Raw genomic sequence first — 62,211 nt, forward strand, 5'->3', positions numbered from 1 at the left:
ATGTGCCCCAATCTCTCATTTCAACGTTTTCGGGTTCGGTTCTTTTTAAACAGTCTCAGTTTGGCCCTGGAAATGATATTAGATACAAACAGGGCCGCACCTACCTAATACACAGAGTGCATAGTGGCCCAAGTTCTAGCAGGCGACCCGAAAACTAAGGTTGCTTAAGACAATTGTTTTCAAAGTGGGCCGTGAGGGGAGGGGGATTGCTGCTCTCAGTCTACAAATACATAGTAAACATGTTTCGTATAAAGATCAACATCCCAGGTGTCCTCTAGCTTCTTATGGATACGCTGAACAGTCCGTAAATTCACTCCTAAGGTTGAAGCAATCGTTGAATTGGAGATTTCACCTCTATTATTAACCAATGCACTGACTACGGCGGACCTCGAAAGCTCCACTTATAGCTCTTTATCTCCTCATATGATGACGGCATGATGCTAACTGAACTACGTATCGTCAGCTGACGAGAATAGCTTTCCTATTTGGTAACCGGTTTTTTATTTGATAATGTCGTCTTCAAGTTATCAAGGTTTAAAGTAGGCAACAATTTGATCCTCGCTCCCTGTATAATACTGCGGAGGCCAGTGTACATTGTATTTTGTTGTCACCTGTCTATGGTTCTACTTTTTTCCCCTAATCAGTGGTCTAATCGTTAATTGGTTGAATTATAATGATAATTGGGTTAAGCTACGAACGATTCTCAACAATTATGGTGTAATACTTCCATAGTTTGGGAGAGTTGGCCCACTAACAACTGATTTTGGACCTTATTTTCATTTTTATTTTCAGAGGAAAGGGTGCGTGATCAAATAAAGTAGACGGCTTGTTCCCATAACGATAATAAATAGAAAATTTTACTTGAGAGAGGGGGATGATAATGCAGATTTGAAGTCACATAGATATAATTTTTCGTGATGTCATTTTCAAAGGATTCTTTCTCCCTAGACGGATCATGAAGGTATTTTGTTCTGGACAAGAGGGTCTATCATTTCACGCTAACTTATAGGTATTACTTATTATCATCAAATATACCCCCAGGTATTACAATATGATGAAGAATACTAAAAAAAAATGAATAGGAGGTCACAGAATGAAAATTTATCGTCATGATTATATTAGATTCTTAATATTGATAAGGCTTTTGTATATATTAGGTATGTACACTCAACAGAAACGCTTCTGTATTCCTCTTCATCTGACATATTTTGATGAGGAGGTCTGACCACTTATTATTGTTAATAATCGTTATTTTATTTATATTTATAACTCTCATCATAAGGAATAGGGCCTCAGTAGTAGGTAAAATAAAACCTGTTCATTGGATCTGAGACAATATTACTTATATATACGAAATCAATCTACAAGGATTCGTCTCAAAATTGAGTGGGGTTACATTTGTATTCCTTAAGTAATTAACGTCAATATTGGGGAATCAAAACTTACAGGGGTTTTTATGGAATCAAGAAATGAGAACGCAAAACCAATTTGAAGGTTATTTTTAAACATTATATATTTAGCTATGTATATTTTGTATTAAATATATAATTCTTCACGGTACTAGGTGATTTCATTCCCAGTAAATTTATCCGCTATCTTTTCAATCCTAGTAATTTCATTCCCCGTCAGATTCATCCCCGGACATTTCATTCCCACTTTAAAGGCATATGTTTCTAAACTACTGAGTAGTTTTTGTGTAGGGCTATAGAGAAAGGGCTGTGGAGCCGGCACTGGAGATGAGTGATGAATCATCGATAAGGTGTGACGGATATGAATGATTTATGGTATTTCTGGGAAATTGAAGAGGTAAAAGAACTTTTAATGCTGGGATTTACTTCTATTACCCAGGGTATAAATATTATACACGGATCTGGATTCCATTCTTACTCACTATTAAGATGTATCATGACGTCATTTCTAATCCATAAGCACTATTCATTTGCGACTCCCATCTTTCACTAGTCATTACTCATCTCTAGTGGTTATCGCCACTACCAAGGCCTTCATCTAAGGCCTTCCACAAAAACTACTAACTATTGTAGAAACATAAAACGTAACACGTCACTAAATATCCTCTCTTCAAAGTAGGAATTAAATGACTATGAATGCAAAGACAGGGATTAATTTACTCTGATGAAATATCTGGTCACGCTCCTTTTGCTATTATCCTTCTATTATTTCCTTGCAAAATGACACCGGTCCCTGAAGTCTGGATTACAAACTAATAAAAGTAAACAAGGCTTGTGCCATATCAGTAGGTATGGCACAAAATGCCAACGTAAGGGGCAAAAAAGCTTGCTCCGGACGTACGCAGAAGTTTAGGAGTGTTTGGAGATCCCTAAAGCATTAAACCAAGTAGCGTATCGACCACCATTAGCCCGAGGAAATAGTATGGTCAATATATGTCATAATATTTTCGCAAAATGTCGCTTTTCAATGACGACACTCATTTATTTATTGCACGTATTACGTAGTATTGATAGGTTTGAATAGGTAATAATACGTCCATAATTTATTATATTCTTAAATATTTTATATTTACATATTGTTATAAAGCAAATTGGAAACAAATTAATCAAAAATAGTGGGGTCATTGTAGTGTCAGAGGATTCAAAAATAGAATTGAGTCAAATTTCCAAAAGCTATAAGGAAACGTTTGCTTTTTTAAATTTACCATTCCTACAAATCTAAGAGAAGTCGATAGAAGACATAAATGGATATCAAATCTTAAATATCTTCCTAATTGGAAATCATCCATTCTGTATGTGAAAATCATTTAGAATCATAATTCCTTCCCCATAATTGTTCAATTAAAAAGTATATGAATAGTGAAGTAAATAAAATTGGTTGACTCATTCACAGGAGAACAGGAAATGATTCTCCAAAATGCTTGGAATTATATAATACTTCTGGCGGACAAAAAGTAATTTTGACCAAGATATTTTTTTTCGCTAATAATGACGTTGGCCTTCGATGCCCTACTTGGTTTAATGCTTTAAGGATCCCCATTTAAATGTGGAGGGAGGGGTGTACCCTTCGACGTTAGAACTTATAACGTAGATAAGTTCTTAATCTTTTACCCAGTCTAAAAAATAATTCTATACCTTGCTTCCCTGTAAAATAAGTCAGATCAAGATAACCTTCAAAATAACAAATATAGTATTCTGGAACAAAAGGATAACTGGACGTTAAATCATTTATTAATCAAGTATCTTTTAAAGTTTCCAACCAATCTGTATATGACAAGTACATAAATTTCTACACGATATTGGTACCTTCAATTACCTATGACTATTAATTATTTAATTAGCCGTAAATAATTACCTTATTATACAATTCAATTGCAATTATTTAAAAGTATCCATTTTTGCACAATACTGTACTCTATCATTCCTGAAAATTTCATTCAATTATCTTGATGTTTAAGTAAGTTGTGCTGTTTTATTGTAATATCCGGAAATATATTTCAAAGTGATCATATTACAAAGATCACAAGTTTTGCTGTAGGTCGTACTTTCCAAAGTGGGAGTTGGGTAACACAACAGATGGGTCGTCGTTCGATGATTTCCGAAAAAGAAGAATGTAAATTAAATTGGCTTTACATTGAGTGGCATCAAAACTTAAATAATTATGAATATACATATTTCTTATAAGTCTGTCCTAAATCATTTTAAAAAGTATTCCCCCTGATGAGTGTGCTCCACAAAAAGATAAATGGATACACTCTTTTTACCGCCAAAACTAATCAACTGTCGACTAATATGGAAGATGCGCTTATAGAAATTTCATATGACCGAAATCAAAAATCACATTTTGATTATAAAACGCTTGAGGAATTCGGGATTTCTGTGATGAATTTCAAATAATGAATGAGTTCTCATAAAAGAGGTTTAGATTTACTTATACAATTGGGTTTAACGTGAGAAGACCTTGCCCGTATTTATTTATTTAAAATAAATAAAGATTGCGGCTGAACGTGGAGGATGCTCTTCGATTTACTTTCTCAGAAATTAAACCTAAAATAGACCTTCTTTGCTCAATGCATAGTGAACATCCGTCCCATTAAGACTTTGATTTGTTTATAAATCTATTTGCACACCAACAGCTTGTAATGTTTTTTTTCTTTCTAAGTCTCAAATTTGAATTAATTTACCGTTAAAAAAAAAGAGAATTGATACTATAAAACGTCGTTGTATTTCTTACTCTTTTCTAATATATTTCAAATTATGCATAATTAAAATCTTTACTTTGATCAATATAGTCAAATTCCCCTTAGAGTTGAATTATATAGGGACGATATGACCTTTAAGTAATCTATTTGGATAAATGCACTCTAAGTTATATATTCATCTCTTGGTTTTAGGAATGGCATTTTTGGAAAAAAAATTCAAAAATGAAATTTCAGATATTAAAAAAATTTCAAAAATTAATTGTTTTTTACAGAAAATGAAATTTTTTGAAAAAAAACAATAGGAATGAAATTTCAAATATTATAAAAATATCAAAAATCTATTGCTATTCAGAGAAAAAAAAAAAATCAATTGCTTTTTTTTGAAAAAAAATCAAAAAAAAAAATTTCATTGTTATTCAAAGAAAATTATTTTTTTTGGGAAAAAATGGAATTTCAAATATTAAAAAAATTTCAAGTAATAAAAAAATTTCAAAAATCTTACAGAAAATAAATTCTTTGAAAAAAAATGTCAAATATTCAAAAAAAATCAAAAATCAATTGGTATTCTGAGAAAATTAAATTCTTTGGAAAAGAGATTTCCAAAATAAAATTTTAAATATAAAAAATAATTCAAAAATCCACTGCTATTCACGAAAACTTAAGTATTTTGGAGAAAAACTTCAAAAAACCGCAGCTGTTCACTTGCAAATTATTATTTTGTTTTTTAACTTTAAAAACTTAGTTTCAAATATTAAATTTTTTGGAAAGAAATTTCAAGTATTAAACTTTTTGCTCTGTGCATAATTGTCCCGAATGAAAAAAATGTTAACCCTATTTTGGCGTAATTTTTTTTCATATGGACTAAAAAAAATAGTAAAAAGCAAAAATCCTTACTGGGGGGGATACAGCCTTCCAGTCCATCCTGCAGACACCCTCCTTGACATACATGCAATTAGTTTGGTCCACGAGAGATCATAGCAGTAGCCCAACACCAATATCTACCTATTTTCGAGGAAGCCTTGAGTATTATCTCTTAAGTCTTTATAGAACTGGAAGGAGAGAGTTTACAAAATAATCTAATTCATCATGTAAGTTCATTATATTTTCATATTTTGCATTCGATAGAGAGAAAGAGGACATTGATATCCATCATTTATCAAGGGGAATTAAAAATAGATATCACTCCCATATAACAACAAATGATCCTAAATGAGTATATTCATATTTTTGTAACAATAATCCATGCTCCAATCAATCCACTTGTCAAGAAATATCCTTGGTCAAATATAGTCCATGTGGTACGTCAGCACAAAATCAAATCTGAACTAAAATGACCACTCGGTAGAGCGTATAAACTCCCCCTAAAATCAAATCAAGTTGTACCTCAAGTTGTTTCAAAGTTGTGCTCGATTATGCATTTGTACGTTATGTACTATCTTGAGCTCTCACTGTGACCATATAATAGTTTGCAGAAAAAGTAATTTCGCATTTTTCGTTTTATTTCAATGCTTTATAAAAAGTGTTGCAATCATTTGATTTAAATCAAGTATACCGCTTTCTACTCGATAACTTGTTGCCAATGGAAATCCAACTTCATAATGCCCTTCTCTTAAAAAGTCCTTGTCCCTAATAGCAAAAAACTCGGACAACCAATTTTCACAGGCCTCTATTTAGGCCAAATGTTCACCCCCAAACGTGTTGACCATTTTACAGGAGCAGGTGTGAGTCACTTGGTCCCAGGACTGAAATATAGGATGGATACATAAAAACTCTCCTTGAGATCTCTCGGAGCTTCTGGCGAGTCATTAAAGATGTGTGCCCCCTGGCGTTATTTTGATTTCTCCTATTCACCAATGCTGGGCGCTTCAGTTCGATCGCCAGCTTCAAACGGTCGAGTTGTGCACAGTAGAGAGCAGAATTGAGCGGGGGAAAAATTCACTGTCAGTGCCGTCAGGAATTTGGAAACGTCGGGGAGGAAGAAGGGATCTGTCAAAAAGGGCAAATTAGAATTAAAGTACACAGCGCAAGTCCCCAAGTCCATTATGACTGTGTATTGACATATTACACTGTTAGGAACAACGCCTTCATGAGAGACAACTTTCTGGATTTTTGAGACCTCAACATGTGGCTGTCCTTCTCTCCAGATACGAATCCCTTGGGCTACTCAATCTAGGTGCACCTGGAGGAGATGGTGTGTGCTACTCCTCAAAGGAGTGTTCAGTCTCTTTAGGCTTCCATCAAGAAGGAGTGGACCAAGCTGGAGTCTGACTGTAGACTACATAGCTAAGATCTGCAAGGTATATATTCCTCGTATTGAGACAATTATTAGAATTTAGGACTCACATATTGAATAAAAGTTGTTCCAAGCACAAAATTGAAATGATTTTGTTAAGTAAATGCCCTCACAAAACCTCTCGTTCGAATTTTACTCTTGAAAAATTGAAAATAATAAAATGTGTAGCAATAGAAAAGATTCTTAACTCCTCCAAATTTGCTTCTGTCATTTCAAAAATAAAATATAAATCATTATATTAATAATTTCTTGGCAGTGGAGAATGTAAAGATGTAATTTCTCTAATATCAATATTTGAATAGACAAAATATTAATTAACAATATTCAACTGAAGACCCCCCGAATAGATAAAATATATATAAATGTGTTGGTTTTTTTTTTACCTGGGGCTTTTAAAGATACATACTTCCTACTGTGGGAATGGAAGAATATTATTTTATCAATTTATGGAGGTATTTAGTCTGTATATTATGTGGCTATGATGAATTCGTGACTCATTAAACTATTAGTAAAGGGATAAAAATGTAAACTCTAAGGACTCTAATCTATTAAGGGGGGCAGAGGTTAATTATAGTTATTAAATGAAACACTATTCTATAATTATGCATATTATAACATCATCGTAATTTCATATTCCGAGTAGATGTGTATCTAATTGAAACAAGGGCATGCTATAAATAATGGTGAAAGGTTGCGTTATAACATATATGTAAGTTCCGTAATTAACATCATGCTTAAACTAGGGGTGTACCAAAGTATCGGAATTGTCCCATATATTTGGATTATATCGTGAGTTGTTGAAAAAGTCCGTAACAGTAGGAGTTGGGTTGAGCGTTTTACTCTGAAACCATTAAGTAACCTTTTCACTAAATATTAATTAGTATGTTTGTTGATTACTATTGTTTATAAGAGAACAGAAGTCGAATTCATATTTTCTGAGTGATGTCGAGTCTTCAGTATCCGTGCCGGGTCCACTAAAAAAGACACAAGTCAGGACTAAAGCACTTGTTTATACATATTTTCATAAAAGCCAACCAGAAATTTATTGACTCCTGAGCACGGAGAGTGATTAACTTTTTAAAATTATAATTTATTAACAACTAATTAAGATTGATAAATTTATATATGATTTTTCCTATCCGTAATTAATAAAAAGTTAGACATTAAAAAAAAAGAAGTAAACAATCTTGTTATTTGTTCATGAAATTCTTTTATAAATAATTACTAAGGAATTGTAATCGGTATCGGAATCGTCCATAAAGATAATGTTGAAACCAGTTGTATATTTAGTATCGGTACATTCCTAGTTTAAGTTCGTGTGGTGTACAGATGTGGGTTTCAAAACGTGGACTCTCGAGCCTCCTGTTAGAAGGTGGTGTGGGGTCCACGTGTATGAAGAAAATTCCAAGGTACCCTTCACGGACCTCCGGATGGTACTAACAGCTATGAAAAAGTCGTTACCGAATCGATTTAGTGGTGTCCTCCTTGATTTTCTTCTCTAAGCTGAACAGGAAATCCAGATACCTCTTTAAAATGTCCCTTCCACTTCCTGCTTTCTTGGAGAGATCTTCTACATCACTTTTCATTTTGAGCACCTTGAAAACCAGCACTTCACAATGTCCATAATCCTAACCACCATCTAGGAGATCTGAGATGCACTGCCTTTTGGCTTCTTGCACATGAAATGACTGAACTGGAATGTCAAAAAATAATTTCTAAACCTTACTTAACAGTCCTCGTATTGATTTCCAACTCTGTAGACTTGAGTTTTGTTGTGGAAGGTTCAATTGAGTCGATGAATTAGATAAGAAAAGATACAGAGGAAACAACTGCCCAATGTCAATTTAACAACTATATAAACACATTTTGATAGGGTACATATATTAACTCCAAACATGAACTATTTTATAAGACTTGTTTGGAATTTGGTTATGATTAATGTTGAATTGGTCATTGAAAGATTTCTTAATCAGTCTTTACACACCCACCCCGTGTCCCTATTAGTCATTTTTTTTAGTATAATCTTTTTTATCATTCATTATTCCTAAGGTCCGATTAGTCTGTCCTACGGTCCTAGACAGCGTTTAATTTTCTTACTTCTATTTAGGACTGAAATAAGAATTGATTTTAAGTACAACTTCTAATACTAGATGAAGTATCATACATAGTATATCTTAAATACCAAGCACGCGTAGGTTTACTGATTTTATATAGGAGTTGTAATTGTTTGCCAAAGAAAATACTCTGATATCATAATTGAGGAGTATCGACGATGATTTGAATCCAGAACTGCTAGTTCAATAGTTCTGCTCTAAACAAAATCTTGTATTTCTTCCGCCAATCCATGTATTTATAACATCAATATAACTTTGAATACTAAAAATGATATCTTCATTTATATTGTTTCCATATTTTGACTTCGAAAAAGCAGGGAAATTTAAGACGGAGCATATACCAATATTCAGTCCAAAAATATTTGTCTTTGAAATGAAGGGAGCAGCATATGAGTTTCTTTTGAGAATTCCCTACTCTTCTATTTGAAAAATATTACAACAAATAGATCTGTGATGTTTTTTTTATATCAAACAAGTTGTTTTCATACTATTATTATAGAAACAATATATAATAATATGTTTAGAATATTTATAAAAACGGTTTAAAGTCAGATCCATCGCCAAACTTCAGTCTTATGGGGGATTTATTCTATATGCCCTATCTATCATTCCGACATGGTCGGTTATATTTATGTTAATGAAATAGTATTTACATTATTTTTTAAATCCAAAATATTCCAATGTAAGACTTGGAGCTTACTCCCTCTTTAAAAATTCAAATACATCTATTTATTTATATCATTCATCAAGGTTTTTATGAAGTACAACAAAAGAATTACATTTAGTTGTCCTTGGTTATTATTAATAGAAAAAGGTGAGCCTCTGAGGTTTCGTTGACTTTTTAAATTTCCGCTCATCCATATATTTAGTAAATTGTACTACTGTAAATCCTTCATTTAAAATTAGTTATCCCACGTTTGGTTGGAACTGGTACAAAATCGCATTAAACATATAACCATCTCTTAGTAACTGCATCAATTAGAGCGTACCTTGCCAAGAATTAACGTATTAAAAATTGATAATAATTGTGGATCTAACTTGATAATTGACTACATAAGGATTCCTAAACCCAATGATTGACTCTGTATTCAATTTATAAGTAATTAATGTGGAGATAACTGGTAGGAAGTACATACCTATTATGAACTAGGAATGATTCTATTAATTATAGTTTATTTTGAGCAATGTGCTGCGAGCTGAATTTTGCTGCGTGAGTACTTGCGAGTTTAAAATAAAAAACACTCGAGGAATTACTAGCTATACTCCTAGCTTGCTAAATACTCTTTATTCGCCTTTACTTACTTATAACACTTTTTGTTGGCTAAAAAACTCGTCACTCAGAAAAATCATATTTCTTAAATAATTATTGAAACAATGTATTTTTTAAATCCTTGCTCGGAATCATAGCTGCCTTGCAATCAAACTTTTCTATTCGAGGCCCAGATAACTTATTTTTAAGGGAGATAATTATAACTTGATAGTTCTGAAGTATTATTGATAAAATAATTTAATGCAACTTCATGAATGAATTCCCGTTGGTGTGGGATTCAGGTCTTGCTGTTGACACCAGAATATTTTATATTTTTGTTACAAATACTCTAAATTGCACTATTTCTAAGTATAAATTTTAAGGTATACGCCAAACGAATGTTTAGCGAGTATAGTGAATAGCAGATTTGAACATTCGAATTTATGTTTAATAGCGGCCCTCCCTCATATATATAGAAATAATCATTAATCTATATTAATACAGACAATATTGTCGCATCCATATTGGTCTGAGGAGGACTTTTGAGTGTGTGCTTAATAAACTACGTAGACTTAATACATTCTAACAAAGATTACTTTTAAAAAGAACTGGGATTTAGAGTACACATTTAATAAAAGTCGCCTCTGGGAAAATATAAATTCAGAATTTAAAATAGAAAGGATTTAAAAGATTTATATCCTATTATGGCCTTGAAAAAGAAAAATAGAGAATCCCTAGTTTTGGGAGTTCCGAGTTTTTGAAGAGTTTTAAGGAGTTGGCAAGTTCCAGGGTTTCTCAGCTTTCTATGCCCACGAGACGAGTTTTTTATTTATTTACTTGATAAAACTCGATTAATAATGTACGAGTTTTCCTCGGGGCACATCACTAACTGGGATGATCTATCATACCGTAGATCAACTTGCTTTATTTTTAGGCTTAGTGAATTTCTAGTATTGTAGTACTAATAACAAAAAATAGTATGTTCCTATAGGAGTGAGGTGTTACACGTAGTAGGAGTCGTTTGAAACATCGGAGTAATCATAGACAGTAAGGAGTTTGGACTAAGTATTTAATCAATCCGATTAAATCATCTACCCTCGTTTAAATACTCTATTAAGCCGTTAAATGAAGTGATTTTAAAAGAAAAGGTAAGTAGAAATCCAATTATTTGTGTAAGTATATCTATCAAAATACCTGAATCATTTTGAAAGACTGAAAATTTTAGCGTAACGTTTTCGATTGGATGTTAAATAGTATTTCAATAAGTATTTATATTTGTGTTGTAAAATTTATTATAAGAAGGCGTCGGTGGTATAATGGTCAGCATAGCTGCCTTCCAAGCAGTTGATCCGGGTTCGATTCCCGGCCGACGCAGCTACTTTTATTTATTGTCTCATATTTGAAGATTATTTCCCCAATATATTAATTTTGTGGAATTGTTTATGGTTTCTAAAAGCATAAGTTAAAACAAAGACTGTTTGTATTAAACTTGAAAACATTAAATTTTAATTTATAATATATTAGTGAAAAATATTTATATATGTATACTTAATAACTCTTTGTAATTCTATTTTAACTTGGTAATCTTATAATTTAAGGTTTTTGTAAAGATTAAATGCATTTACTAAGACACATGCTGTGGCTCAACATTATAGCAATCTTGAACAAAAATCATGGAAAGAAAAAACTCCTAATTTATTCGTTTAATTCATATATACTACATACGGCTCAATATTACATATCGGAGTCAATTATAAGCTTATTATTCAAATATCTGGGATGTGTAAAAACACTCAAGAGCTTAGGTTATATTTTAAGACCTTTATTTGATTTAAGGGACTTATATTGACTCCCCATTCAAATGCAATCTATCAATTTATCATTATTTTGTTGAAACAATCAATTTTGGGTACTTTAATTGGTGCAATTTGTGACGAACCCATGGGCTTACAATAATAGCTTCTTAATATATATTGACAAATATTTGTAGTAGAATACAAATGTGGACTCAATTTTGGGGTTGACATGTCTCATTTACTAATCATTATTACTATTATTATTTTGTTTTCAGTTAAGAGACGTATTTGAGTTGAATTTTGTCAGAATGTTTCAATAACTCTTTGATTTCCAGAGAAATAGACTCAAAATTTATCTATCAATGCCTGAAAATATGCTATTTTGCTTCCTCTGTTAGAGAGCAAAGAGAATGTAGGAGGGATATCTATATTCAGTGATGTAAATCTTGTGAATTTTTTAGCTCATCGATGTTTTTTGGGATTGGTAATCTTAAGAAGGATTTTTTTTTCTTCTTAGCAGTTGGCATTATTATTTAATTCCTGAGTAGCAAACATCCTTTTCTAAATAGATTAAATTATGTTCTAAATCAGAGTAATGGATTATTCTATATACCTTGTTCAAAACATGATTGAACATTCGTCTGTGCTCCTAAAAGAGGGAACTTACCCCTGGGGATTTGGTGCGGAGTTATAATTTGAATGTCCTTTTTAATGTCTATGGTCTATGTTCATAATTCTAAAACACAGCTGACGTACAAAAAAGTGTTGAGCAAAACATTCAAATTAAGTATTTTAAAACATAGAGGGTGCTTCTAATAACTTTATTTTTTAGTTGTTATTGTAATAATTATAATTTATTAGCATATTATTATAAATTTAGAGATGTCAATAGGATGTTATTTTATGAAGAATATCAATATTGTATTCCAATTTCTTAAATTTGAATAGAATTTTATTTAGCCTTTAAAATATTAATGATGGATTGGGCGGCGATTTTCCTGACTAATATCAATTCAATAATGATTGATTCTTATTTTGAATAAGATTTGTGAGTATGGTCCGAACTTTGGTCCCTTGAATTCTCTCTCTTTAATATTTTCTCGCATGATATAGTTTTATACCTGCATAACCTTTTGAATTTAATTAGTATGAATTTATATTTTGATGCATACATCCTTTATATACAACCCTTAAATAAGGATGTCATTTTTGTAAAGAAAAAATTAGCGCGAGGATAAGGCGGGAGTGAGACATATGGTACTGCTTAATTAAGACATAGTTTAGGTCCTTAAAGTACAGAAAGTTGTCCCTGAACTTTTATTATCCCTAAGGTAGCACTTTCGGATCCAGAAGTTCAAGGTAAGCATCTGCATGAAGCCGCTCCTTGCTTTCTACAAAGATGTGAGGGTAAACTTCACCTGTACTAGCCACTGGACTTTTTTGTTCTGAATACATGTATCACTGAAGTTGAGATATTGTATGGATGCTAGTTTGTGATGTAGTGGCTGTTCTGCTTATTCAGATTGGCTCAACTCTGAAAATGTTTTCGTCAGAGATAGATGTCTTACTGTCCTCTATCTCAATATGTTTCTTTTGAGAATAAAACACATTTAATATGGAGAGATAATTTTAAATGTAAGAGGAATAATGGTCTGAAATAAGTTATATAAATTTCTGACTATTGTCTTTACTGGTATGAAGCGTCGGTGGTATAATGGTCAGCATAGCTGCCTTCCAAGCAGTTGATCCGGGTTCGATTCCCGGCCGACGCATATTTTTCCTTTCTTTAAGGGTATTTTTTAAACAAATTAAATTTAGTTAGTTCAATTGATGCAATAAATTATATAATTTTAATGGGTTTTTTATTCAGTTAAAATTGAAGTTCCTTGTGGATGACTACAAACAGAAATAACTGTTGATTATATTTGTATTCTTCGACAAATTATCGTCCATTCCTATCAACAAACTATTCTTATTAGCCTTTTGGGTGTGCTGCAAATTGCACTACTTTCGAATAGCCAAAATTGATCGTCACAATGAAAGAACGAGAACTTAATATATTTTATGCATGAGAGGGGCTGCATTGATGCCAATATTATTGGCTGTAACTGATATAATTGAGTCGAGTATGAACCATAGGAGTCATAGCTTCCCCCTCCCCTCTTTTGAAGATTTTTTAATAGATTTTGCAATAAGAAAATCATCCTGGGCAAAAAAAAATAATATTATAATTGATAGTCTCTTCCAAATAGTTAAAGGGTAAAAGTTTTTTCTCTTGTAAAGAAAATTTCTTTATCAAATTTGGCATTGTTACAATAACATTCGGTCATAATTGTCAACAAAGCCCCTCTTACCTTTTTGAATTCAAAGAAAAAAACCTTAGTCAGGCTAATCCTACGAGAACCTCCTTTATATCGTCATCTTGATATAATTTGACCTCCCCACGTGGAAATACATTATACATTCCGAGTGTGGTGACGTCAAGGTCGCTTGCAGTGGGTTTTTTTCTGGGAGGAAGCAGGGGTGTGACTAGCTTTGTGGCGGTCCATATCTAGCCTGTGACTAACATCATATTTCATCCCAATGTATTTGCACTTAAAATAAGAAAATAAATTAACCCTTAAATGAATTATAAAGCGCATATACATCATAGAAAGAAAAAAAAACACCTTTTTATATCATATTTAACTAAAAATCTTAATTTAAAAAAAATAATTAAAAAATCGTTATTTTACTTCTATAAAACGTGTTTCACGTGTCTGTTACAAAAAATTTCAGGCCAAAAAACAAGCACAAAATTTAAGGGCTACTCTAAGCAAAAGAGGATCACTTCCTCATTGGGAACTTTTTATGAAAGGTGTTACTGGTAAATTAAAAAGCTTTCTAAAATCATAGTGTCCATTAAAAGTATTTTAGGTTTTTCGTTAAAATAGTTAATTGACAGTAGGTCAAACACAAGACGACTCATCAGTAGATCTTTGGGCTTTATTCCTTCATCCATTTTAATAACCACAATTAATCTATAATTTGGCTTTAAAACTTGGGCCTTCTGCCTCCTTTGACAGGTACGAAAAGGAAAAATCCACGACTTTTCCCCAAAAACTCTTTCAAATCTTTGTCATCCCAACTTTTCTTAAACCCATTGATATAAAAGACAAATTGAAAATAAAATAAATTTCAAAAAATTGGTACATTGAATTTTTTAGGGAAGACGAAATTTTTCCAATGTTAACCATCATAATTCGGCAAAAGTGGAGAGCTAATGGTCCCTATAGTTCTGAAGCCACCTAGGACCGATCCATCCACTTGTTCATTATATTTTACCTCTGTTGATATTAATATTTCTTCCCATTTTTCTAGGTGCCATGATGACGGAAACAATAAAGAATAAAACTGGGGTGGGGGAGGTTGTGCATAGTTGGAATCGGTGCCTTTTTTGGTGCAGTTGTAAAATTTGTACCCAAATTTACGGAAATAAGTTTTATGTATTTTTAATATTTGTCCTTACTTTTTATGAAACATAAAAAGCGTCGGTGGTATAATGGTCAGCATAGCTGCCTTCCAAGCAGTTGATCCGGGTTCGATTCCCGGCCGACGCATATTTTTCCTTTCTTTAAGGGTTTTTTTAAACAAATTTAATTTCCTTAGTTCAATTGATACAATAATGAGTCAGTCATTATGAGTCAAATTTATATGCAAAGGAATATTCAGACAAATTTCTACAAACCATATTAGATTAACAAATCCAATATTTCATTGGAAATCTTTTTTTTTTTTTTTTTTGCACCTGAAAAAAACGAAAGTACAATTTTCACTGATTTCTTTTCATGTCCATCACTTTGTTGATTTTGAATAAATTTAGAAAACGTCCTTATTTTTATAATTATTTTGTGAGACTCTGGTGACTTTGATTTTTAACTCAACCCCCTATCTAGTCTCCTTGAGCTCCAATTTTTTTTTTCAATGCTTGGGTATACATAAAATAAGACCCCGCCCCCCATATACTCTGTCTTAGCCTTCAAGTTTTAGGTTCAAATGAGGCTTACATGCAAAGTTTCAGCCCCCAAGCGTCCTAACGTTGTAGGCACCCATAAAGGAAACACAAACTGTATTATAAATTTGGTTGTTTTAATAAGAGGTTTTATTCACTTAAACTCATAAAACATACACTCCCTTTATTCTAGTTAAATTTTTAAAAATTATTATTCAATGCTAAAGTCTTTATGGAGGAGAAAGGGTCATATTTACCGGTGATGCTAATTGCTACATAAATATACTGACAAGTAATATAACTCTGGGAAATTGAACTCTATAATGTTCCAGAGAATACTAGAGTTTTGTATTTTTTTTATTAAAATAGTTCAAAATGATACATCTATGGAAAATTATTCAATTATTGCATTAATCCCATCCCAAGTACTGTAAATCCATCATTTAAAATTATTCATCTCATTTTTTTGGTTGTAACTTATACAATTTGCTTATAGGAGATGCAATTTGTAGAGCACATATATATGGTTAAAAAAATTAGAGGGTCTTCATAAACTTACCTCCACCCCGTTTGGGCTAAAGACGCCATTGCCTATGTATAACTATGTCAATATCAAAATATTAGGACAAAATATATCGAGATTTTTTTTCCTTTTCTTGTTATTTATTGTTAAGATTGTTAGTGTGTTGACAAACCACATTTGAGCTCTTACAATGATTTTCTTCTAACTTTAAATTCAGTGACAACTTGATGCACACGGGATCGTTAATCGTCGAGACGGATTTGCATTTATTATTTATATTGAAAGTTTTAATTTTGAGACTCATAAGATCTCATTTAAATGGTGCATTATAATTTTTAGTAGATTCATAGCCTCAGTCTATGAGAATGCCGATTTAAAAAAAAAATGATTTGGGCTATCTGCATGAATGACTCATTGGATAGATGGTGATTAATAGCCCGCTGGTGCAGATGTCTGTGAATGATGGATGATCTATTCTATGATCTGTCAAACATGAATCCCGTTATGTTCATAACAATTTGTCTATGTTCATTAAGTCATTGACCATGATTTAATGCGATGAAGCAATAAACTTTTTAAGTTGTTATTCAAACTCAAAAAAGCAAAATTGATCTTTAGTTACAATCATTATACGTTTAGATTAATATATATTAAGCTTACTTTTTTTCTAAAGCTGTAATCAAGCGTCGGTGGTATAATGGTCAGCATAGCTGCCTTCCAAGCAGTTGATCCGGGTTCGATTCCCGGCCGACGCAATTTTTTATTTTATTTTACATAGATAAATATTTTATTCAATTGTAGAGATTAATAATTTCATTGGTTGTTAATATGGATATAGGAAAGTGTGCAATGGGATTACTCGCCAGGCAGAAAATTTGCCTTTATTTATTTAATATAAAAAAATGTGGTCTTTAAAAAACTTATTGAGCATTGGCTCAACAACTTTTTTTAAATCTTGTCATTTTAATGTAATTTAATTTGAATATATTTACTCTGGTATGTTAATGCTGATTTGAAGGGATTATTTAGTGTGTATTGGAAGACGTCCTAAAACCATGAAATATGATTATGTATTGATCTCAGAGACTGTTCTAAAGCCTCTTATAAATAATGACTTAAATAATTCACCCCTTATGTAAATATAATTTGTCAAATGTTACATAAAAAATAATAATTTTACTCTTTATTTTACTCCATTTTAGGATCTTAATGTTAATATTTTAACAACATAAAATGGAGAAATTTTTCTATAAATCTTGATGAAACTCCATCACATCCCTTTAAGAATAAAGAAAGACTTAACATCTCCATTGAATACTAATTGATGTCAATGATAAATAGTCATATTTGAATATAATTAAAGTAATATGTACTGAAGGTCCCTAAAAATGGCTTAATTTGTACAATTAAATAATTTTTTTTTGGATTGATTTGGGAGCAAATAAAGAAGGATTTTCTTCCATTGATGTAGTTAAGGGCATAATAAAAATAAGATTAATTAACAATGTACTAACATATTTTTAATACATTTTAGTATCAGATATATAATAAAGCTAATGAATGGAGGTATGAATATTTGAAAGACAGTAAAGTTCTAGTCATTTCATTTGTTGGTCCCATTTTGACATCCAATAGTTCCAAAAAGGTTTCATTGTAATAAAACTTGGTTGTTTAAGCCTCCAAAATGGCCAAATTCAACAATTATCACGTCATGTGACACGGATCCATACCCTTTGTGGATTCAATAAAGCCTTTCAATATTGTTTTTCTCATCATTTAAAAAGTCTCTTTTTTTTAAAAGTATACGTAATAATTAATCTACAAAAAATTGAAATACCAGAGGTTATCCAAGCCTCTTAATTACTGAGAGCCTTGACCAGATATTACATCTGGCATACTTTGCACAAATCCCGATGAATAAATAATGAAGGCCTGGACCTTCAACACTTTTGTAAATAACTTCGTGTAAACACATTTAAATTAGATATTTGAACGAGCATTCTCTTATATTGTCTAATTATTTACATATATAATTATTTACTCGTAAAATCGTAGTGTGCCCTATCATTCTGAGACAAAATTGCTATTGGTGAGCAGTATGATTGTGGGTAATTTCATTGAAATATATATTATATTCGAACCATTAAACTCATGAATGATGAAGACACATGCCATGAAAGACCCCATTTAATATCTCATAATATCATTCATGTACAGACAAGTGGTGGTTGAATAATTTAATTTGGCTTGGGGCACAGCAGTTTAGCTACAGTACCTGTGGGCCGAGCTGTATTATGGGATGTTAGAAGGGTTCTTTGATGAAGCGGCTGCGGTGAATTTTAAAAAAAATCAAATGTCTGATTACCCGAATATAAATAATTGAAATAGGATAGTACAGGATAATATTGTTTTGGAATGAAATTACTCACGATGATTAAGTATCACAATGATAATGTACACCACAGTTTTAACAGGCAAACGTTTAATTACAATTATTTAACAATTTATTTTAACAAATATGTTATGTAACATGAGAAATTATTAAAAAGAATGTAGGTTCCACGATATTGATTTAAGATATCTGACTTTTTGAGTAGGATCATATTCGGACATCACGCTTTGTAATGTGGCGTTACGACTTTTATTAATTATTTTGTTATCTCCCCGCTCCAACTCACATTTTTTCTTTTTAGCCGATCCTTCTTCTCTTTTCAAATGATCTATTAGCTTCCAGAGATTTGGGTGTTCAGTTGTAATGGAGCTCTGAAGACCATTGTGGGCAGCTTCCATGCAGTCGCTTGTTCTTATTTTATGATTCATTGTAATTGAAAATACATTCCATAATTCTATTGGAAATGTTGGCCTTACTCTCCTTCTTCCTTCCCCTTGCCCTCGCTCACCCCCGATGAAGTGAGTCTCAAAATAAGAAATAAACTCCTGGGGCAAATCATCATCATCCGCCAGCTCAATAAACCCATCAATTACATCCGGAATCGGCAAAAACGCTAAAGCAGTGAAACACTTCATTTTTAAATTAAAGTCAACGTCTTTAGAGTATCTTAAATTTAAGCCCAAGTTTACAATGTGTCGGTAGATATTTTTGGACATATGAAACAAACATCCAGTCATCCCTGTTAGAGGAAACACAGTTTGAAATGCATTAATAATTGTCTTCTCAAAATCCATCATCAATGTTTCAGGGCATAATGATTTATTTATACACTTCAAAATAGTTAACAGTTTAATGTATGTAACTTCATTCTTATTTGGGAGTAGGATAAATAATCTTGGTACGGATACATGTCCGACGATCATATGTAGGGTACAAAGTTGGAAATAGTTTTCAGGAAAGCATTTGAATGTACTGTCACAGGCCCAGTATTTACTTGAAGCAAGGTCCTCCAATGCATCCTGAGCTCCAAAAATCAATATTCTGTCAGTATCCTGTTCACCACTATCAAAGATTAAAAATTGTTCTCCGTTTTTGAGGAATTTGTAATCCTGTGGAATAGAATATCCACATCTTCCAACAGGGATAGGGTGAGATTGATTAACTCGTTGTCTCCAGCTTCGAACGCTTCGAGCCAAATTCGATGCATTTGACATTAAGGATAAAGTGCTTTCATCCATGCTGGATGCCATTTGTTCAATTAACATACGTGAAGATAATGGTGAGGACAGAGCTTCAGATTTCAATTTTGCTTTTACATCACACATCTTTGTTTTGGACGGATTACTCGGATGGGAGTGCTCACTTACAGTTTTGCAAATGCATACATTGACCTTGTCAACATCCATCACAGTGTGGAGTCGAGCTTTACATTTGCTATATTCACATTTCCAGTATGTTTTTTCCCCGGATTTTTGGTCAACTCTATAAATATAGTTATAATTATCCACTAATTTCATTCCGCCCCGTTGGCTTTTGATTAGATGCACCATTTTGACAGTTTGGATGTAGATGGTACTAACACGGAACTTTTTCCTGAAACAAATGATAAAATATAAATTCATATACAAGGATTCTTTGGCGGCAATTCCTTTGTTTGAATATTACTTTTCAAGTTAATAGTCTAATAACTTTGTATTTCCGAAAATCTATCCGTTATCAACACTCTTGATGACAAAGTCCTCCTCCTGAGAGTGGAGTACGCACACTTATGAATACTTTGAAGGTCCCTAGGCTCCTACAGATGTCCGTTAAATTGCTCTTTGCCAGGCTCCTTTTGAGAGAGGATTCATTTTGTCGTAAACAATCATGAATGGAGAGAAATGGTCAATTCTCTAGAATATCCAGAATTGCACTTAGGAATACATTTGTTTGACATGATGATAAAAGATCCTGGTAGAGATCATGTGAAGAATGAATCCGTTAAATTTCAATCTCCTCACTCAATCATTGAAGCCAGATATGTTGGAAAGAATAACTGAATCAAGGGCTGTAAATAAGGTTCCTGCGATGTATATTGATTGTAGAGTTTCGATGGTACCCAAAATATTAAATACATGTATTTGCTGTACAAGCCCTAAAGGAATCACAACACTTTCTCTAAGCTACAACTTAAGATAATTTCTCATAACATGACGTCATTAAAGAACATATCTTTGTATCCTATCAATGTTATTATAAAAAGGGTGGTCTCAATGAAAAAATTTATAGCTAAATGTGACGTCATTGGATATATCACTATAGCTAGTGAATAATTGAAAAATCAATATATAGCGTTAATGAATAAGGAATCATTATAGAAAAACAAATTTAAATTATTCAATTTTTTTTTACATTCACGACTACTAGCTTTTTTTATCCACTCTTAAACCCAAGTGTAGATCAAAAGAGAGAAAGGAAAAATTTACAAAAAAACAAAACATATGGAAGCTAGCCTTCTGTATTTTTCTCGTTGCCAACTGTTAATTATTATTTAGTTATGTTAGTATTGATAATTTTATCGAAATAAGTATCAATGACTATGAAATAAAACCAATTCTAAACGAAAGGTTTATATAAATTAGTCTAAAAATCAAAATCTTAAGTAGTTCTATCAGTATGAGGACTCTACAACCTCGTCGTTGGCTTTAAAGACATATTAAGCAAAATAAATAAAGGTTTATAGTCAATATGTTCCATTTATTTCACTCTTCAATACATCGTTGTCTTTTCTTCATTCATCGTTTAAAAGTAATACAGCATAAATCATAATTCAATATATTAGTTTGGGGAAAAAGTAATTTCGTATTTCCCGGTCTTTGTAACTATATTTCTTGCTTATTATTGGTTACATCGGATCGTACGATCGATAATTAGTGTTGGATCGGTCTAAAAAAACTAAATAGACTGCAGTTCATATATTTTTTCCCCCTAGCTAGGACTTAAAAAAATAGCACGGGCCGTAGAAATCAAAGACCGATGTATCGGTCTTTAGGAGCGTTGCGGGTTAAAAAAGATCGGACCGATACAAAAAAAAAAAAAAAAAAGGAAAAAAAAAAAAGACTGACTAGGAAATAAGTCCTCGGACCGATCTGACCCTAAAGATAAAGCGTTGTAAAGGTGTGACTGTAGACTACAAACAATTTTTGACAGTATTGCACTTGGCCGGTTCAATCGAGAATTACCGTGCTTTGAGTATGGAGGTATCAAAAGAAGAAATTCGCCATATCTTACATTTTTACTACCTAAAAGGGAAAAACGCTTCAAAAGCGACAAAGAAAATTTGCAATGTATACGGACCAGATACTCTTTCAGTTCGTGTTGCACAACAGTGGTACCAAAAATTTCGTTCTGGTGTAGTGGAAGTGAATGATGCACCACGAACTGGCAGGCCTGTCGTCGAAAATGCCGATAAAATTTTGAAAAATAAGGAGATAAACCGTCATATTAGCAGTCGTAGTATCGCCGAAGAGCTGAACATCGATCATAAAACCGTTTTGAGCCATTTGCAGAAGGCTGCAAACAAAAAGAAACCCGAATAGGATAGTTTCATCAAGACACAATATGCATCTCCCCCAAATCATCAACATTCTAATACTGAAATAAGAACATTTTTTTCATTCAAATAGATACTTAGACATGTTTTCGACTATGCTTTACATTTATACATAATCCCACGATAAAAATTGGCTTGATAATGACGTTTAGTAGATTCATTTATATCATGAATTTGGGAATACATTTTTGAAGGAGTAAAAACTTCTTAAGTACACTGAAATAAACTCCTGAGTATCAAAAGGAAATACTTAAATATTAGTTCATTAAGTCTAATTTTTAGTATACGTATTATTTCGACATCAAATATTAAACAGGAACATCCCAAATCTCCTCGAATTAATATCAACGGCATATTCATAATTGATTGTTTCAAAATAATGAAAATGACGCATATCATTCTTATTTGAAGAGATATCAAGATATATTAATACTTCAGATAACGAGTATTAGAATAAACAGAAATCGTAGAAACTTTGTATCTACTATAATTATCTGTATAATTTTATTTAGCAAAGATTCTATAAGAGAGTATACCTCAACCTAGCCATTCAGCCTTACTTATAGCTTGTAACCCCAATTTATTAATTAAACGCTGAACAAAACGCTAAAAATATCTGAACGCTTAACGTCGAAAAATAAATTGAACGGAACACAGAGCGGAAAATGTTACTACATTGTTACACAATTTTAATTTTTATATAAAATACGAAAATAGCTATTATAATTGAAATAATAAGATATTTTTCTCTAATTATATTACTTTTCTTGTCCTTAATCAATCAACAAAAATAGTAATAATTGTCCAAATCTAGCCATTTGTAGGGATTTTAAGTACATATTACATTGATTTAATTATATCATTTGCACTTAGTATTATTCGATTGAGATATTAGGTCTTTTTTATTAATTTCATTGGATGAAATTTCATCAATACTTTTTGCAAATTTGAATGACGTCTCCTTTAATTATGATGCTATTTATGACGTCAGTGAAAATGTTTTATATCATCAATGAAATATTATATGTATTTTGTCGCACCGTAGCTATAAAATGGAATTCCTTTCAATCTTGGCTATTTTAGAAACAGATATCAAATGAAATTTTACAATAAATATATCTCTACGCTTTTAATAAAATTGACTAGTTAATGTCTACTATTTATAAAATCGAATAAATTAAGGGTCATACCTATATAATTTTCAAATCAAAATCCGAAAACTCAGATTCAAACTGAAAATGAGAATATTTAAACTTAGTCAAAAAGTATTTATACGGAAATTTGAAAGTAATCAGGTATTGATTTATATCGGAGCAAAGAGTTGAAGACATGCCATATTGTTTGTGTATTCTTTTAAAAAGAAGTATCCTCAAGGTTCAAAGCAGTGCTGAGTTTACTTTGTATCTAGTCCTACTAGAAATGCATCTTGCACAAGTTACTGTAGCAAATTTGAGTATTGTATTTTCGACAAGCAGCTCAAATCCTCCTAGCTTATTTCCTTGAATAGATAGATTTTTATTTTGAATTGGACGATCCTCATTTTTAACTTGTCTATTCTCATGTTGAATTAGAAGTGGTATGGAGACGAATAAGTCAATCTTGGCTCTAATACATTGCATCCTTACAAATAACAAAATAATAACTCCAGCTATTCGAAACTCTTCATCATAATAAATTTATTTCCTAAATAGTATAGGAGATGAAATATAACTTTTAAAAAGATTGTGTTTTAACTAGCATTGTCAGGTTTGGGAAAAGAACAGATAGGTTCACAAAATGAAACATCCTAGTACAAACTAATATGGGCCTACACAAACTTTTGAATAATCTACAATTAATCCTGTATGAATGATTTCAGAGTATAGCCTTTACTCAAAGCCTTCATCTCCGTATTTATTGGTGGGTTTGGAGCCACCACTTGTTATAGGGGGTGGAGGCGGTTGATAAACAGGGTGTGGTTGACGCACTGGTTGTTGAGGAGAGGCCATATACTGATGCGCCTCATGCATTTTTCTATTCATAATTTGCCGATCTTGATAGGTTCGAATGGATAGTGGAAGCTCTTGATCTTTCTCCTGTTGATCCGTGGGAGCAGAAGAAGGGGACGTGTCTTCGGATGTAGTGTAAAGAGACTCTTGCCCCTGTTCATCAAGTTTTGGAATAGGAGGCATTCGGCGAACACGACGCACAGCAGCAGCGAGGTTGGAGTTGGGTGCATCACTAAGGATTTTATCTTGGCATGTACCGTAGTAGGATATTTTTCCAACTATGTAGCCCAAAGCCACCGCGAGAACCACCTATGTTCAAACATATAATTAAATAAAAAAAAAGGACCTAAATGATGAATTCCGTTTTGTCGTAATGTTATATTGAAAAAACACCTTCGGAGACGCTCCATACGTATGATGAGGTTTCATTAATCCAAAATTATTAATGCTGAAGTACGTCGTAACCCCTGCGAGTGCCGATAAGGGAAATGCTCGGTACATCGTTGACTCCTTTTGGCATGCTCGAAGAACCGTCTGCTCTTCGTCAGAGAGTTGAGTAGTAGGAGGAGCATCATTGGGATGAAGGGATTGCTGTTGCTGCAAAGGCTGTCTTGGTATATCCATAGCGAGTGATTTTGTATGTCAACCTTGACTAATAAAATATTAAACTTCAACCTTAAAAAGAGCAGAACACTTTGAAATGTACTTCATAGATATTATTATAAAATGTAGGGGTATAATATGTGACGTCAATCACAACAAAGAGTAGTAAGCCAATCAATTGGCTCCCAGAGTGAGGAATAAATGTGCAGTTGTACAAATTATGCAATAGAGTGTTTGCACGCAACGTCACATTTTTGTTGTCTATTTTGGGGGCATACAACAGCGTTTCTCAAACTTTTTTTCAGTGAAGGCATCTTTTAAAAATGCATAAAATCTCACCCCAGTGTTATATATGATTAAAAATGACAATAGGTAGCCTAAATGCAAGTTTTCCTTCTAAAATTGGCTTGACCGCTCAAACAATAAAAAAACCAACAATAAGACCAAGATAATTCAAAATAAGTGCATAAAGTAGGCATAGGTTCCATTTTAGAATCCATCTTGTCCAGTTCTTGTAGCAATCTTCTTTTTAGAAAACAATCCATGATACATTGATTTTTCCTATCTCTTTTTGAAACACAATGTATTTTCGTGGTAACATTTTTTTGTACAAATTTAGGCGCATTTTGTAGGGATTTTCAGAACATATTAATTTGATTTAATTATAATATCAGTGTTTATCATTAACATTAAGTAGTATTTAATGCAGGTGTTAGGTTTTCTTTGTTTATAAAGCCATTTGATGGAATTTTATCAAGATTGTTTTGAAATTCGTTCATTTTATGTAGTTAAAAAAAATCAACATTGAGCCAGAAAATGGCATCTCCTCAATTATATTAAAATTCATGACGTCAATGATGCCATTTTATTGCACTATAATATTTATGTTATTTTTATACAATCTATATTTGTGTAGTGCACTCTAAGGCCCTCAATTTTTCAAGCACAGTCCTTGGTATATAATTATATACACAATTAATTAATATTAATCTTATGGATCACAAATTAAAATATCAACGGAAGAATTTACATTCGCTCACTCAACCTCTACATTGAAAATTTATGACATTTTTTTATTGAAAAAAGTTGTCCAATAGACTTAATTAGAAACTATGTGAAACATCTTCTGATCATATTTGAGTTGTAGTCAAATATATGCTAATTATGTACTGGGGGAAGGGAGAAAATTTTCTCCCTCACTTTCTTATTATTTGCATCGGTGATATTAGAGAATTGATATGGACAGTTTGGGTGAAGTGTTCATAGACAATTCAGTCTTCATTCCTCTCATTTAATGACATAGTCCGTCACCTTTATAGAGTGATATCACTGACGTGTTTAATTGCATCATAATTAATGGAAACTCCTACTTATTTTAAATACATTAAATGGCCAAATTACCAGTCAATCTTGATTAAACACTATCGAGTGGCTTTAAGACTAAAAAAGTATTAACAGGTACCATCTTTATTGTATCACAGCATAAGTTACAGATTGATTTTGATCAAACTTGCTAGAAAGTCTTTATATCTTCACAGTTAGAGGCTATTAACCTTCGAAAGGTCATAGTCAAGGGAACACAAAACGTAAAAAAATGCATAATTGACTTTAACTTTGTAATAAATTGAGATACATAAGTCAATTTTATTTTAGGTGGAGGATTTGCCCTCTACCGAGTGTCAATTCTAATTTGGAAATAGGATTAAGTATTAATAAATACTATAAGCTTTTTAAGATCCTGAAAATACTTCAGATCTTTTTACTGATCCATAAAAGTAAAAGCGGTTTCCGCTATAGGATCTTTTCTGATGACACAAGTGTACACTGTCTGAGCACTTTGTCTCCAAGATCTTTCCTATCTCGAGTCTCTTTTAGACATCCAATAGTTTACACTGTTTTCCTTAATATGGATGAAAATAGGGTTGTTATTGTTAGTTTATGCCTCCAAAATGGCCAACTGCAGGGGTGTGCGCAGGGTTATATATAACTACTATAATATATTATAGTACGTGTGTGTCACGTGGATTAGTAAGTTTGTCTTAGTGTAAAATATATAAAACGGGTACATCCTATGTTTTATAATATTATATTATATATTTATAGTAGATGTTTGTATATATATCAAATAAGAATTAAAAAGGGGAATTAGGGAAACGATTAGCGAGTTGGTCTTAGTATCTAATTATAAAATAATTCGGTATAAAATCTATTATACGGGTACAATCTAGTATATACATATATAAATATATATTTTTAGGGGTGGGGGGTGGGGAATTTTCTTTTGGAATTTCTAGAAAAAAAAATTAAAATACAAATATTAATTTTTTGTAAAAAAATTTTAATAATCTACAGCCGTTAAGAAAAGATTAAATTTTTTCGAAATAATAATTTTTTTTTCAAAAATCTATAGCTATTTTGTGAAAAAAATATAAAAATCTACAGCTGTTTGCAATAAAAAATTCAAAAAATTAAATTCAAATATTTTAATTTGTAGGAAATTTTTTTCAAAAATCCACAGCTATTGTTTTGTTGTGTGAGGGGGGACTTTGTTTATGGAATTAAAAAAAAAAAAAATTCAAAAATTACGTTTGATATATTAAATTTTTTAGAAAAAATTTAAAAAATCCACAGCCATTCATAAAAAAAATTCATTTTTTTACATATTTACACAGCTCTTCACAAAAAATTTCAAAAATGAAAAAAAAATTATTCTAATTTTTTTTTTTTTGGGGGAGGGAGACTTGGTTTTTAGAATATAAAAAAAAACAAATTCAAAAATTTAATTTCAAATATTAAATTTTTTGGAAAAAAATTTCAAAAATCCACGGCCATTCATAAAAAAATTAAATTTTTTCAAAATTTTGTAGGATATTAAATTTTTGGAAAAAAAAATATAAAAACTTCGTTAGCTTTATTAAAAAAACATTTCTTTTTTTAATCTTTCACAGCTCTTCACAAAATATTAAAAAAAAAAAAAAATCATATATTAAATTTTAGACACCTTTTAATTTTAAGCCATCTTTGAGCAAGATAATATCCCTAGTCTCTCCCGTGATTCAAATTCAACATTTGAGAAAAATTTATAGCAATCTTTGTGACATTATTACATCTTTCTACAATAAAGTCTTACAAGTAACGAGAGTCAAAACATTTTGCATATAAATCGTAAAGGTATTTGAACTATGCTTCATAAAAAAAATATATATATATATATAATTATCAATTGTAGCAAGTTTCTTGGGATATACTCAAAGGCAAACAAGCTATTTTATCTTTAGATATTATGCAAGTCATACTATGTTCTACATTCAGTCCCTACTTTATCTTAAGTGCAAAATAATTAGGTACTCTCTGAGGTGAATTGGAGCTTACTATATAAGTGGTCTGTCAAAACAAAAACAAGGTAGAAGGATTTTTTTTATTTAAATTGAGTGTGGATTATATTTCTATTCTTATACAAATATTCACCTATTCCTACAGGCAAATGGTTGTTACTGACCCTTTGGATGTCCCACGAATTGCACTAAGAGTAGCCAAAATTAATTGTCACGATAAAAGAATGCGAAATTGATAGATTAAACAGGGTAGTCTACAGTATCTTTTTTTTTGAAAAAAAAGTCTAAAACCTCTCAAAGATCTAAAAAGACTCATTTAAAAGAGTCTTGCAACGGAGGAGATATGTTTTTTTTTCATTACTGGTGTCAAAAGGGGTCTCTCCACCCTCACAATGCTCTTTCCCCCCCCACTTTTTTGATAGCCTTTTGGACAATCTGGTATGAAACCCCGAGATCTCTTGTATGTACCATTATGGACTTGAAGGTATTAGTCTGGGCTGTTTTTTTTTTACTCCTCTAGGTCTAGTTTGACCTTCTTGAGATATCCCTTCTTCCTCTACAATTTTTCGTACTTACTGACAGCGTGGTCGGCCTACTACTTAGAGTTTACGAATGTAAATTCATCGATCATGTTCAAGCGTCATTTTCTCGACTTGTATGTAAGCTAGAGAGCTTTGTTTTGTTTTGTTTTGTAACTAATTGCTAATATTTTAATATTTTGAAATATGAATTAATTTCAATCACTCAACCTTCATTAATTATTGAATTCTCTCCACTTTTACGTAAGCTAGAAATTCATCTTTGTTACATTTTGAAACTAATTGTGTATGCCTTAATATATAGAAATATGAACTAATTTTAATTACTCAACATGAACTAATGATTGATTTATTAAGTATTCAGATTTCAATCAACACCCCAGAATATGAACTATAAAATAAATTGTGATTCTCTCCGTTTCATAGTTTTTCTTCGAAATTGTTTTTGTATTAACTCGACCCATTTATGCATTCATAAAAGTGTTTTAATTCATACATGCACAATATATATTTGAAGTGGATGTAATTATCATCAATCTTAAAGAAGTAAAAAAGAGTTTTAAAAACATCAGTTTTTTAAATTACATATAATGACCTAGACATTATTACAGAAATAAAAGAGACTGTATTATTGGGTCTGCTGATGAGACTCGGTCCAAAAATGATTTGCACCAATATTTCGCAATCTCGTCCTATATAAGGAAATTTAACTGCTTTCAGATCGTGGCTGACGTTCGTGTCTCAATAAAGGGTTGATCTTATCTAGATGTACACCTTTTGTTTTTTTCAATTTTTTTAATAGTAAAATTTAAACGAGAGGTTTAGTTAGGACATTTATTTAACAAAATCATCTGAAAATAGTACTTGGCACAACTTTTATCCAATATGTGAGCACTCATCTCAAATAAATGTCTTACTACGAGGCCTAAATCCCTTGTAGACCTTTAGTGTGTGTAATCAGACTCGAACTTGGCCCACTCCTTCTTGGGAAAAATACTGGAGGCTGGACCTTCCAGTGAGGAGTAGCACAGGCACTCTCCTCCAGACCCACTAAGATAGAGTAGCCCGAGGGGTTCGGGCCTGGAGAGGAGAGTGATCACATGATGATATCCCATAAGTCAGGAAAATTGTCTCTCAGGAAGGCGTGATAAATCAGGGCTCTGTCTTGATTTAAAAAAAAGTTTTTGCTTAACTTTTCTAAGGCCCAAGGTAGGACTCTCTTATCTAGAAGTTCGATGTAAGCATCTGCATTGAGCTGTTCCTTCCTTGCCACAAAATGAGAGGACAGACTCCACAACACCCAAGAGCTAAAGTTTTTGTTCTGAAGCTGAGGTATTGTCTGGATGTTGGGTTGTTAAGTAGTGGCTGTTCTGCTTATTCACAGTGGAATCACCGGTTTCATCATAAAAGAGCCAAACCTTCCCCTGAATTTTGTTTTCCTTGAGGCAATTTAGAATCGTCTTGCTCTTTCCAGCCGTCTCAACTTGCTCTTGTTGTCGTCCTCCGTGATTGAAAATAATATAATTCATTACAAGCAATTTGATAATCGTGTTTTCTTTAATTCGAATTTATATTGTATACGGACATTCAAACTATTATATAATAAGAAATTGTCAAGAGACGCCCCATATATTTTACAAAATATACCTTGCCCAACATGTTTTGCAGGTGGAAAGCTGGTCCCTAAGGGGGATCAAATCCTATAGCCTTCACTATTTCCAGTACCAAGGACACCTTCTAACATACTATAGTACGCCCTGGACCTCGGGTTATGCAAGTGAACTGCTTGTTCCCAAAGTGGGTCATTGTTGAATTGCATAACAGTAAAATTATCTTATTTTACCTGACAATTTAAATGAACAAAAATGAAACCTAAACCATAAATGAACCAGGCATTTTGCAGTTTGCCCGCTTTAACAGAGATTTTGTGTACTGCCTGGGCATTTTATAAAATGTCCGATTTTCCCCTATTGTCTATAACATATATGTTGACGACCATCATATTATTTTTTTTTGTAAAATTTTGCCTATTACATAGAATAACAAAATAAATGGCTATGCTTTTAATAAAATATTAGTTAGTAATATTATAATTTGCTTGGTTTTGAGCGTGAAGTAATTGAGTAGAATCGAATTCATCTCTCAAAACATATTGTATATGTTTATGACATATAACAAATTAGCATATAAAAATTTGAGTTAAATTGAAAATGGGCATGCTTCATTTTTTGATATCAAAATATTGACCTCCTGACCTTAAATGCGAAAAAACTTATTTTGTTGCCTAATACAATGAAATACACCAAAAGGATAAAATAATTATCTATTAAATGGTTCTTTGGTTCCTCCAAGACATTCAAAATACAGTGATTTAAAAATAGGATAAGTGGTGTTGAGGCCAAAACTTTAGAAGCCTCTAAATCTTGAACATACGGACAAAAAACGGTGAAATTTTGGATTTTTGAGTTTGAAAATATGTGCCAAATTCGAAAAAAAAAAAAAAATCAGTGATGGTGTTGTTATTGTGCTCGGCTTGGAATGCCTCGATACAGTGTCGAATTTAATACTCTGTCGGATTTTAATATTATGTAATTCATTTTTAAAATTATAGACAGATAATATTACAATGGTAGTCTGGGAGTACTTCATACATTTGCGGTATACAATGAAGATAACGACGTGATGGATTGACATCCTTCTTGCTAATCTTATACATATTTGGCTAACCTCCCTTCGTCCTGAACGATCAATTATCTTCACATTAATGAGTATAGTTACAAAAATGCGTGTGTTTTTTTTCTACTGTACTTATATACCGGGTGGTCCATTGAAATATGAATACTTACTAATTTAATAATTAACAAAGGTTGAGTGATTGAAATTAATTTATATTTCGAAATATTAAAGCATAAGCAATTAGTTACAAAATAAAACAAACCTGAGCTATCTAGCTTTCGCATGTGTCGAGAAAAACTTGAATGTGAACGACGAATTTGCATTCGCAAAAAAGTCCAAGAAGTTGGGGTTCTGCCGGACCACCGTCAACGCTGTTAGCAACTTGCTCTGTCAAAAAGGTCAAACTGGAGCCGAAAGAGTTAAAGAAAACAGGCCAGGCCAATCTCCTCGAGTTAATGAAGGCTCATGCAAGATATCTCCGAGTTGCACATTAGACTGTTCAGAGAGCTATCAAAAAAGTGGGTGTTAAGAGCCTTGTGAGGGTGGAGAGACCCCTTTTGCCACCAACAATGAAAAAAACCCATCTTCTCTGTTGCAAGATTCTTTTGAGTTCTTTTTTCCCCTTTTGGCCACCCTGTAGCCCTGATGCAAACCTTTTCGACTACACCTTTTGAGTGGAGGTCGAGAGAAAGGCCTATAGTGTCCGTTACCCAAACACTGATGCTCTCAAAACCCCAATCAGCCGCCACTGACACACCATGGGAGATGACTACATCTGCAGCAGTTGAACGGCCTTGCACCACCATCTGGAGGCCATCATTGCCACTAAGGGCAGCTATATTAATAATTAAGAGAGCCCAGACTCACATCTACTTTCAGAATTACTTTTGTTGAAATTCCCTCAAAAATAATATTTTAATGGACCACTCCGTAGATGAAAAAACTATTAAATCAAACTACTCTCTAACTAAGAGTGTGTCCGAATGACCTAATTACAGGAGGGCTGCTTGTTATTTCTTGCACCCATGAAGTATTGACATACATACATTTTTCTACAACTTTGCTCATCATGTGTGTTATGTGTTTATAGGTACTTATGTAAGTACTAGAGGTGGATTCGGTCTAGGTCCGAGCCTGAAAGCTCACTGTCCAAACCAATGTTACTAGAACAAGATTAGGGAATTAAAAAAAAAAGTTAAATTTAAAAACTTACTTTTGTCGTCCAAATAAACGTCAGACCCGTGCCCTACACCTTCCATCCCGATACGTATTTCTAATTTAAAATAATTCATTTGAAACTAATCAATGCGATCATCTTTCATGTGACATCTTATGAAAAATATACAGCAGATTATGTATGTTATTGATTATTTTTAATTGTTAAACTGACAAATTGGAAGAGATGATTGCTTTGGCTATTTAAAACTCTTCTTGATTGTTTAAAGATAGATAATTATTCCGGGAGGAAGTGAGCAAAGGAAGAGGAGTGGAAGAATTAGTTCAGAATTAATCAAAGTGTATGAAAATGAAGATACAAGATTCTAAATGACATATATAATCACCTGCTTCAAATACTTCATATGAATCTTCGATTTTGTAGGCTTCTTTTCACGAAGAAATTAACCTCCAAGATAACTAGTAAATTTCAAACCCCTCTTATCTCAATCGATATCACTACAGCCTAGAACTTCAAATCCTCTGCAGTGGCGGATCGACAAAGGACGAACAAAATGTGTTGTTATTTTTCGGCTTGCTAGAAATTACTTGTCAAATACGAGCAACGTTTGTTCCCTCAGAGAGGGTGTTAAACACCTTAAATGCCTATTCAACCAACCTCCAATATTAGAAATTGAAAGGACTGGCGTGTTTATGAGATCGAAAAGTCATCAACACATTGAAATACGTTTATCAAGGTGTAAAACTTCAAAATGAATGCCTTATTATTAAAATGAACTTGTAATATTTGACTTCATGAATTAGTTTTTGTATGTTGATGTTTTAAATATATATTTAGCTATCTTGAGTATGTATTGGAATATATTAACTGTATCATATTTTGGAGACAAAGGCCACGGATTTATTCAAAACCCGAATCCTTCATATCTTACATTTGTATTCATTGAAGGATATTTGTCAATTTCTATCTACAAATTATTCATGTTAACCCTTTGGGAGTGAGGACTCGAGAGATGGATTTAGAAATACATCAATAAGTTTCTAATTTCAATAACAGGCAAAAAAATAATGTTAACTAAACATACATTCAAGGTTTTTGTAAAACTTTTTTCACTCAAAATCGGTACCTTTATTATCAATAAGAGCCTTTACACGTCGCCTGAAGGCCATGCAGGAGTTGATGACAAATTCCTATGACAAGTTGTCCCATATAACCACTAAGGAGAACTTCATTGAGTCAACATTTCGGTGAGATATATTTTGGTTTACCTCTCCAAAGTGTCCCATATAGTAAAGTCTAGTGGATTCAAATCTGGTGAGGAAGGGGTCATATCATGCCATGTTACCTGCGCAGAATTTTGGGCACTTGGCACACGTTTGAGAGGGGGCACCGTCTTGAGTCCACACATAGTTACACTCCGGTTAATTGGTCTTCAGCCATGGCAAGATGGTGTACCTAAGCACCTTATACTAGGCCTCCATACCGATTTTCTGCCTATGAAAAAGAACGGAGGGACTTCTTTTCATCAGAGTCTACGACCCCGAGGACCATTTTTTTGGGACGAATATTTCGTATAGTAAACTCTTTGAACATCTTCTTTTGTTTCTGCAAGCCAGGGATCGTTTTGGCAGTTGTGGAATTGATCAACTGTGAAAATCTTCAAGTCCAAGAAATTCTTCAAAATTGACCCATTTTCCTGTATCCATGTGAGGATTATCTTTCACATGTCGCCTGGCTTTCATGCCCTCAGTCAGAAGGTGGAGTGGGGGACCCTGTGAAAGAAAATAATCACAAGTTGTGCTTTATTGCTCTCTTGATTGTCCTAGGAACTTCAGAGAAGTCGTTAGCCATTGATTGGTATTCATCGACTTAGTGGGATTCTCCTTTATATTCTTCTTCAAACTTAAGAAGAAATTCGTATCCCTCTTTGAATTATACCCTCCACTTCCTGACATTTTGTAGAGGTCTCCTACATTTTTTTTTTTTTTCCATCTTGGTCAACTTAAAAACCAGGCTCCTAGAAGACTGAACAATGTCTGTAATCTTCATCACATCAACTTCAGCATTAGGAAATCTGAGTGTTGCTGGCTCATGATGATAAAATTAATAAACGATTACTATAGTTTGCTTATGTAAGAAAGAGGGTGGAAACATTATATCAAATTAAAAACACTAAACTTCTTCAAAGTAATGAAAAAATAAGCATTAATTAACAGTCCACTTTTTGATGCCCTACCCTGTCATTTTCTTGATTTTGTGTTCAAGATTGTTTTTATCTTAACTCATAACAAATTATTATAAAAGTTGATATTAGATTAATGGAAAATGTTTGGCAGTGTTTTTAGAAATAATTATGATGATAAAAAAAAAAAAAAAAAGTCATTTTAAAAGTAATTTCTTCTTCTCAAATATACTTTCAACTTTGGGTCATAGAAAATAGTAATCAAATTACAGATCCTTGCTTTTGAATATGAAAATTGGAATCCTCTATCCGCCCCAATAGAAAGGATGCTTAAAAAGTTTAAAAACTAAATATAAGTAAGTTGAATAGATGACTTAATCTGCAATAAATACTTATCAAATACACTGGATATTAAACATATTTATATTTTTTCGCGAGGGATTCTAAAACTTTTTTGAGTGAGAATATATCCAGATCTCTTCGTCGTAGCTCAACTATGGCCAATTGAATATATAATAATGTTGGTTTAATCTATTTATGGCGTTTTTACACGTATTACTAGAGGGAGTTTGTGTGGTACGCGTATCCCATTTTGAGAAACAATGTCTTAATGAACTATTAATAATACTAATATCTTAAACTCATTGAGTCATATCCCGATTTTGGTGCCAGAATTGCAATTGATATCTCAATACTTTTTGATATATTTCCAGCTAATAAAATATAAAAGTAGAATGGGCATTGGGCACTCAGTAGGGCGCAAAACCTCCGGCACAAATCAAATAAAGTTATGTGTCTCAATGGTTATGGTCGATTATGCATTTTTTTACATTCTGTATTAATATGACCTCTCAAAATGTAACGGCCTCTTACTCTAACCATATACAATTTTTTAACACCAAGTTTGATCGAAATTGATCCGTTAACTCTGCCCTTAATCTTGTTGACTAACAAACAAATTAGAAGGGTCACTTGGTAGAGTGCAAAACTTCCCCTTAAATCAAATTGAGTTATCTATCTCAATTGTTTCCAAAGTTAAGGTTGATTATGGATTTTGTACGTTGTTTTTTCTTACCTTGACCTCTTAAAATTTAGTTACCTTTCACTGTGTCCATGTATAATCTGTATACTCAATTAGATCAAAATCAATTGGTAACTTTTGCTTCGTAATCTTCTTGATAAGCTTACAAACAGTGGGGAGAGCATAAAGTGCATAAATTCAACTTCTTTGCCCGCAAAAATATAACCTCTCTTCAATTTTGTTAAATAAGTAACAAAAATCACAATAAAGATATAATTTACAGGGGTGTTTCCCAGGATTTTTGCGGGAAAGTTGCTACTTGCTAACACAGAAATTTGAGAGTTTGCGTTATTTTATTATGATGTACGACGGGTCTTGTAAATACACTTATTTAATATACTATCATTTTAAATGCGTAGATGATGTTAACCGGCATCCAAACAACACAAGCATAGAGCATTAAAATTATTTACATATATCTGACAGAAGCAGAGGGCTGGTGCTATAGGGGCCAAAACGCCATTGACCCCACTTTTTAGACTAATTGTGGTATTTCTATATATAAAGTTTTAATGTTGCATGACCATGCCATCATCATTCTTAATTCTAAATGAAAAAATTTGCAGGTTCATTCCGGCATCACTGGACGAAAATAACTTAAGCTCATTTTTGATACCCCCCCCACCTCTTCACCCCCTATATATGAAAAAAAATAAAGAGTCATACACTCTTGTTTATAAGTTTAAATTCTTTAATCAAGTCAAATTCCTAAGATGTTTGGTCTATTTATTTAAGTGTTGATTAGTCATTTATGTTAGGAGATACAGTTAGTTGTTTGCATTAATTTTTCAAGAAAATTCAGAAAAAGTAGTAGTTAGCTTCTTCCACAGAGATGTAGATATCAGAGGGATGTAATCGATCAGTGGTGCTGATCGATTACATTTTTTAGCTCACTTGTTTTTTTGAGTTTGTTGAGTTTGACCACCTAAAGAGTGAATTTATTTTTCCTACGCTGCTAGGAAATTACTTTTCTTCTCAATACAGGCTATCCTTGATAGCTTATAAAAGATGGAGGGTAACAATGAGGACCTGTAACCGAGTTATAATTGTAAGCCCTTGATGGACTCAGGGTAGAATTGGGGATCGACATAGAAGTAATTACAGGAATTGTCCTCGTTTATAACCATCTCCTCCTTGTCACAACTGTTTGTAGCGGATCTAATAAAACGTCATGACAATACTTATAACCAACACAGAGATATAATTAGATTTTCGTCACTTTTAACTGAATTTAACGCTAAAGTCATTCTTTACTTTCTAATAATGTCTAATTGCGATCCATCAACACCTGAAATCTTCTCTTCTTCCATATCTTTTTTATGAATGTCAAGATTTTGTAGTGGAGGATAAATTGTTTCTTCACTATGCTCTTGAACATGCAGCATATGTCCACAGCAGATGCCCCAGGCATCAATCCCCTAAACTATTCCTTTTTTTTATTATTCCAGACTCTATTCCTGGAGTTTGGGGACTGCAGGAGACCCACAACTGCACAGTCTTACTGAATACCTCCGTCAACAAGGGCTGGGCCTCTATGAGCAGTAGATTCTGTTACCGTTTAGTGCTCACCATCAATTCTAGGACGGTTACAGTTTTTAAACATGTTCCTTGGGTTTCAATTAATGATGAATAATCTTGTTTCTTAATTCACCCATGATTCTACCATTGGCTTCAATCCTGGTGTTTTAAAATTTGTAAATAATAAAGGTTGGCTCGGTATGTTTTTGTGTTAGGAAAATAACACCATGGTGCTCAAGAGGGAAAAGGAGTATGTCCTGATCTATAGGGGGATGGGACGGACTGCGAACGGATACAAGAAAAACTATTATTATTATTTATTTTTTTAAATGTTAAATATTAAGTTACACATTCTACTCTCAGAATGTTTAAAAAATACATACATATTATTTAATAGGTGATACAATAAGCACATAAGTCTGTGAGCTTATTCAGGGTTTTATGTTTGTATACACAGGAGAATCACTTTTTATGTACAATAGAGTGTAGCATACATAAATATTTTTCATTTAATGACTCATAAATAACACATAATTCCAAACACAATAATTATCAAATGACTATTCTTTTACAACTTTTCCATTCTATTATTCATTTTTTGAAATATAACTACATGATTTGATTTGCACTCTGACCTATAACTATCAGTATGGTAATAAATTGTGTGCATTTTTTAGTTGCTGTGAACCTAAAGAGCATTTATTTTTATTTTCTAAAGCTTTTTTTTATTATCCTTCATTCTTGTATATATTTTGATCCAAAAGAGCTACTAACCTCTTGAAATTTGGTACTTAACTATTTTGAAGTATGAGGATTTTATGTATGAAGTCCAAAGTAGAATATTTCAATTTCTTATGACCTTAATTTTGATTTTTAAAAAAATATCTGAAATACACTAGCAAGTACTTGATCAACAATAAAAATGATTACTCGACTCATATGAATATAAAACTTGGTCGACATGTTTTACATAAATAGGGGTATCACTGTTCTGAAAATCGTGTTGGCTTTTTTTATCGCCGCTTCCAGTGTGGGATCCCAAAGTTAGGTTATTTTTCTCCGGAAATTTGGTCAATTTTACTTACGTTTTGTTACCTTTAACTGATTCTATATTTTATTAAGGCTTAAAAAAGAAAAAAATGCGCTAGAGTAGTTCATAATTTTGATTAGAAGTTGATCAATTCAAAAAAAACAAAAAAACAAAAAGAGGGGTTTATAGTATACCCATTGATTATAAAGTTGGACATCATAACTTTTAAAAAGATTGTAGATTCTTTTTTGAGACTTGAAAGTGTCTTCTTTTCGCTTTTGTAGCTACAATTATCACAATGACGTCGATAACCCCTTTTTAACCTTCTACATATAAAATAGCATTAGTACAGGGGAAATATTATAATTTTGTCTATACTTATATACATTTATTTTATCCTCCATTTTTAAATTAATTTACACAAAAGATAGTAGATAATTTTTTTTAGAGATATAATTTATTAAATAAAGAACTAAGGGGGGAAAAAAAGCACATGCACTAACTGTTTTCCATTTCTAATTTCCATACTTAGTTTTTTCTTTACAAGGATCCCTTCTTTAGATAAACATCAGCGAAGAACAATAACAAAAAAATATATAAAGAGTGTATGATATTCGATAATAAATGCACACGCCTGCAATATCTCATCACTACGACTACATTGTTGTTTCTAGGATCCAAAAACGTTCATAATATACATCAGGGGGCACTATATTGAGTGACTACTTTTCAAAACATCTATTCATACTTACAGACAATCTTTAATTTATGAATATAGATAAATATGGAATATAAAAATTGTTACATATTCCACCCCGCAATATTTATTTAGATTCTTTTAAATATCAACCGGATCTGTAGGGTTTATTTATTACAAAAATATCGGAACAAGGCTCTCAGTGATTTATGCTAAGGAAATTTATATTTATGTCAAACAAATAAGACCTTTAAAATAACTTATATCTTATGAATATATCTGAGATAATTTGAATAATCAATATTTTGTCTGTAACATTGATAATTTTGATCCTTGGAATTAACTTCTTGGGTTCTCCAACTCATCTTTGGAAGAACTACTTTAAGTCAAGGAAAACTTTTGATTTAATTATCACTTAATAAAATCACTTTCTCAAGGTCTCAAATAATGATGAGTATTATGAGAATAATATTAAAATAAGGAATGGATTAGAAAATCAATTCTTTGAAAACACAAAAGCTATATTTAGGAGCTCAAGGAGACCAGATAGAGGGTTGAGTTATAAATCTAAAAAGGATCAGCGTCTCAAAAGACAACTATACGAATAAGGATGTTTTCTAAATTCACTCCAAATAAAAAAAGTTCTGTACAATAAAAGAAATCGGTATAAATTGCAATTTCGTTTTTTTAATGTGGATAAAAATGTATTTGCAATCGAAAATTGGATTTGTAGATAAAATAAAGTTTGTTGGAATTTGTCTGGAAATTCGTTTGAATATAAATATAATACATAAAAATTGATGATTCACTGAAATATCTCTCATTTTGTGAATAGTTTAATTCATCAAACATCATTTTTTTGTTTTTTAGAAGGAATCCACCAAAACGTTGCATTTTGAACAAAAATTTTAACTTCAAAGAATATAGCATAGTATTCTTAATTTAGCCTTTTTATTTAACCTAATTGAACATTCGTGAGGGCTCATAAAAGACGGAGCTTACACTTGAGGATTTTTGCAGAATTAAATATAATTGCAAGTCCTTGTTGGACTCAGAGTATAATTGGGGATAGACATTAGAGTAATTCTAGCAAATGTCATTATTTATACACTTTTCTCCTTCCTCACTTGTCACAGCTGATTGTAACTGAACTAATGAAACGTCATAAACATTATTCCTTTTCTCCTCCAAAACATTCTTAAAATTGTCAGGGTTACCAATGTTGATTTTCGATTTCTTTATTTAACATACCCATTCTTCATTGGATTTTCATCTTTAATTATAATGCCCCCCCACAACGAAGGTGTCTAAGCATTATAAAAAAATTATATTGACCATTGTCAATGTGATTTCCCGCTCTCTCCTTGGCCCGAGCAACACCGAGTAAAGCTTTGTAAGTATTTTAACCCTTTCTTTCCCGAATTTATTTGTGCGTTAAAAAAAATTAACAACGATAAGTTTATCATACTAGTAATCTTCTCTGGGGTTTATAATGTTTAGACGATGATATCATCTCAGTTTTTGAAATCGATTACGTGGGGGAAAAAATACAAGGAATCAGTGATGAAAGCAGATTTATAACTAGTTTAAAAAAATCAAATAACCAATGTATAAATAGCACTTTACTAAAAATCACTATAAAATCCAATTGATACCATATGGAGTCATGCTACTTTACAAAAATCTGGACCACAGTATATTGATATTCTGAGCTTATCTGAAATTCTAGTATCATCTATATGATATTCAGTTATAATAAATAAATATATCAATATTCTGTACACCTTGTTAGCTGCTGTTTTAAGCAGAGCAGTGTTGACATGTATAACTGATCAGCATTAACAGAAGCATAGGACACTCCTAACAACAAACCTAATACAACATATCACAATTGCAATCCATCTACCTATGAGAATGCTAATTAGACTGATCAGAATATTCTATACGCCAGAAATTGAATTTGAAGTTGATGATGCCATATGTCAAAGAAAGATAAATATCAAGACAAACTTTTTAGATGACAAATTTTCCAAATGCAATTTTTACTCGAGGCGAGTAATCCGAGGGCAAAATGTCCCGAGGCGAGCTCTCATGTCACCAAATTTTTCTATGTTTATTATTTTTTTAAATAATGTTATGAAAATATTATGATTCATGGTTGGCTTAGGAGTTCAGTCTAACATTTGGATGAAATTTTAACTAGTAATATATACTCCAAACCAAAGCAATGACAGGCAAGTATACTCCATCATTAAAAAGCTATGAGTTATTTATACAAAACTTGATTAATATAAATATTTAACTCCTTACTGCTTGAATTTTATCTAATGAATTAAAAAGAAAAATTCGGGCATAATAACTAAAATATTATTTAATAAGAAAATATGTTAACCAGACTTTGAGATTCACTTAGTCTCAAATTATTTAGAAACAGTAAATATTTATATCCATGAACCATGGCTTTGAAAGTACATTCGGGCAAATGAATATAAATGATAATACTAGAAATTCATAAAAAATAATAAAAATATTTCTAACCATAGGAAAATATATAAAAAATCCGTCAAAAACATATTCCTTATATAAACATATTTTTGATATTGATCATAAAATAGCTTTTTTCACAGTTATGTAGAAACTATAGACTTGGAAATTAATGTTACACCTGTTTATTTAAAAAGAGACTTTGAAGTACATCCAGGCGGTAAAGGTTTAAGGGAAAAACTTTCCAACTGTGAATTGAAGAGATGTCTTATAATTTATAAATATTGATTGTACAAGTTGTAACTTGCACAAGCAAATTGTATAATATATAACCAAAAAATGAGATAAATTATTTTAAATGAAGGGTGTACCATCCTTTGGATGGGATTAACACAATATTATTCTATGGAATTTCCATATATTAATGGTGTATTTTTGACTATATATCATTACAAATGACTAAAATATAATTTTTATAAGGCACATTATAAATGTAACAGTTACATCATTACTCATAAATATTATAACCATATAATTTGAATGGATCAAAATGAAATGGTAGTATCAATGTAGAGTTGGTAATTAAAGTGCTCAATTAGGTATTTAAGACGAAAAAATTGCAACTCTTACAATGAGTTTATACAAATTGCAACTTGTGAAAGACATATTAAGTGAGATAAAATAATAATGTATGTAAAGAAAAAGAAAATATTCTGCGTCGGCCGGGAATCGAACCCGGATCAACTGCTTGGAAGGCAGCTATGCTGACCATTATACCACCGACGCTTATTATTCATATTATAAAATAATATAATTAATAGCCATTTTTAAATTTAAATCACGGAAATTTTTCAACGTTGAACTTTACTTGATCCATTTATCCATCAAACAGCCTATGTGATAGTTGAATAATTACGTACTCAAAGAGCTACAATATACTCGTACTTTCAGAACGTTTATGACTCCATAAATTTATTTATTTCTGAAAGAAAATGAATAAACTACTTCCCCATTACACAAATAGTTAGATATTTAAGATAATATTTGACACGCATCATCGAAGACCTGACGCCAAGGCTGTTCTTTATTATTATTTTATCTTTTTTGTATGCTATTATTCAAGCTTCTATTAAATCAGTGACGAGAGTCAAATATGACTTTTGTTATTTGAATGAATATTCAATCTCTTCTTAGCCTTGAAATTAGATTACATATTGTGTTATTCCTGTCGCTTGTGTCTGATGCTTAAAAAAATGGCCACTAATATGAGGAGGCACACATATACTTGACACAGATTACAATATGCGTGTGTTCATATCAATAATTATAAACAATCATCTATTTATACAGAGTATTTTGTGGGAGTGACTGGTTCATTAGTAAAATTTCTGTTCAAATATAATGAGCCAGATCTTGGAAAAAAGGGTGACAGGAATTGGGTCAAATTAAACTTTCTCTTGAGAGGTTCATTGTAAAATGATTGTAGTAAAAGATTGCATACAAAATACCGGGATGTACCGGGGCAACCGTTATTATATACTTATCTAAATTATGCAAATTTTGAGAGGTTGAAAGTCATTTTTTATAGTGTTCCGACAAGCAAAGTTGTAGAAAACATACTTAGCTGTCGATTACTAAGATAGGCATTGTCTTTATCGCCACCATGAGCACATAGTACAAGGAGATGATTGAGATTGTAGTCTTCTTCCAGGCGGGATTGTCCCAAAAAAGCATCTGGGAGTAGACTTGGGCCTCGAGGAAGACGATTGACAATTTTTCAATGAAGGTCAGGGAGGACCTCAGTCACTCTCCCGGAGCAGACAGGAAAGCCTTCAGGTTCATCCAGCGTCTGAAGTTGGCCTTCAAGAAACACCTGAATTCTTCAATTGCTGATCTGGGAAGGCAGATGAACAAGTCTTCATCAGCAGAGTACAGGACTCTAAAAAGGGAGGAGGAAACAGGGAACCTGTGGAGTCACAGTCTGGACTCATTGTGATCTTTTCTGATGAGAAGGCATTTAATGTTGAGCTAGTTGAGAAGTTATTCAATGGATCAAACCCATCGTTGGCAATTCTATCTGGGTTTTTTAACAAGATGAAGCACCTGCCCACACCTCAAAAGCATGTACTTCTGGCCACCGTAGAGCCCATACCTCAACTCCTTAGACTATTCCATCTAAGGGTACGTAGAGTCAAATAGCACCCACTCTCTGAAGATCTCCGTTAATAAGGCCTGGGCATCCATGAGCGCCGAGAACATCCAGAGTGTCTGCAGTAGTTTCTGCCTCCCGCTGGAGCTCACCATCAATTCTAAGAACGGATATATTGACCAAAACATGTTCTTCGGGTTTCAATTAATGTTTAATAAAATTGTTTCCGAATTCACCGAGGGTTCTACACTGGACTTTATTATTTTGTGTTAAAATGAGTAAAGAATACGGGTTGGGCCGGTACGATATGCTTGTCAGACAAAATTATTGTGGGTAATATCAACATGAAGCAAAATCATTTTTTTATTTCTTATTTGTACATATTTCATCCAATGCAACTGTACTTTAAAAAAAGAAGAGTAAAGGGGTTATAAACTCATTATGGCAGTGGTTTTCAACCATTTGATCTAGACCCAAATGATATCGTGACACCAATGCAAAGGGGTCATTAATTGATTTTCATCTGTTTGTGTTTAAAATATTAAAAAAACTATATGAAAAGGATATAGACAGTTATATAAATTCATGATATGGCACTAAATGTAACCTTTACACTCAACACAACGTCTGAGTCAGTATTAAACATATTTGGTTTTGATCGCACCATCTCTGTTATGCCTCTCATCAGTATTGCCGAATTAGCCAATTTCGGACTAGATTAGCCAAATTATACAGCATTTTACTTAGATTTGTAAAAAAAAAAAAAGTAAGAATACCGCGCCAATGCTGGCCAAGGCTAATGGGGGGGGGGGTTGTTAAAGAGATTTGAGGAGAGATCATTCTTGACGACTCAAAAGCAATTCCATATGAAGCCTTATTAATGACTTCGAACATCATGGATCACTGATCTATGAGCTTCCATTCATTTTATTTAAAAACCATAATCATTCTTTTAATATGTCTCCAAAGATTTTTATATAGAAGGCCACCCTTCTTCCTCCTTTGACGGATTCGTAAAGAAAAGTTGGCTAAAAAAAATTTCCCTACCTTTCCACGATCCACAATTTTTAGACAATCTGTAAAAATATGTAATTATGTATTCAGTTGTCCATTATTAAGGGAGTATAGCTTTTTTTCCCTTTTATTTTCCAATAAAATAGTTGTAGAATAAATATAAGTTTGTAAATTGTTAAACACTCAATCCCTATTACTTTTTAAAGATGTCAAAATGTTTGAAATATTTTACTCTCCCTTCTTCTCTCTCTAGCCGGGACAATGCATTTAAAAAAAATGACAGAGCAAAGAAAACATCAATTATCTAATATTATTACAAGTAATTTCAGTGGAAGACAAAATTATTTAATTGCAGTTATAATATATTCAGACTATTGAATAATGAAGAAACATCAAATGAAAGACCCCATTTCATATCCCATAATACACCCCGGCCCACCGGCTGTGCATAGCTGCCGCTTATTTGTGTACCAATGATCCCTTGTAATGTCCTATAATACACCTCATCCTAAGTGATGTACAGCTGAGCCGCTACACTCTAAAGCCAAATACATTTTAAATCTTCAAACTTAACGTCCTGTTTGAAACCATCTCCACCCATAACCAACTAATAGCAATAGTACAAATAATTGTGTCAATATTTTAATAGCTAAAAGCTCAAATACAGGGTGTCCACGATAAATTGGAACTATCTTAAAATTCAACCTGCTTGATAAAAATGGAATTTGGAGTGTATTTGTTAATATGAAAAAGATAGACATGATATTAAACAATAAATTTATTCAACCTGTCCTCCCTCAGCAGCCACCATCTTCTCCATCCTGCCCCTAAAGGATTTGCTTGCCCTGACGACTTCCGCAGAATCGAAAGCATTCCACTCCCTCGTAATGGAGTCCTTCAGGGCCGCGATGCTCTTGTGGCACACCTCCCTCTCTAACTTCCCCACCATTAGTAATCACACAGATTGAGGTCGGGTGAGTTGGAGGGCCGGGTGTTGCTATCCCAGAAAGTGATGTCGTGGGAGTTGAAGAGGTCCTTATGGCGATGTGTGCGGGCGCTGAGTCTTGTTGGAATATGAACTCCCTCCCAGCGGCTGTATCCTTCATCCAGGAGATGACGAACTCCTCCATGGCTTTGCAATACCTTATCGCGTTAACCCTTTCCTTGGGATTGAAGAAAAAAGGATGCAGCACCTCATCGGTGCTGCAGATGACACCCAAGGTCATCACGGAGGCCGGGAATTTTGTGGTGAAGACTGCAGGGACCTTTTCTCTCTCCTTGGCAAACCCCCTATCATTCTGGACGTTATAGGTTCTGTCGACAGTCCAGTTCTTCTCGTCGGAGAAGAAGATGATTCTTCCTCCATGGCTCTTCAGGTCATTGAGGAGACGCTTACACTTTCGTGAGCCTGGTGGCCTTCATGGATGCCGTGAGAATGTGTTGTTTGGCCATTCGGTATGACCTGTACCCGAAGTCCTCATTCACAGCCTTGGAGACCAGCTGCTTGCTCACTCCACGGTTCTTGGCCAACCTGGACAAGGAAGTCCCCGGCGAAGCCTTGATGGACTTCCGGAGGCCTTCAAGGAAGCGGGGAGTGCGGATTCGGTCACTTCTCATGTTGTGGGCCTTGCAGCAGACCTTCCCCTCAACTTCCCAGGCATTTAAGACCCGGTACACCGTGGTCTTGGGGTAGTTAAGAAGCTTGTAGATAGCAGAGGGCTTGTCTCCCGCGCGAGCCAATTCGAGGATGGCGTCTCTCCTTGCTTGTTCCATGATGACTATTGTTTGTTGTCAAAACAATTGTGGTGGAAGTTATAGTGTATTGTTCACGCAACCTTTTATATTAGTATGATTTAACCCCGAATATCCACATTATGGATCTGGATGAAGTTTAAAGTAGTTTCAATTTATCGTGGACACTCTGTACAGCTGGAGTTTGTAATGATAATGTATACCACAATTTTACCGTGCAACGATTTTGTTCACAACCTTTTTACAATAATCCTTTAACCGGACACTCTTTAGTGAAACAGTCTAATTTGGTCCTCTAAATAAGTTTGGTCTCGTCCGGTCTCAAAGAATTAATTGATGTGACTCGGTCCCAGAAGAAAATTTTTGTCTGGATGGATTCTGTAGAAAAATCAGTCTGGATCGGTCTCATTTAATATTCCATCTAGACTGATTCTATTGATGAATTGTTAATGAAGTGAGTAGTTGTGTTCCAAAATTGTGGCCATTGGAACAATAACGTCATATGATACAGCATTATACAAAAATGTACACTGTATTTTTTTTGTCAGTTCTCGATCTTTCTTGAACGTTGATTAGTTGAATAAAAATTAGTGGTTGGTAAGCTGTGAATACTTTCCAACAATTATAAAAATAAAAACCTTGGGAGAAATAATTGACAAACTATTTTTCTCTTTATTTTTGGATGAAAGATGACGTCATAAAATAAAGGTAGCATCAAATGAAGTTAAATGTCTTACATAAATCATAATATTACATTGTAAATGAGCATGTTCTATTATCTTTAGGATCAGGCCGTAAGCAAGAAGATAGACGATTGGGACATAAATAAATACCAAAAATATATTTCCCAATAATATATTAGACACTTGGTATCAAAAGGATTTGAGGTTTGATTAGTAAAAATGAAGAGAAACGTCGAAAGGAATGCGCGGTATACGCAGTACCAAAAGAGAATATTTATTTATTGACCTATTGTTTGGAAATACAGTGCTCATACCCTTGAGGCAAGTTAAACAAATATTTATGCAAAACTTATGATCTATATATTGTACTTAATAAAATAGGATTCAAATCGATAATTTTAAAGAAACAACATCAAAATTTCCACTTTGTCGACATTATACGGATTTTCAAATCAAAATGCGTCCTTGAATGTCCATTTTTTTGGACGTTTGATGAATTTAGTATCTGACGATACTAAATTCCCAACTTTTGTCATTACGGTACACCCTAATATAAAAACGAGGGTAGTCTGAAAAGTAACATGACCGAACTTTTTCAAAGGACCGAGTTAGTACGTTCAACTAAAAATAATAATAATCAAATCAGAACGGTCCATAAAATGGACGTTCACTAAAGGCGGATTACCACATCTATCGTGGGTATACACGTACAATTGTATCTATAACTGATTTTTTTTTGTGGGATGACATCCTCACCAGATATATATATATATGTATGTATTTTTATAAGGGTGGTCTGAAAAGTTTCCGACCTAACGCAAATACAATATTCATTTTTCCCAATTATTTATTTCATTTTTCTTTTGAATTTTTTCTCCTTCTCAGTGTTTTTCTCTGGAAAATAATTGTTCACGAGACACTTTTTGTTTTATGCTCAATACCTCAGAGTTGGATTGACTTATGCACGTCAAATTTTAACTCAACAGGGCTTTATATGTCTACATCTGTTTGAATCTATTAAAAGTATAATGACAGGTCAAACCTTAATTTTGCCCATTTTTAGAAAAACACTCATATTGAATAACGCAAACGAAAGCATTAGGCCAAGTAGCGCATCGAAGGCATACGTCATTATTAGTGAAAAAAAAATATCTTGGTCAAAATTTACTTTTTTTTTGTCCGCTAGAAGTATTATATAATTTCAAGCATTTTGCAGAATCATTTCCTGTTTCCTCGTGAATGAGTCAAGTACTGTACTTTCTCCACTTTTATTTACTTCACTACTCGTATACTTTTTAATTGAACAATTATGGGGAAGGAATTATGATTCAAAAGGATTTTCACATACAGAATGGGCCACAGATTTCCAATCAGGAAGATATTTAAGATTTGATATCCATTTTTGTCTTCTTTCGACTTCTCTTGGATTTTTAAGAATGGGAAATTTAAAAAAGCAAACGTTTCCTTGTAGCTTTTGGAAATTTGACTCAGTTCTAGTTTTTTATTTTTGAGTAATTTGTTTCTAATTTGCTTTATAATAATATGTAAATATAAAATATTTAAAACTAGAATAAATTATAGACGTACCATTAATTATTCAAACTTATTAATACTACGTACAATAAATGAATGAGTGTCGTCATAGAAAAGAGACATCTTGCGAAAATATCATGACAAATATTGACCACACTATTTCCTCAGGCTAACGGTTCTCGATGTGCTACTTGGCTTAATGATTGAACTAAGACGACTGTCACATAACAACTACGCGTCCAAAATGTCTGTAACTTGATGGAATAACTTTAACCAGATGCTAGATAGGTGTAAACAACTTTTAATTACGAGTGCTTCCATATTCACGTTAAGGTTAGAAACTTTTCTGACCACCCTTGCTTGTAGCAATTGTTCAATTAAAATATGAACACTTTGAATTTTAAACTTCAACAAGATATAGTAAATTAAATTACAATAGAACTCAACTAAATTTAGACTTTAAAATAGCGTTTGTCTCAGCTCTCTTAATCATTAACCTATGGCTTTCAAACGGAAGTGGAAGTGATTGAACCAACTGCAAATATGGACCTCTGTTATGCTTTCATAGTGCTGGATGACAGTGGCTTTGACGGCCTCAGTGTTTGGATGACAGTCACTGCAGGCCTTCCCCTCGACATGGACACAAAAGGTGTGGTCAAGAGGGTTGACATCGGGGTTGTAGAGGGACCAAAAGAAGTCTAAAGACTCATTCAAAAGAGTTTTGCAACGGAGGATATGGGTTTTTTTTTCACTGTTAATTCAAAAAAGTTGTCTCTTCAACCTCACAAATCTCTTTCTACCTACTCTCTGGACTTTCTGGTGGGAAAGCCAAAGATCTCTGGCATGGGTCCTCAATGACTTAAGGGATTGGCCTGGCCTGTTTTCTTGAACTCCTTTGGGCTCAGTTTTTGGGATTTTTGACAGATCCCATCTTTCACTCCAACATTTCGGACTTGCTGGAGACGACCAAATGCTTGGAATGCGCGAATGGAAATTTGTCAATCACGTTCAAGTGTCATTTTCTTAACTTGTACGTAAGCTCAAATTTGTTTGATATTTCTTTTAAATCCTTAAAATTTAATAAATCAAAATATGAATTAATTTCACTCACACAACCTTAATTCATTATTGAAGTAGTAAGTGTTTAGATTTCAATGGACTCCCCAATATACATTTACACTTAGACGTGTAACCTTACAAAATATATGATAACGCACCGTACCGGAGATTTAATGAAGCTTACTTTCAGAGTTACGTTCAAGTATAGTAACCACATATTGGGACAAAATATAATATCGCAGACAATTATATCTGATATGTAAATAGGTAATGCAGAAAAATCTGCAAGAGGCGGAATTATCAGAAGCAAAAAAATATGTGGCTAAATTACCAGCGGTGAAAGGATTTGCTACTTAATTACCAATCACGAACCATACCAACCTCCGATTACACAGATTTCTTTCTCTTTTTGAAGGAAAGGTTGGGCGATTCAATGTGGAATGCTCTGTATATAATAACTATCCATATTTTCTTCCCACTTCTCTTTTGACAAATTATTTTATGAAATATTTTGTATGTAATGTACCTTGTTTTTCTTAACACAATATATGCAGATTATAGATATTTTTTTGATTTATTAAAACATCACAAAAACACTCCAACTGATGTGCTTTAGACAATTTCTTCTGGATCTACACAAACACACTCTCAATCGTTTTTTTATTATTACTATACTACAAATAGTGGCGCTGGATTCTTAAATCAAAATGATAAATAGGTTACTTATAGACTTGGAATTTTTTTTTGTTGAATTATTTGTTTCTCAAAAATGCGGTCAACTTTTTTTTTTATTTTGAGAGAAAAAAATAATAATAATATGTTTATAAATTATTTCTACATTGAAAGAGAGAGAGAGAGAAACAAAAAAAAACAACAAAGCTTGAACAAAATAATGATGAAATTAAAGTTAATTAATAAGTGAAATTCCTGTAAGCAATTTTCTATTGATTATTAATAACGGAGTTACTTATTATCACTAGTGATAGAAATACTGTGTACATTGGGCATGTTAAAAAAACAAACAAACATCGAAAATCAACATGGTAACCCTGACAATTTGAGGAATGTTTTCGATGAGATCAGCTGTAATCAGCTGTTACAAGGGAGGAGGAAATATGTAAACAAGGGCATTGGCTAGAAGCACTCCGATGTCGATCCCCAATTATACTCTGAGTCCAACAATAAAAAAATTATAACTCCACAAGAAATCCTGAGGGTTACACTCTGTCTTTTATGTGTACACACGATTGTTTAATCAGGTTTTGAATATAATTGAATGGAGGTAAAAGGAAGTTCATTACTCCGGAATTAAATAATAATGATAACTGCTAAGGAAAAGAAAATTCATTCCTCAAATTATCAATTACAAAAACACGGGGCAGGTAAATAATTCACAGGATTTACATCAATGATAAAATCCCTAAATGACTGAGATCACGCCTTTGTATTGATTATGATTAATTAATCATTAATTGGTTAAAAGAATCTTTTGACCTAAAAACAAATCATAACTCTCACAAAAAAACAAAATAAAATCCATGACTTGTAATATTTTTAATTCAAATATTAAACAAAGTCAGTTTAGGTCATGTGTCTATTGGCTTACTAGATATAATTGTCATCAACCACGATCACGTCATCGATACGGCCTCTGAAGAAGGAGTAGGCCTTGATGACGTGGTCTCTCGGGATGGATCGAAGTGCTCATTGTTTTCTTTTCCTTGGGGTGCTTGAGCTTGTTCGAGAGGTTGTATTACTTCAACAACCTCGGGTTCATGGTGGTCTGGGTCAAGATATGGTCGGTTTGCATCATGAGGGACTGGTATTTGAAATCTAGTTATATATTTATATTGAAAGTTCTAGTACATACAATGTTCATGTCCTAATATATTTGAAAATATATAAAAATTGATATTATAATACAATCTTTAAACTATAGAAAATATGATTAGGGAGTTATTATTAAATTTTACTATAATTTTCTTTTTTTCAAAAATATATATATATTGTCGTTGATAAATTAAATGTGTATATTATATGACTTTTACAGAGTCCACGTCAACGGTGAGGTCATAGGAAGGTATGCTCCCACACTTCTTAGCAATTTATATACTAAGGACAATCTTTTTAAAAATTGTTGTTTGTAATACATTCATTTATATCTCGCTTAGACATGGCTAAAAAACAAACAAAAGGAATAATAATATCATGTTGCTGACGAATGCCCCGAGTCAACACTCTTTACTTTTCAAAACAGTTTAAATATTGTATTACCAATATTTAAATCCTGATATTAGCTATGAATGTAGGACTCAATTTTTATGAATTAAGTGTTGGGTTTTACCGATGTGCCGTTAATTCCACTCAAAATATAAGCATGACGAAAAAAAACAAAAACATTGTTAGGTATCAATTTTTTCTACATTGATTTTGCAGTAGAAAAAGCTATATCAATAGATAAATGCAGTTCAAAAATGTTGTTTCTAAATGACTCGAACATCTTTGATCATTTGGAAAGAAATAAATAAATAGTAAAAGTTGTAGAATCAGAAACTTGTAGGAAAATACTTCTACAACAGTAGAAAGCAGATGATAAAACATCCATTGGAGGATTTGTAAACGTCATGAGTCGGATGATAATTCTTTTTAGAGTCGTTTAAGGAGTAAATTCAACACATTTTTCAAAAAGTCCTGGGCTAAGTAAAACTAATATTTTAGCTAAATTCAACTTTATATATATAAAAAAACAATTATTTACTTAATAAACTCTGGCTTATTTCTGCGAAACAGCTCCAAACAATTCATCGCCCCACTGCAGTTTTTGGTCGACTATTAACAAACGTGGCACCCATCTTTAGGATGTCAGCTATCGCATACTTTTATTTTACGATCGGATTTTTTGTATGTTGTTAGGAACAACTCCAGAACCTGGGAGACCAGAGAGTTCAGCTTCATCCATGTCTGTACGGCCACATTTAAACTCAGCAAACCAACGTTCCACAGTTATTTTTGATAGAGCAGAGTTCGGATAATACTAAAAAAGCAAAACTTTTGCCTTTCCAGTATTTTTTCCAATAAAGAAGCCGTGATATATGAACACACGAAATTGGTTTGAATCCAATTATTTTTATAAACACGAGAAGTAGCGGCCAATTGTTATAAAAATTTGATATGTTTCATTTGAAAGACAAGAAAATTAGTGGTGCAATATGTGAGAAAGCCTCTGGACCTATTGAACGATGTAATATATTCGTAATTCGTAGTCACAGAAGAAAAGTGTCACCCTCAAGAATATGTCTATGTAATGATTAGTGTTGAGACTGGCTCGAACACTGTGATATTATCGATATCTTTATCTAAAGTGTCCTTTCAGACCGCAACCCCAAATAAAATCATTTTCAAATTGTCGATAAAATTTTTGAGTCTCGATTGACGGACCGATTTACTCCGTTGTCGTTCCCTTACTATCTTTATTGTATGCCAAACAACAACAAAAACAGTATCACTCAACCTTTCATACCGAAAATCATTTGAGAAATCAGGGGTAATAGTGAAGCAATTCTTCCCATCTATGAAATTATCATTCAATAAATGTGGAATAATTGATCTAATTCAAAATCAACAAATCAAGACTCATAGCACTTATTATGTAGTCAGGGGCCTACTAACATTAAAATGGACGGTAGAACATACAAGTGCCAATATTTCGTCAGTCTTTTGGTATAATGACTAGTAGTGTTGTATAGGTCCTTATTTAGTCCAGTCCAGTGGAGTCCTCCATATCAGACCTAAAACTTATTAAGTTTGGTCCTGGATGACGTCACTGAACTTAATTTCTTTTTTTTGATCAGCTCTTGTACTGACGGTCCAAAGGACCAAATGCATTACAAACCGACCCGGTTTTTAGACTCGACTGTACCGAATAAATACGGGATTGCCCATAAAAATCTGAACACTTACTAATTCAATATTTAATGAAGGTTGAGTGACTTAAATTAATTAATATTTCTGTATAATTAAGCATACACAATTGGTTACAATACAGAACAAGTCTGAGCTCTCTAGATTACATACAAGTTGAGAAAATGACACTTGAAAGTGATTGATGAATTGCCATTATCACACTCTGGGCAGTTGGGCGTCTCCAAAACCCCTGTCTACGGCGTCAGCAGACCCAAAACGATGGAAAAGAAGATGGGCTCTTTCAAAAAAGCTAATCTGGACCTGGAGGAGTTAAAGAAAACAGCCCAGGATAATCCTCTCAAGTCCATGAGAGGCCATGAGGTCACGGGGTTTCACATACAACTGTCCATAGAAATATCAAAAAAGTGGGTGGGTGGAATGAGCTTTGATGAACCATTTTTGATACAAGCAATTATGTAAACTCAATTTTGGGTTACAATACTCCGTTTGACTCTTTCTTCCCCCCTAAAGCTCTGATGCCCACCCCTCAACAACACCATTCGGGTGCATGTCGAGGAGAAAAGCCTTCAGTGTCCGTTATCCAATCATCCAAATACCGAGGCTCTCAAAGCCACTGTCATCCAGCACTTGGAAAGCTTGACAGAGGACTACATCTGCATCAAGTGCCAGGCCTTCCACCGTCGCCTGGAAGCCATCGTGGCCACTAAGGACAGCTTCATGAATGATTAAGAGATCTCAGACATGCATATATTTATAGTATTAATGTTGTTGAAATTATTTTGTTAATTTATAAATTATATCTTGTAAAAGTTTAATATTCAAAGTGTTCCGATTTTAATGAACCACACGGTAAACACCGACACAACCCTTATACAGTTTACTCTCATATCGAAAGATGTATACTATATTTCCGCCAATTTATTATATAATTATTATTGGTAATGAATGTTTTTGGAGATATTTCATTTGAGTGTAGTGAGGAAGGAAAAATTCTCATTACTCTTAGGACGACTTGGACCTTTGCCAGATCCGTGAAGGAACAGGCATATGCATACATTATTGTCATTCCTTTCATCATCGTTCTTCCATTTATTATTTAAAAAAAAAACATAAGTAAAAACAATACTTAGAGTATTGTTGTTATAGTACTTAAAATCCTTGACCGGCCTGAGACCTTTATGATTTATGTTTGATCGAACTAATTGTTTGTCAAAAAATTTGTTAATAGAAAAATGCTATTTTAAGGGCACTATGGCCTTGCAGGCCAATTTTTTTTATAATAAACCCTTTTTTTATCCTTCAGAGCCTATATGATTTATTTTTTTTTGCAAAATTTATTAATTGATTTGGGCGAGATTCCCGGACAAACACACACACACATACTTTGCATTTTTTATAATGATAATTCTTATTCAAGTAACGTTAAAAACCCTGATAATTGGGAAGGACATTGTATAATTTTTGTTTTTGTTTCTTTTATATTTTCCAAAAAAGAATTGTATATTTGAATTTTTTTATGAATAGTTGTGGCTTTTTGAAATTTATTTAAAAGAAAATTAATTTTCTTTAAATACCATAATCACAAAAGTTGGGAATTTGGTAGCCCGGATATTTTTTATTTCGCATTTAATTCGTTTAAACAAGAAAGTAACACTCAAACGTCAAAAAAAGAAAAGAAAAAAAGGATCCTTAATGGACGTGTTTTGGTTTGAAAGTCTATAATATGTCGAAAAAAGGATATTTGGATGTTGATTCTTTAAAATTATATATTATATTCAAGTTATAGGATTTATATTTTTTTAATTATTACAAATACAACATATATTTTACAAAATTATTTTTATTTATCATGCCTCATGACATACGTATTTTAGTTCCAAACATGCTGCCAATAAAAAAACATTTAATTCATTGCCATAAAGTTCACACACTATTCGAATATGGAATTAAATATTCATAATAAATGAAAGATATCAAACTTATAGAATATTCAACTAAAAGTATATTTAAATAAAATAAGTTATGCAGGGGATTCATATCAGATGAGTTAGACGTGGAGGTCTCCGTTTCTCAAAGTAACCCATGTGACTTTTTGAAAAATGAACTAAATATAATTTGGTTCAGCTCTCATCCAAGGTATGCCAGAAGGTATCATGATGCTAGCCGGAAACTTGGTTTTAAAGACGTGTGGGATATAGGTTCTCTCTGTTGCCAAACATATGTCGTTTTGGATTTTGTGGGATCTGTCAAGAGTCCATTGTTTCTCATCCGAATTAAATATGATTCGGTTACCATGTGACTTCAAATGGTTCAGCCATGGGCAGCCCTATTGTTTTTGGAGGGGCGGTATGAGTTCATCCTCAGGTCAGTGTTTATGGCACTGGAGACTGGTGCACGGCTTACTCGTCTCTTTTTGGCAAGAACGTTAATCAAAGTTCCAGGAAATGCTTTCATAGACAGTTCCAGGCTTACGATGAATATGGGAGTGCGTTTTTGTATCACTGTGGGCTTCTTTCTTTTATGACCTTCCTCCTTCCAGTGGTTGTAGACCTCATAGACTAGGGGTCGGCAACCTATGACGCACATGCTTCTGCTGACACGTGGAGCCATATTCAATAGCCCGCGCTAATTATAACATACTCTCATAGTATGTGTGTGGTTTTTACAATTATGGTTGATAGTGGCCCACTCAATGATAAGAAATGTTGAAATTGGCACTCCATGTCTCAAAGGTTGCCTATCCCTGTCATAGACTGTGCTCTTTGGATACCTGAACATCATCTTCGGGTACGCTGAGCCTTGTTCCGTGTATGCTAATTCGATGATGGTGTTCCTCCGGGTATCCACTATTGAATATCTTTGTTTTGAATTAAAAGTTATGGGGCTAAATTAAATCTAACACTTAACCACTCACTTTAAAATAGAAATAATGGAGTTAAATTCTTTCCTAATTATTCAGGATGTAGTTGAAGATGGGATTTACCTGAATTTTACCAGGATAAAGTTGGTCTCGGAGACATAAGAATATAAGGTAAGAGGAAGAAAATAAAATAGACGATCTTTACCGGTACGCACACTTATAGCTAGAGTTCTGGAATATGAATTATTTATCAATGATGATTAGAATTGATGTATTGTTTTCTATTTTATTTTTGTTTGTTTTTATTATTAATTAAAATGTTAAACGTGAATCCTAAATTGTAGTTTTTTAAGTGTATGTTGTAGTTTCGTTTCTGTTAAGTTTTATTTTATTTTTGGTTGGTTAAGTCTATATATATATATATAAAATGGAGTTTGTGGGTGCCCACACTGTTGGGCTTAGGAGACTTAAACCTAGGCTTAGACGAAGGTGCTGATCATTTAAAGGGACTCATTCCCTACCTAAAACACAAAAACTGTTTTTTGAGCTCAAGGAGAATAGATAAAGGATTAAGTTGTAAATCAAAAAATGACTGGGGTCTCAAAAAACAAGGACATAAGTAAAAACATTTCCTAAATTTATGCAAAATCAAAAAAAAATCATGCAGAGGAAAATAAATCCCTGAAAATTGCAATATAGGTATTTCATTCCACAAATGGGATTGAATCGTAGCTATACCCTAAAAACTTGATTCTTTTTTTCACAAAAAACTTTAAATTATTTAACAGTAAAATTGAAAAAAAATAGAAAGTATACTTATTTTAATAAGATTTGATCCCCTTATGTCTAATATGTGCTTATTTTTTCTTGTTTTTGTTATAATTAAGTTTTCAAGCTTTTTAAGCACTTACGATTGAATATAAGGATAAATGATTTGGATTTATTTCAAGGCCATGTGGAACAAGATTCCCAAACTTTTTTTACAACGTCTTTATCATATTTAAAACTCAAGTTATCTTTGGTTAAAGTTGAATATGGCTACTTATTATTCAGAAGATTATAGCTAAAAATAATTTCAGAGAATGTAAAAATATATCATTCTACTTTATGGCCTTTTTATGAAGACCCTTGAAAATAATAATAATAATAAAACAAAAACTAAATTTGGAATTGGGAGATCAAATTCTAGTACCGAGTGGTTCATTAAAATTATTTACAATATTTACAAAAAAGAACCAGTTATCGAGAGTTATTTTTTCGACAAAATTATCACCCTTGACTTTTTTATTTTTCCAAGTAGGAAAAAAAAAAAAATCTTAGTTGGCTTGGGTTCCTCTTTATAGTTCCAAAAATTCAATTTTTAATATCTTTTATTTCTACAAAATTAGGGCACATTTTTGTTATTATTCTAGTACCGAGTGGTTCATTAAAATTATTTACAAAAAAGAACCAAACATACGTATATTATAATGGTTGCCCACACCGAAGGGGTTTAAACATTTAAACATGAAGAAATCCTGAGCGGGTAAAACTATGCTAGTATAGATATATTAGACTCTATCAAAATACTTTTTTATACTTGCATTTTGTTAATTTAAACAAGGAAATAAAATACCTTCAATCATCCAAAAAAGGGTCCTTTATTATTAATAATAATTATTGGTTAAAATTAATTTTCCTTTTGATTATTACATCTAATTTTAATACATCTACTGACCAAATCTTCGAAATGAATTCGATCCAGAAATGTAATAAGTAATACAATTAGTATATTAAGATAAACTGACAAGTCAACGATTTGAATAGAAGGAGTGCTAAATTACTTTTTGTTATTAATTATCATTAAAAATGATGGATTATTCAAGTTAGAAATGTCGTAGGTATTGACAAACATGTATAATGTAGGACAAGGACATAGTTGCATCATTATTCCAAAAGCAAACAAACAATTTAAACTATAATGTTTATTCATGTTTCTATATATACGCATTTGCTTCATTTTTATATATTAACATATATATGAACCGTGTTTCAGGTTTAAGAGCATCTTTTAAGCACTCTTGAAAAAATAATGTTTAATTTCTGGCCAACCTCCAGCCCCCCTCAGACCCCGAAAATTACTTCTTCCCCCATTAATGCATATTTTTTGATCTATTCTTATGTTGTGATCATTAAAACCTTTTCATACTAAAACAATAATTATGTAATATTTTAAATTGATTGAGTACAGTTTTGAGGTCATATAAAAGGTCAACTTCTTCTTCTTGTTTTAAGTGCCTGTATAAAAAAGAACCGAGACCAATAAAGCTGATCCGTGACAGGTTCAGCTTTATCGGTTTCGTGTGTACTAGGGTGTCCAATTTTTAGGGTGACCTGTTAATTCCATCTTTTCTTGTATTCTAATTGAAAAGTTATGTTTATAAAGTTTCAGTCTTCAAGGGGGTATTTTGAACCCTATGGACATTTGAAAATGACTTTTTATAACGACATTCTCTATTTTTAAAGGGATATAGAAGTTTCAATTTTATACTAATAAATACTACGTATTTTGATTTAAGAAATGGTTAATGGTAAAATATATTTAAAACATTAGGAGGTAATAACTCATTCATAAAGTAAAACATCACACAATGATTTAATAAAATTACATTGATTTTAAAGTTTTATAACTTGATAAACGTATTTCAGTGTGTGTATGACTTTTCAATCTTACAAACACACCTATCTTTCCAATTTCTAATAATGGTGGTTGGTTGATTCGGCATTAAAGGTGTTTAACACCCTCTCTGAGGAAACAGAAAACAAGCCGAAATATATGAGTTTTTAATATCTTGAGAGTTAATTTCTTTATGAAAAAAAGCCCACCAAATCGAAGATTTATATAAGGTATTTGAAGCAGGGGATTTGACATGTAATTTGGAATCTTGTATCATCATTTTCATACAGTTTGATTAATTCTGAAATAATTCTTCCCCTGCTCTACCTTTGCTCACTTCCTCTCTGAATAATTATCTATCTTTAAACAATCTGGAAGGGTTGTAATAGCCAAAACAATCATTTCTTCTCATTTGTAAGTGTAACAATTACAAATAATCAATAACCTACATAACCCGCTCTTTATTTTTCATAATGTTAGGCTGGAAAGTTCGGGCAAAGGGTTTTTCGGACCGGGCAATATGATGTTCAGACGGAAGGATTATACCAAATTATATATATATTGGGGGTGGGGGCTTGGTTATTTTGGAAAAAAAAATCCAAAAATTAAAATTGTTAGAGATTTAAAAAAAAAAAAAAAAAAAAAAAAATCATAGTTATTAACGAAAAATTAAATTTTTTCGAAAAAAATTAAATATCCAATACTAAATATTATCAAAAAATAATTCAAAAATACATAATTACTCACAAAAAATTATCAAAAATCCTCAGCTGCTCACAAAAAAGTAATTTCTTTACAAAAAAATTCTAGTAAAGGCACAAAACCTTAATTTGGGGTTGGGGGCTACCGTCCCTCCAGCCCGCCCGCCTCCTGTGGACGCCCCTACTAATACATCCCAAATTACTTGTAGTAAGATATCAATGACCTATGGAATGTGTATGTCAACATTGGCTTCCATGACCTAGTTACGATGAAGAATCTACACACACGCCTTGACATATTAATGTACGTATATAGGAAACATTCTTTTTTGAATGTGGCTCTCTTGAAATTGAATGACTACTCCATGTAACATAGATAAATAGATTGTTGGATTTTTGAATTATTTTCCCCTTTTCTTTTGGTGGGAAATAACTTTAATTTGACTTGTTTGTTGTATTAGATTAGAACACAAATACGTAAATGATTAGTATTATTTTGCAAATTTAGACTTTAAAAAAAACAAAAACAATTGTATCTTTGTATTTATTATTAGTGTTGAGAGGCGCGGTTGGAAAACATTATTTGACTCAGTTCGGTATCAAGTTCTTTTTCTAAACCACACTTTATCGATATTCTGTTCCATACTGTGATCTCAGACCGTAGGCCGAAAATTAACCGTGGCTCGATTGCCCACCTCCTGATTTATGAGTTGTATAAATATGATTAATGTGTCACATTTCACTTCATACATATTTCAAAATAGAAAATTTTAAAAGCTGTTTTTAATTCTCCATATTTTTACCATGTGACATTTTTATAGAAAACTTTTGAAGCAAAGGTTTATAATTCAACAATTTTCTACAATTTTAATACAAAATGCTCCCCGTCATTCTCAATAATGGCTTCAATATGTGGACAAACAGGAGCACAGCTGGCCATGATGAAGTCTGAGGACAAGTTGTTGCACATCTCCCTGATCACGGTCTTCAGGGCATCGACATTCGGGACATTGTTACCTTTATTGCATTGCGCAACCTTTTATATTCAGTATCATACAAGTAGTTGGACGTCTTCAGGACCACCGTTTACACTAATAGCAAGTCTGAAACGTTGGAGAGGAAGAAGGGCCCTGTTAAAAAGGCCCCTTGAGGTGTTAACTAAAACAGCCTATGCCAATCTTCTCCCGTTCATGAGGACCCATGAAATATAAGATATCTTGAGGGCTCACACAAGACTATACAGATATCAAAGAGTCTTGTGAAGGGGGGAAGTCCCCTTTTGACACCCATAGTAAAAGATGAACCTTTTGAATTCTTTTGGCCACCATAGGGGCCTGATGCCGAGGGAAAGTAGAGGGATGTAGAGGGAAAGGCCTGTAGACTCCGTCATACAAATATCGAGGCCCTCAAGGCCACTGTCAGCTAGCACTGGGACATCATGACAGATGACTACATACACAGCGGATGCAAGATCTTCCGTCACCGTCTGGAAGCTGTCATTGCCCGTAAGAGCAGCTATATTAATGATTAAAAGAGCTCAGAAAAACATCTATTTATAATATTTATTTTGTTTGAAATTCTATTCTTAATTATTAGAGTATATCTTGTTAAAGTTTACAATTCAAAGTTGTCAGATTTTAATGGACCACTCGCTATGACATCAGACTATTCAGTTTGCTCGGTCCAACAAAAGTTATAAAAGACCGATCCATGATTTCCGGACCGTACTCCAACACTAATATATATATATATATAATTTCTCGTTACCTGTGACTTTAAAAATATATATATACAAACACCTGAAACATAGCAATGCCTGTTTAACAAACATTTATTTTTTACCTATGATTTTTTTTTTTGCATGATGCAAAGTTGAACGAACTGATTATTTCTTTGAAACATATTTTTGCTTTTATTTACATAGTTCTTTTTTTTTTTTTTTCATTAAAAAACAAACGTTTAAAAAAATTGACATATTTTAAAACGAATTTTCATTGATTTTTCTTGTTTTTCGATCTGCCAATTATTATCGTATGCTAATAACACAGCTGACTTTGTATATTTTGTACCTTGAGAGAGTGACATATTTTTAAGGAGTAAAAATAAGAACACACAAAAACGTATTAATATAATTTGAATCAACTTTTCCAACATCACTCAACATGTCAAATAATCTTTCTTTTTCTATTTACTCTCCAGCTGTACTCAAAGTAGGGAAGACAGGAAAGATTTGCAGCTGTCGAACATCAAATAAAGCAAATGTCATAAAATTTACATCCCTATCTACATACAAGGGGGGATATTTAAAATCCGGAACAAGTTTAGACATCCATATTTTTGTAACCTTAGATTTAAGTTTATGAAAATGTGCTCATCAGATTCAGCGGACAAAACTAATGGAAAAGACTCAAATTACTCCATAGATAATTATGCTAGAGGAATTAAACGG

The 62,211-nt window shown here is 32.6% G+C and overlaps 1 protein-coding gene and 5 non-coding genes across 7 annotated transcripts; 4 read left to right on the forward strand and 2 right to left on the reverse strand.

The window, feature by feature from the left end:
• Nucleotides 1-11,129: 11,129 nt before the first annotated feature.
• On the forward strand, nt 11,130-11,201 carry TRNAG-UCC (transfer RNA glycine (anticodon UCC)). The gene has a single exon. It is a non-coding gene; the product is annotated as a tRNA-Gly (tRNA).
• Nucleotides 11,202-13,323: 2,122 nt separating this feature from the next.
• Nucleotides 13,324-13,395, forward strand: TRNAG-UCC (transfer RNA glycine (anticodon UCC)). Its single transcript has one exon. It is a non-coding gene; the product is annotated as a tRNA-Gly (tRNA).
• Nucleotides 13,396-15,150: 1,755 nt separating this feature from the next.
• On the forward strand, nt 15,151-15,222 carry TRNAG-UCC (transfer RNA glycine (anticodon UCC)). Its single transcript has one exon. It is a non-coding gene; the product is annotated as a tRNA-Gly (tRNA).
• Nucleotides 15,223-16,820: 1,598 nt separating this feature from the next.
• TRNAG-UCC (transfer RNA glycine (anticodon UCC)) lies at nt 16,821-16,892 on the forward strand. The gene has a single exon. It is a non-coding gene; the product is annotated as a tRNA-Gly (tRNA).
• Nucleotides 16,893-18,111: 1,219 nt separating this feature from the next.
• On the reverse strand, nt 18,112-24,836 carry asrij (OCIA domain-containing protein asrij). 2 transcript variants are annotated; one of them, XM_071890830.1, is made up of 3 exons: nt 24,503-24,836; nt 20,195-24,418; nt 18,112-20,122 (listed from the first exon to the last, which is right to left on the reverse strand). In XM_071890830.1, the coding sequence occupies exons 1-2, from the start codon at nt 24,731-24,733 to the stop codon at nt 23,990-23,992; spliced, it is 660 nt and encodes a 219-aa protein (XP_071746931.1). In that variant the 5' UTR covers nt 24,734-24,836; the 3' UTR covers nt 18,112-20,122; nt 20,195-23,989. The 2 variants fall into 2 exon arrangements, with proteins under 2 accessions (XP_071746931.1, XP_040575190.1); XM_040719256.2 differs by lacking the exon at nt 24,503-24,836 and having other exon boundaries at nt 20,195-23,993.
• Nucleotides 24,837-42,145: 17,309 nt separating this feature from the next.
• Nucleotides 42,146-42,217, reverse strand: TRNAG-UCC (transfer RNA glycine (anticodon UCC)). Its single transcript has one exon. It is a non-coding gene; the product is annotated as a tRNA-Gly (tRNA).
• Between the last annotated feature and the right edge of the window lie 19,994 nt (nt 42,218-62,211).

The sequence above is a fragment of the Lepeophtheirus salmonis genome, chromosome 9 (genome assembly GCF_016086655.4).
Source record: "Lepeophtheirus salmonis chromosome 9, UVic_Lsal_1.4, whole genome shotgun sequence".
Lineage (NCBI taxonomy): Eukaryota > Metazoa > Arthropoda > Copepoda > Siphonostomatoida > Caligidae > Lepeophtheirus > Lepeophtheirus salmonis.

What these genes read in the sequence shown, in the direction of transcription:
- asrij (XM_040719256.2), bottom strand. Translation starts at nt 20,079, where the DNA reads ATGGTGCATCTAATCAAAAGCCAACGGGGCGGAATGAAATTAGTGGAT.